The sequence below is a fragment of the Arachis stenosperma genome, chromosome 2 (genome assembly GCF_014773155.1).
Source record: "Arachis stenosperma cultivar V10309 chromosome 2, arast.V10309.gnm1.PFL2, whole genome shotgun sequence".
Classification (NCBI taxonomy): Eukaryota; Viridiplantae; Streptophyta; class Magnoliopsida; order Fabales; family Fabaceae; genus Arachis; species Arachis stenosperma.
Window position 1 is genome coordinate 1,619,087 of NC_080378.1, and position 71,462 is coordinate 1,690,548.

At 30.1% G+C, this 71,462-nt stretch overlaps 8 protein-coding genes across 17 annotated transcripts; 2 read left to right on the top strand and 6 right to left on the bottom strand.

Annotated features, from left to right (window-relative positions):
- The first annotated feature begins 4,156 nt into the window (after positions 1–4,156).
- LOC130960740 (protein LURP-one-related 12-like) lies at positions 4,157–6,665 on the top strand. 2 transcript variants are annotated; one of them, XM_057886195.1, is made up of 3 exons: positions 4,157–4,606; positions 5,262–5,607; positions 6,339–6,665. In XM_057886195.1, exons 1-3 carry the CDS (start codon positions 4,382–4,384, stop codon positions 6,455–6,457), a joined length of 690 nt encoding a protein of 229 aa, XP_057742178.1. In that variant the 5' UTR covers positions 4,157–4,381; the 3' UTR covers positions 6,458–6,665. The 2 variants fall into 2 exon arrangements, with proteins under 2 accessions (XP_057742178.1, XP_057742179.1); XM_057886196.1 differs by lacking the exon at positions 6,339–6,665 and having other exon boundaries at positions 4,159–4,606; positions 5,262–6,127.
- A 936-nt stretch (positions 6,666–7,601) lies between these two features.
- LOC130958578 (pentatricopeptide repeat-containing protein At4g20770-like) lies at positions 7,602–13,205 on the bottom strand. Of its 5 annotated transcripts, none has more exons than XM_057885224.1 (3): positions 12,740–13,205; positions 9,580–12,421; positions 7,602–8,576 (listed from the first exon to the last, which is right to left on the bottom strand). In XM_057885224.1, exon 2 carries the CDS (start codon positions 12,359–12,361, stop codon positions 10,043–10,045), a length of 2,319 nt encoding a protein of 772 aa, XP_057741207.1. In that variant the 5' UTR covers positions 12,362–12,421; positions 12,740–13,205; the 3' UTR covers positions 7,602–8,576; positions 9,580–10,042. The 5 variants fall into 5 exon arrangements, with proteins under 5 accessions (XP_057741207.1, XP_057741211.1, XP_057741212.1 ...); XM_057885228.1 differs by lacking the exon at positions 12,740–13,205 and having other exon boundaries at positions 7,602–7,926; positions 8,120–8,576; positions 9,580–12,725; XM_057885229.1 differs by lacking the exon at positions 12,740–13,205 and having other exon boundaries at positions 7,602–8,170; positions 9,580–12,725.
- Positions 13,206–21,088: 7,883 nt separating this feature from the next.
- On the bottom strand, positions 21,089–23,836 carry LOC130957722 (umecyanin-like). The gene is made up of 2 exons (XM_057884568.1): positions 23,579–23,836; positions 21,089–21,582 (listed from the first exon to the last, which is right to left on the bottom strand). Exons 1-2 carry the CDS (start codon positions 23,772–23,774, stop codon positions 21,275–21,277), a joined length of 504 nt encoding a protein of 167 aa, XP_057740551.1. The 5' UTR covers positions 23,775–23,836; the 3' UTR covers positions 21,089–21,274.
- Positions 23,837–27,362: 3,526 nt separating this feature from the next.
- On the bottom strand, positions 27,363–29,039 carry LOC130960696 (uncharacterized). Of its 2 annotated transcripts, XM_057886143.1 has the most exons (4): positions 28,907–29,034; positions 28,210–28,801; positions 27,939–28,111; positions 27,363–27,723 (listed from the first exon to the last, which is right to left on the bottom strand). In XM_057886143.1, exons 2-4 carry the CDS (start codon positions 28,756–28,758, stop codon positions 27,573–27,575), a joined length of 873 nt encoding a protein of 290 aa, XP_057742126.1. In that variant the 5' UTR covers positions 28,759–28,801; positions 28,907–29,034; the 3' UTR covers positions 27,363–27,572. The 2 variants fall into 2 exon arrangements, with proteins under 2 accessions (XP_057742126.1, XP_057742125.1); XM_057886142.1 differs by having other exon boundaries at positions 28,210–29,039.
- A 2,130-nt stretch (positions 29,040–31,169) lies between these two features.
- Positions 31,170–33,022, bottom strand: LOC130960833 (uncharacterized). 2 transcript variants are annotated; one of them, XM_057886323.1, is made up of 2 exons: positions 32,801–33,022; positions 31,170–31,514 (listed from the first exon to the last, which is right to left on the bottom strand). In XM_057886323.1, exons 1-2 carry the CDS (start codon positions 33,018–33,020, stop codon positions 31,393–31,395), a joined length of 342 nt encoding a protein of 113 aa, XP_057742306.1. In that variant the 5' UTR covers positions 33,021–33,022; the 3' UTR covers positions 31,170–31,392. The 2 variants fall into 2 exon arrangements, with proteins under 2 accessions (XP_057742306.1, XP_057742305.1); XM_057886322.1 differs by having other exon boundaries at positions 31,170–31,517.
- Positions 33,023–48,190: 15,168 nt separating this feature from the next.
- LOC130962308 (26.5 kDa heat shock protein, mitochondrial) lies at positions 48,191–49,454 on the bottom strand. Its single transcript, XM_057888519.1, has 2 exons — positions 49,131–49,454; positions 48,191–48,778 (listed from the first exon to the last, which is right to left on the bottom strand). The coding sequence occupies exons 1-2, from the start codon at positions 49,378–49,380 to the stop codon at positions 48,366–48,368; spliced, it is 663 nt and encodes a 220-aa protein (XP_057744502.1). The 5' UTR covers positions 49,381–49,454; the 3' UTR covers positions 48,191–48,365.
- A 1,362-nt stretch (positions 49,455–50,816) lies between these two features.
- On the bottom strand, positions 50,817–53,214 carry LOC130961578 (uncharacterized). 3 transcript variants are annotated; one of them, XM_057887532.1, is made up of 6 exons: positions 53,093–53,214; positions 52,889–52,990; positions 52,000–52,259; positions 51,674–51,764; positions 51,215–51,281; positions 50,817–51,121 (listed from the first exon to the last, which is right to left on the bottom strand). In XM_057887532.1, exons 2-6 carry the CDS (start codon positions 52,891–52,893, stop codon positions 51,068–51,070), a joined length of 477 nt encoding a protein of 158 aa, XP_057743515.1. In that variant the 5' UTR covers positions 52,894–52,990; positions 53,093–53,214; the 3' UTR covers positions 50,817–51,067. The 3 variants fall into 3 exon arrangements, with proteins under 3 accessions (XP_057743515.1, XP_057743513.1, XP_057743514.1); XM_057887530.1 differs by having other exon boundaries at positions 51,215–51,323; XM_057887531.1 differs by lacking the exon at positions 53,093–53,214 and having other exon boundaries at positions 51,215–51,323; positions 52,889–53,062.
- A 4,022-nt stretch (positions 53,215–57,236) lies between these two features.
- On the top strand, positions 57,237–71,358 carry LOC130958275 (probable FBD-associated F-box protein At1g32375). The gene is made up of 4 exons (XM_057885203.1): positions 57,237–57,655; positions 58,766–59,231; positions 60,113–60,271; positions 71,033–71,358. The coding sequence occupies exons 1-4, from the start codon at positions 57,264–57,266 to the stop codon at positions 71,297–71,299; spliced, it is 1,284 nt and encodes a 427-aa protein (XP_057741186.1). The 5' UTR covers positions 57,237–57,263; the 3' UTR covers positions 71,300–71,358.
- The last annotated feature ends 104 nt before the right edge of the window (positions 71,359–71,462 follow it).

The following is a 71,462-nucleotide window of genomic DNA, read 5'->3' on the forward strand; positions in this document are numbered from 1 at the left end:
ATGAATACCAGTATAATAGTAAGAAATCATGATGTAAAATATATGAAGTGTGTGTTTCGCAAACACGTTAAAGAAAAGAGAAGTGATTCCACTTCTGAACACAATGAAGCTAAAATTTATTGCTTCTGCGTTTATGTTCATGGTGACTGGTTACTGTTAAAAAATTAGATGAAAAATTTTCTTTTCTCTAACGCGTTTGTCAAACACACACTTCATATATTTTACATTATGGTTTCTTACTATTATACTGACATTCATGAATTTGTATCATTGTGTCATGCCCTTCATAATCCGCTACAAAATCTTGCAAAACACACTTTGGACCTATCTCTTCATAAATCGCTGCAGAGTATAACGGTTTATGTATTTCAGCATTTGAACGTAATTCACGACAGAGTCTAGCAAATTACGTGTAATTAAAAATCGCTTTAGGATATCGCGGATTATATAAAATAAGTTTGTTGCATTTATGTCTAATTTTTTGAATTGTTATATTTGTGTAACACTTTTTTCTATTTATTTTATTTATGTAAATTGTCCTATATATAACGTAATTTTTTCCAAGCCTATAACTTAAAATGTGTTCTCTTGTAGGATGCCTACCTAATTAAAAATAAATAAATAGAGTAAAAAACTTTATTATAGGTTAACCTTTTTTACAAGACAACTGTTACAAAATGCGAAATTTTAGATATTACTTTAATGCATGTAGCCAATTTCAAAAAATATTTTAGGATTTAACTCGTTTTCTGCTTGAAAAAAGTTGGATCTGAACTATTAAGCTAAGTTATTTACATGTCCCTATCATTTAATTTGGATAGTGAAGATCTTCTAATTTTATAGTAATGGTAGTTATATTTCAAGTTTTGGAGAAGTTAGGAAAATATTTTGGGTTGTAAACCAAACTTCATCTAAATTGCTTATCTAATTTCATATTTTTCTATTGTGGGTCCTAAAGCCTGACTAACTAAATTCTGTAAATTTTGTTTAGCGTAAACAGTTATGATTAATAAATAATAAAATATGGTTATTTTCGCAAACTTTTATCTTCAAAGACGCCTAGCTACATGTTGACAAATTAAAATTTTTTTCTTGTTAAATCGGTGTAAAAGTAGATTGATATTTTCAACAAGAGTTGACTTATGAACAACAATAAAGGCAAGAGTTGACTTATGTGAAATTGTCTTTTCTCTTTGGCATATTTTTTTATATTAACTAGTATATGTGTATTGGTATTATGGACACAATAATATACAAAAATATATAATTTTTTTAAATAAAAAACACACATAGTAATTTTTATTATAAAAAATTATAAATTTAATTATTTTTAATATTAAAAATAATAAAATCAATGAGTGATGAAATAATAATTACTCAATAATAATAATATATAGTTTATAATTAAATTAAAATATTTATATTAAGATTCTATCTTTTTAAAGATTTCTCTTTAAACAAATTAGTGGTTGAATTTATAATTTTTTTTTATAATTTATGAGTAAAATTTTAAAATTTTTTTACTCTTGTATTAAAACTGATTTGAGCAAATACAATCTAACGTTGGATAAAATTTGCCCATAAAATACCTTTTTATTATCATAGCAAAATAATTATTAAAGAGAATTGTTTTTCTTAAAATTTATCTAGAACGATTTTATATTTTAGTATTATATTCATTTTTAAAATCAAAATAATATTATCAATATTATTATCTGTTAAAATTTATCAATATATTTTGTCTATTTTTGAGTTGAAATAGCTGTATTTATATCTAAAAATATCTTGTCTTAATTCTTATAAAATGATAGAAGAGAACGAGTACAATAAAAAATAATAATATTTTATAGTTTATGAAAAAAAAATCAAAGAATAAAAATAATGCATCATAAGAGAAAATAATTTTTTTTCTAACATATATGATTTTTTACAATAAATAAATTATGAAATACAGAAATAAATAAAATAAAAAATAAAAGAATAAAATTGTGTTCTTCTAATAAATTGAAAAAAATATTTACGATCGTATAATAAAGAGTAGACATATAGATATTAAACAATAAATTACAAGAAAATGTTAATAAAAATATTATATTTAATATTAAAATAAAAAAATATAAATAGCGGATAAAAATTTAAAATTTAAAATTAAAATATTTAAGATCAAAGAAAAAAATAAAAAAATTAGTAAACAATAACTCAAATATTAACGTAATAATAAATTAAATCAAATATATAATATATATTTAAATTAATAAAATAAAATAAAATAAATTAAGAAATACTTTTAAGAACATGATATGTTAATTATGTTATTAATTGAAGAAATATAATTTTAATAATAGATTAATATTTTTTTATAAAATTTTAATCAATGATAAATTTAAAAAATATTAAAAATATAATTATTCATATTTTTTAATTAGTTTAAATTTTGGAATAATAAATTTTATAATATAATATTAAAACTGTTATAATAAAAAATCTAAAATTTAAAATCCGATCATTATTAATAATAAAATAAGAAACTTTAATATTTAGAATTTGATTATTGTTAAGAAATTTCTTATCGGACAAGCTAAAAAAAAAGATTATCCTTTTTACCTTATGCATAATTACATTTGAGGAGTAAAAGAAATTTTTATTTGAAGAGTCATAATATCTTATTATTAATTTAAAATTTTTGAATAAATAATTTTATAACAAATTATTTAAGTAAGAAGGAATTCAATTCTAAAAAAATGAAAAAGAAAAACTAAAACATCTATCTCCCTAACTAACTGTACTTTCTCTAATGGAAAATATTAGGGAGACAATGATTTTATTGAACAACATGAATAACCACTAATTAAATAAAAACATATTATACTTTCAAATTAACCTTCTAAATTTTAATATTAAAATAATCATCCGTACACTAATAAAATAAATATTCGATATATCTATTATTTATATTATTTAATATTTTCATTGTCTAATAGATAGGACAGAGGTCCTCTAAACCTTTGGTATAGGTTCAAATCCTATTGGACGCAAATAATTTGCATTATGTATTTAATATTTTTATATTATAAATATAAAAATATAACTCTAAATAGAATTTCTATATTTCTAAAAACTAAAAATAAAAAATAAAAAAAAAATTTGAATGATTTGAATTGAACAAGAACTCTAATTCTATTAATTGAATATTCATAAATACGGAATTAAATTAAATGCAATCAAAGTATAAATAAATATATGATTTGGTAAAAAAATAAAAAAAATTACTTGAGAACTGTAAAAAAAAATAGGAAAAAGATTCACCTATACTTTTCCTTTTCGAAAACACCTGGAGTGTCCAAAACCGCACAAGGTTAGTCAAAAGCCAAAACCAAATTATTTAATATTCATTATAAAGTTAACAGCCAAGTTAAAAGGCAACCAATCTATATTGAAGAATCAAAGGGGTGACTGATGAGTAAGTAACAACTAACCATTAACTAAACCCTGTCTCTATCGGTTGTGTTTTTTATTTTTTAATATATATATATAAACAAAAATTTAATTTTAATATAGTAATAATATAAAATATTTTATATAATTATATTTATTTTTTAAATAATCATTTATATAATTAATAAAAATAATATTTATTTTTAATAATATAACATTATATAATTAAATATATATAAAATTATTTTATATTAAAAGTACATTAAAATTAAATAAATAAAAAACATTACAAATTAACTTGAGTTTACTTATACACATATATAAAATAATTTAAACTGAAATTTCATTAAATAATTTTTTGGATAAATTATTAATACCCGCTTTGATGATAAAGAATATATAGTGTCAGCAGTAAATGATAAAAAATTATTCTATAAATTATATTTTAGTAAAACAATAACTTTGAGAAATCTGTTAATTAAAATGGAAAATTTTCCTTTTTAACTTGTCAAAAAAGTTCCACATAAGTATAAACTAGAGTATCAATAATCAATATCAATCCAAGCATCCATATCTGTAGGGCACAGTGCACACACGCAAATCCCACCTTTTGCAATAATATTCATTATTTAAAAAAAAAAAAAAGGAAAAATAGTGAAGAGGAAGAGCACTCACATAATCAGTCATTACCTTTTATATATTCCACATTTCTAATGAGAAACCAATGCCCTACACTTTACAGCTCACGCCAAACATAAAAGGCTTATCAAATTCTCCGAGTAACACATTAAAGTGTTAATTCCCATTTTTTTCTCTCACAAACCATATACTATATATATATATATATATATGCACTCCTCTCAATAACTTACTCATTTCTTCATCGCTCATTTGAATTACACCGCTTCTCATAGAAAAGATAATTATTATTATTATTATTAATATTATGAAGGAAGAGTTTGTTGTGCAAGAAGAGTACGTTTCAGGAGAAGAGAGGAATCTGACGGTGCTGAAAACTTCACGGTTCTTTGCTGGCGATGGCTTCACCGTCTATGATTGCAAGGGCCAACTCGTTTTCCGAGTTGACTCTTACGGTCCCGATGCACGTGACAAGGATGAGCTCGTTCTCATGGATCCACAAGGTCGATGTCTTCTCACCGTAAAACGAAAGGTACGTTCGTTATTCATGATCGGTTTCTTTTGTTCTTAATTTACTTTGTTTTCTGTTTCTTCTTCCCTTCTGATCCTGAATGAGTGAGTCAGCTCAGTGAGTTCGATCGAGTTAGTACTACTTACTTGACAACATAAAATATCTAAATCATTTTAATTTTCCGTTTGCTTTATAATAAAAGAATTTGATGCATTGTCAATTCAATATCTAATTATGTATTATTATATTAAAATAATAATTATTTAAATAACTATTTTAGTATATTATATTACTGTATTAAAACTAAACTTTTAAAAAATATTACAATTATTTGATTAACATCATCTACATGCATGGTAAAGGATCAAATCAATGTAAAATATTTTTTACAATAAAATGAGTTTAATTAAATATTTTTTTTCTATTAAGATTATTTAATTCTTTGAAATTACTTTTTATCTTAAATTTTTAAATTTTACATCCTAAATACTGAATTTCAAATGCTGAATTTTAATCTTAAATACTGTAAAAAATAAAAATTAAAAGAATAATTTTACAATAAAAAAATTAGCTAATGTTATCAAGTTAAAAATTAGTACCCTTTACTTATTCCAATAAAATAGGATATTTATTCGTTTATTCGAGTCGACTCACTGAGTTTATATTTGTGATGCAGAGGCCCAGTCTTCATCAACGGTGGGAAGGTTTCAAAGGAGAAAGAATCGACGGTGATAAAGCATTGTTCAGTATGAAGAGAACATCTTTAATCGGACGGTCACGAGCGAGTGTTATAGTGGAGGTATACGATAAGCCCGGTGTGGAGTATCACATCGAAGGTTGCTTTTCGCAGCGTTGTTGCAAGATCTATAACGCAGCGAAGAAATTAATGGCTGAGATTCGTCGAAAGGTGGACTCCACCACAAGTGTAATGCTTGGGAAAGAAGTCTTCTCGCTTTGCGTTAAGCCTGGATTTGATGGTGCACTTGCCATGGGATTGGTCTTGGTCCTTGATCAGATCAACGGTGAGAATTACTTTGAAAGTGGAACCACGGAGTCTCCGGTGCACCCTACTACAGAAGATTAAGAATTTGCATTTTCTCTCCTTTTCTTTTTAAAAAAAAAAAAATATTTGTGTTTGATGTAATTGACTAATCTTTTTTTGAGGTGTACCTTTTAATGAGTTCCACCTTTGCCATCTTGTAAATTTAAATTTTATGTGAAAAGGAAATAAAGATGAAATATACTTGTATCAAACTTTTTAGTCAAAAGCATGAATATTTTAATATTTTCTAAAAAATAGTCTTGGATTCAAGTTTTAAGAATATATACAACATATTAGATGTTAATCTATTTCCATTTAGATAGTGATATGTGAACCTTTTTATATGTGAAGCTATCTATGTCACCACTTAATTTTAGAATTGCATTAAATCTTACCATGATAAGAATTGATTTAAACCATCTTTTATGGGTTTAGTTAAATTGTATTGTTGTGCTTAATTCAGGTGTTAAATATAAAAAAAATTTGTTCGAAAGCTAAAAATTGTACTTTTTTAAAGCAATTATTGGTGTTTCCATTTATTGTATAAAAAAAATAAAACGTTCTATCATAAATAACTTTAATTAGCAAAACCAAACTTTTATTCTTAAGAACTACAATTTTGAATTTTTTATGTAATGTGATAGGTTTTATAAACTAATTTGAGTTAATAATTATTTTTCATAGACTAATTTGAATTATTTATGATTTCAGGGACTGATGAAATACAACTTCAGAGATTCAATCACTATTTTTTAAATGTTAGAAATGAAATTGAACGAGAATTACAATTTCAATGTCTAAATTGGGGATTTATTCCCATTTTCAAGTGACTTCAATTAAATTACGTTGTGTTTTTTTCATTGGTATCCTGATAATATAAATGTATATTTAGAATTCGATTTGTGCTTTAGTTAAATAAATTGTTGTCTCCCTTCTTTTATCTCCTTTTTCTCCCAAGGTACAAAAAGTTTGGATGATATATGAAGGAGCTTGTGAGAGGAGATATATAGTAACTACTTGTGTTCATTATTGGTATTGAAAAGGATTGATGAAAAATAATTTATTATTTTAATAATTTATTATTTTCTTCCCGTGCATGATATGTTCTTGAATTTTTTTTTTTGTCTAGAAAAATACAACAACCTTAAGTTATGAACATAAAATTAGCTGCGCCTGAATTTTCACTTATTTATAATGAGGACTTTTCAGGTGATATTCTTTTCCTTTAATATTTATAATGAAAACTTCTCCGATATAGAATGGTCGCGAGGGAAATGTGCACATTATTGTTCAATTTATTATTCCACAATTTATTTCAATTTATTAATTAAAACGTTTGAGAGAAGGTTGTCCGCATGTATATTATAATAATATATATAAAAATAATATAAAATATTTATTTATATAAATATACGTATCGCATATGATTAAAAAGTTAAGTGTTCAGAAAAGAGATATTTAAACAACGCATCAAATTAAATATTTAAATCATATCAAGCCAGCAAAGAAAAGACTGAAGACTATAGTTGGTACATTATGGTGCTGGTAAGAATAATTAGATATATAATTCATTTTAGTTGTTATGTCAGTTAATAACTCTAGTAGTTTCTATAAATCCAATACAAATTTTATAGACACACACAACTATTTTACACACACACTCACACTCACTAGTGTATTAACTTGTGCTATGCATGGGATTAAGGAGAAATATTTAAAATTTTAATATAAATTTTTTTTTTGGGTGTCCAAATATCAATTTATGTATGCTATTGAATTTAGATATTGTGTTTAAAGGTCATCGCGGATCGAATCAGATCCAATATCCGCAGTTTTTTAAACTTTATATGCTATTTTTGTATGTACATTGAACAAATCTATTAATTGTGTGAACTTGAATGATGGTATTCTTTCTTTTCATACATATAGATATAGATTATAAAGCATGCAACAACAGAATAAGGTGGTTTGAGAAAATAAATATTATAGAGAAAAAATACATGAGTTTACAAAAAATTACTTAGTAATGGATAAAACCTTCCTGAACCTAAACGCTAGGAGCCTCAAGGGACTAAAATCTGAATCACTGGAAAGAAAACAAAATTTAAGGTTAAATACTCCCAACATGCAAATAGTAGTGCACCCACCTTACTCTCAAGCTGAGACATTTGTTGTACCCTCTTGCATTGATTTCAAACCAAAAAGTCCTAAAGCCACAAATACCTTACCCAATTCATAATTCATAATGAGCAAAAACACAACACCCTGACCAGATTTATTTGCTTGTCTAAAGTGTTATCTGGGAAAAAAAATAATTAGAGAACAATCTTAAATATTACTATGACAACAATATTACTATGATAACTATGAAAATCGAGCTATGACATTGTGGCCGGATAACCAGCTACTTAAATACATATATCATAGTAATATTGTTGTCACTATTTCCCTTTTTCCCAGATCTTTAAATCCCATGAAACCGTTCCTTTTACCTCATCATACACATGAACTTGAAAATTTGTATGTTTCATCTTCTGAAGTTGCTGCAAAACAGAAAACATAAACAATAAATTAAACTCTTGTATCTACTTTCCTAGGTAAATTCAATAATCAAGAACTGAAAGCATAATAATTATCAAAATGGAAAATTAGAATTTCCACTTAGTCTCAACAGCAAAAAAGAAGGGTCGAAGCAAGCAATAAATTCCACTGCTTCCAACTCCTAAATTTCCACCAAATCCAATCATCCATCGAAAAAGAAGCTACCACAACTTCAGAGATTCAAACAACTTATGACTGACTCAAGTTGCTGCAGAACAATCCTTCAGAAGCACACCCGAATCTGCATTTATGCCCAAAAAAATTACCAAGAGAAGGAAGCGGTCACCCCAATTCCATGGTCTGTGAAATTCTCAAGGCCAAACCAAGTCATGGAGATGCTGTCTGCTCCTGCTTCATAGGAAAAAAATCACCCCACTTTATGAGCATATATATGATCATAGCTTTCCAACCAGTCTAGCTTTCCTATTATGTTCCACATCCATTGCACTTGGTTTTTTAAAAATGCATTCCTTTAAATCATGAGGTATACATCACAGAGTAAATAATAATAGCATAACAAAACTTATTTGAGAGATTGGATCACAAAAGGTTGGAAAGTACAAACATAGATATGCACATCAAAATATAGGGCCCATAAAGGGGTGTTCGGAATTTGCTTTGTATTCAATCAATTTTATATTCATACACTTCAGGTCATAATAACACAAACCATAATGCCAATTATAACTAGATGACGGAAAGTCCGAATGGGAAGATACTCCCGATGTTATAATGTTCACAGGAAAAGCAGAGAGCACAAACTAAGCTCTTAAATTTGGACAAAAATCTAAAAGCTTAAGTTCATAAATCTCAGTCAAAAGATTAAAATAAAATGACACAACCATCACAAACACAAATAAACAACCAAAGCAAGTCATTGTCTACATATTATTCATAGAGTAAAGTTACAATTAGATCCATAAGGATTTCAACCTCAGACTAATTAGTCGTTAAAGGAAAAAAAAGTATTGTCCTCCATGATAGCAAACGGTGGACATGTATGTCCTTTTGTCATTAGATAGTGCAAAACGAAACGAAGTTGTCAATGTATTTCGTTATCTACAATGGTGCGTGTACCGTTGCAGCCACATGAGCATAGAAATTATATAGTTTTGGGCAGTGAAACATTTATTATCTTGAGTTTATATATAACATTTATCAACTGCTCTCTATTTACCACGAATCCTACCAAAACAGGTGAAATTTCGCTCCAAAAGTTGTTATTTACGTGACGATTTTTTATAAATAGACACATCACATTAGTAAACGGTATATATAATCACTACTGTTAAGATTATGGAGCAAAGAGGAGGTGGTTGGAGCAATTATGGAAGAAGGCGGTCATGAATACCTTTGAATCCCATTCCGCCATGGAACAAGCGCCGCTCCGCTGCCATCAATGTCTCTATCAATGTTTCAATTCGCTATGGTTACCAAACCCATAAATGAACTTTGCTATTAATAGGACAAGAAGCAGCTTGCAAAGCAAGCTTACTGCTTCCACTCCCACCACTTGTACGCATCAATTGAAAAAGAAGCCACCAAATTGGGAAAGAACTGCACCACAAACCACATGCCCGCACCCAATTTCACCCTCTGAAGAATTTGCAGTGCAAAGAACTCATGGAGTGATGAACCACCCAATTATGGTGTGAGGTGCTGCCACCTCCTACTTCAAGGCCAACAAAATGAGTGAGCTTTACATGTATGTATAGGATTTCCAATGTAGAGATGGCATTGATTTTTCATCCACTATCACAGTGATATCATATTTCTTAATTGAACTTCTTGCCAATCAGGTGGAAGATTATAGTCTATAGATTGTTTTCCATAATGTGCTGAATATCATTCTTGTACTCACTCCAGCTATAACCAGGATCCTTGCGGACCCTATTATTACTCATTACATCCCTGACAGCCCTTGCATCCTCCCATCTTCCCAGAGAAGAGTACATGTTTGCTAGAAGCACGTAAGATGCCGAATTTAGAGGGTCCAACCGGAAGAGTTCCTCCGCTGCTCTTTTTGCTAAGCTCAAGTTAGTGTGAATGCGGCATGAGCTTAACACCACTTCCCAAACAACTGGATCATCCTTGCATGGCATAGTATCTAGGATCACTTCTACTTCTTGGAATCGCCCTGCTCGGCTGAGGCAATCTATGATGCAAGTGTAATGATCTGACTTTGGCACCACTCCAAATCTTTGCTGAATTGAATTGAATATCTCAATTCCTTCGTCAATCAATGCAGAGTGGCTACAACCAGTTAAGACGGCAACAAAAGTAATATCATCGGGTTTTTCACCAGATGTGATCATGTCCTTGTAAAGGGAAACAGCCTCGTCGCCATATCCATTCTGTGCATAACCATGTATCATTTCGTTCCAGGTAACAGTGTTTTTACTTGGCATTATATCGAAAAAGTATCTGGCTTGATCCACATTTCCACATTTACAATACATTTCTATAAGAGAACCGCCAACAAATATGTCATCTTCATAACCATCTTTTATGATCTGAGCATGAACCTGGCGTCCCTGGGATAATGAAGATAGTTTTGCGCAAGAGCTCATAATGATAGTAAATGAAAACTCTGAAGGATAGAAGCCGCATTGGCGCATCTGCTTAAAGAAAGAGAAAGCTTCGTTGTCCTGAGAATTTATTGAAAACCCTGCTATCATTGAGTTCCAACAAACAACATCTACTTTGGGCAGCTTATTAAATACATTCTTTGAAGACTCCATTTTCCCGCATTTTGAATACGCATTGATAAGACCACTTGAAACATACTCATCCTCGTAGAACCCGAACTTCTGAGAGGCTGCATGAACCTGTTTTCCAGCCTCAAGAAGTCCCAGTTCCGCAGATGAACTAAGAATAACTGCTAATGTAGTTCGATCAGGAAGCTGATATTGGAATTGCATTTTTCTAAACATTTTTAGTGCCTCTTCATGATCTGCATTCTGGCTATAGGCTGAGAGTATAGCATTCCATGAACTCAAACTCGGGCAAGGCATGCTATCAAATATATCACGCCCGGTTTTAACATCCCCAGACTTGACACATGCTGCAAGCATATTGATATAAGTAACATCATCCGGTTCATATCCACAACACTGCATTCTCTGGAGATACTCCACAGCTTTCTCAGTGTTGCATTTGTTGCCATACCCAGCTATCATCACATTCCAAGAAACAACACTATGCCAACTCATATTCGCGAAAACTTTTTCAGCGCTATCCATGTCCCCTATTTTCGAATACATATCCAGCTTCGAGTTGCTTAAATGGATGTCTCCCTCCAATCCCAGTTTAATTGAGAGTGTGTGCACTTGTTTTCCATGACTCTGATTGCATAGACCAATGTCGCTTTCATCAAATCCTCCTTTTGCGCACACACCCAATATACTGGACAAAGATACAGAATCAACATGAACCCCCTTTTGCAGCATGAGCCTAAACATCTCCAAAGCTTCCTTGACTTGATTCATCTGTGCTAATCCACCCATCATTGTAGTAAAGGTAACCTCATTAGGCTCATCAATGTCATCAAAGACACGAATTACATCCCCAGAAAGGCCACACTTAGCATACATGGACAAAAGGGCATTAACTACATAAATGTTACCATCAAGACCAAGCTTGATCACAACCCCATGATTTTTCCTACCGCATCCTGCATCCAAAAGAGCACCACAAGCACTAAAAACAGTAGTAAAAGTTATATGGGAAGGTTTAACACCTTGTAGCATAATCAAATCATAGGTCTCCAATGCTTGTCTTTCATAGCCAGCACGTAGCATTGTACTGATCATGGTGTTCAACGAGATGGTGTTCCTTTCAGGCATTTCCAGGAACAAACAACACGCGTCTTGCAAGTTGCGGTTTTTGCAGTAGGCAGCCAAGATGGCGTTCCAAGAGAAGATGTTCCTTTGAGGCATTTTAGCAAACACTTGATGTGCAGAGACAATGTCACCGCAGTTGGAGTACAATTGGACGAGGTTGTTGGAGAGAAAAGTGTCGGAGAAAAGGCCCACTCGGAGGATTCTCGCATGGAGAACCTTGCCGGATGATAGAGCTTTGCTGGCAATGCACGACTGAAGTATCTTTGCCAAATAGGTACTCTTGCTTTCCATCAATAACTTGCTTCACTTTAAACTTCCCAAGTCAGACTATATAATCTATTATTGGTAGCACTGAAAATTAAAAAAAGGACTATCTTGAAACTAAAAATACAACAAAATGAATTCAATTTAAAAAAAACCGGAGCTGAACCTGTATTTCATCGATTCATGACAATGAACTGAAACTGAGGCTGCAAGCAATAAACCAATTATCTAATTCTAATCAATAATAACTAATTACATCAAATTAAACAAATTATCTAAACCCACATCAAAATTTAAAATTGAAAAACTGAAAAAATCAGTATAAAAAATTGATAGAATAAAAACTGAAAAAAATACATAAATAAATAAAAACAACTCAGCGAAGAGTGAAGTCAGTGAACTCACCCACACTGCAGAAGCATAAGCAAGAAGACGGCATCGGAAACGAGGAGGAATCACGAGCAGAGGAAGCAGACGCACGGATGAAGCAGAGGCAAACTAAGACAAGCGGCGCCGGGGACGAGGCAGAGGAGCCAACGGTGACGGCAAGCCGGCAGAGAGAGCGCTTCGACACGAGCGAGCAGAGGAGGGCTTACCAGAGAGAGACGACGAGAAAGAAGGTGAGGGACTGCGAGGTAGGCAGAGGCCGGAGACCGGAGACGCAAGTCGGCGAGGTGAGCGACGGACGGCAAGGAGAGAAGTGGGAGTGACGTGAGCTCCGTAAGGGACAGCGGCGAGGTGAATGACGCGGGCGGTGGTGATGCAGACCCAGAGGCACAACCATGGCAGCAACAACACCACTGCCGGCGGCGATGAAGACCGGAGGATTCCTTCCCATCTCTGTTACAATTTCATGGGAGAGATTCGAGAAGAAAGGGGCTGGAGTTTGATTAAAAAAAAAAATGAAATTGTGCTTGGGTTAGAGTAAGATTTTAAATTTAAGGGTATTATTGTAATTTTAAATATTTTAGTTTTTATTTTTATTTAAAATAAATACGATACTAAGACATTAACGTAACTCAATTCTATACACTTTTACATCAAACACAATACTGAGATTTATTTTAAAAGAAGTATAGAGAGTCAATGAAATATTTATTCGATTCAGTATTAGAGATATAACAATTAGTGTTACTTTTTCCTTTCAGCTTAAGCTCTTGGTATGAGTGATTTCATGACATAGTATCAAAGTTCTAGATTTGAAAGGTTGATGAGTGGTTTTATGACATGAGATATTTATTATCCCAGTAACCGATAATTATTCTGAATAGTATGGGTGATGTTCATTTTATTTAACTGTAATTCAAATAAAATAATTAAATTATAATAAAATAATATATAAAATATAAATAAATACACAAAATTAATAACCAAATTATTATTTACAAATACATCTTTATTTAATTTTAATTATAAAATTAATCCTTTATATATTATTTAATTATAAAATCTATTTTTATTTTATAAATTATTATTTTATCATTCATCTATCATGTTTATTAATAATAAAAAATTAAAACAATAACAAATTATATCTTCTATTAATCGTAATAAATATTTTGCAATATTAATCGGTCATAATTTTATCATTGATCTGTTACATACGTATTGGATTGAAAAATCGTGTATATTAGAAATTCAATTGATTGGATACACAAATCAATCAATTCAGGTTTTCCAAACTTCAGTCGATTGAATTTTGTAAGGCATGTTCTTATTCAATGATTAGTCATATTACCTAATCGATTTAAGTCTTCAAAGCAATATAGATTTTCACACTTCAATCGATTCGTTCTATTACCCAATCGATTGAATTGTGCAATACATTATATGTTACGCTTCTCTAAATTTGTCTGCTCGTGATTATAAATTATTATTTCTATCTTCAAATTTTAAGTTTTTATTTTGATTTAGATACTCTAATATTATCTTTTCTTTAATATAAAGATTATAAATTGATGAATAATCTATCAACAATTACTCAATCTTACAATTAGAATCGTTTATCAATCTGATTGATTATCAATTTTTTCATTATTTTTGTTCATTATTTATCCGTCTACTTAAAATCCAATTTTTTTCATTATTTATCCATCTTTTTAATATCTGGTCATCATTAATTGATAATCACAGTGGCGATAGAGATCCAAACAATTTTTTCACTGTAGTGTTTAAAAATCATTCCATTGATTGTATAATGAAAAATATTTTTTTATCTTTTAGTAATAGATTTTTTTCTGAAATAAAATAAAAAAATTATTATTTTTCAAAACCCAATTTTTCAACTTCAATTTCACAAATACGAATTTTTTTTATGTAGAGCAAGGCGAACTTCACTTCAAATTCTAAAAAAAATTGGCTAACTCAAATTATTAAACTTTATAATAGACAATGGCAACAATTAACCGGAGAATATAGGGGTATGTCTAAAACGAGCTCGACCATTACGTGCTTATTAAATGAGCTACATTTATATAGGCCATTAGATTTTATTAGATGAAAATCAAAGGCTAATATAAAAGAAGAGCATTGATGGACTCTAATAAATATAGAATATCCTAGTATATAAATAAATATTTTAAATGACAATACTTTAATACACAATACTTTAAATAGTAACAAAATTTTTTATTCTTAAATAATTAAATATAAAATATATGAATATTTTTTAATTATTAAAATAAATTATTGCAAAAAAATTATAGTAAAATAATATTTTACACTATAACTAACATAAAAATATAAAATAATTAAAATTTTATTTTATATTACTTGATAAATAATTAGATTATTATATTTAAAATTTATTAACTAACTACGTTTATTAAAGATATTATTATATAATATAATTTTTTATAAAAATATTTTAAAAATATAATTTATTTAAAATATTATATATAATACATGAAAATACTAATTTTTTTATCTTTTTAAATTTTTTAAAAAAAACAGAATAAATAATATAATTTTAAATACATACCTAAATAAAAAAGTTAATATTTTCATGTATTATATATAACTTTTTAAATAAATTTTACTTTTACAAATATTTTGATAAAAAATTATATGATATAATAATATATTTAACAAAGTAATTAGTTAATAAATTTTTAATATAATAATCTAATTATTTGTCAAGTAATATAAAATAAATTTTAATTATTTTATATTTTTATATTATAACTTAAAATATCATTTTAATATTATAAAAAAATTTACATAATAATTAATCTTAATGAATAACAAAATTATATTTTTTGTATTTATTTAATTTATACTTCTTAGAACAAAAAGTTTCTACCTTTATATAGTAAAATATGTGATAATCTTCTTAATATATATATTAGGAGTGGCAAAACGGGTCGAGTCCGTCGAGCTGACCCGCCGAACTCGTTAAAAAAGGTGGGTCGGACTAAAATTTGAAACCTGTCAAATTAAAAAAATTCGCCAAACCCGCAAAATTTTTATGCAAATTTTTTTTATAATATTAAAATATTATATTAAAATGATATTTTAAATAGTTATACTATAACAGATTTAATATGTTTTTTGATTTTAATGTTATTATATGATTATAATTATTTAATATGTAAAAAAATTACTAGATAGTATATATATTAGGGGCGGCAATGCGGGCCAGTTCGCCCCAACCCGCCCCGCCCCGCCTCACCTAGGCCCGCACCTTAAGAGGGACGGGCCGGTCCGTCCTGCCAACTAAAGTGGGTACAAAATGCTAGCCGTTTGACTTTGTTTTTTTTTTTGAAAAATAAAATTAATTAAAATTAACTAAAAAATAATAATTAAACAATTAATTACAAATAAAAATAGTCAAATTATAATATAACTTTTTATTATTTTTTAAATTTTTAACTTCAATAAAATTGTTTAAAATAATATTTATCAATAGAACCATCTTTATTTTAAAAAATAAGTCACATAATTTGAACATATATACGAAATTGTAAAATAAAATAAATATATATATATATATATTAATATCTTTAATAAAAGTAGTTAGTTAATAAATTTTGAATATAATAATCTAATTATTTATCAAGTAATATAAAATAAAATTTTAATAATTTTACATTTTTATGTTACAGTTTAAAATATTATTTTAATATAATCTTTTAATATTATAAAAAAGTTTTGCATAATAATTGATTTTATTAAATAAAAAATAATCATATATTTTATCTTTATATATTTTATATTTAATTATTTAAAAATAAAAGATTTTGTTGCCGTTTAAAGTACTATCTATTAAAGTATTGTCATTTAAAGCATTTATTTATGTATTATGATATTCTATATTTATTAGAGTCTATCAATGCTCCTCTCTTATATTAGCCTTTGATTTTCATCTAATAAAATCTAATGGCCTATATAAGTATGGCTCATTCAATAAGCACATAATGGTTGAACTCGTTTTAGACATTCCCAGACTATAGGAGTACATAAGAGTACACATTTATTGGAAAAATATTGTTTTTGTTTTAATTTATAATGAAAAAAATTATTTTTAAATAGATTTATTCCCGTGTATCTATGTATTTCTCAAATTGTTTTGATGATTTCAATCGTTTGAATAAAAAAATCTCACATGCCGTGCAAAATTCAATCGATTATGTATCAATTCCAATGGATTGAATTTCTAACAAACACAATTTTTTCAATCTAATATATATGTAACGGATCAATGATAAAATTATGATCGATTAAAATTGTAAAATATTTATTACGAGGAAGATCTAATTTGTTATTGTTTTAGTTTTTTATTATTAATAAACATAATAGATATATGATAAAATAATAATTTATAAAATGAAAAATAAATTTTATAATTAAATAATATATAAAAGATTAATTTTATAATTAAAATTAAATAAAGACTATTAGCAGTTATTAAAAAACTTAAAAAACATATTTTATTATGACACCATTTAATAGTCCAAACGTTCTACAACTATTGAATCTGGTGCCCTAGTAGTTTGTTAGTCCACTAACTTACTATAAAACACATTGGATTAGCATTTTAAGTCGGCTCAGGATTCGGTGGTCCAAGAACTTTTGGACCACTTAGTGGTCTAAGTAGAAAACATGTTTTTAGAGTTTTTTATCAATTGCTATGTAGTCCTTGAACTAATTTTAATTACAAATTAACCTCATATATTTTATTTAATTATAAAAATAGTTTTTTATTTTATAAATTATTATTTTATCAATTATCTATTATATTTATTAACAATCAAATACAAAAATAACAATCAATTATATCCTCCATTCATCCTAATAATTCCAATTGATTAAAAAATTAATTTTGATCTCGTTACGTTCGTCCATGGCTTCCAAATTGTGTTTCCTTGAAATTCAATCAATTGGTTTTTCAAAACAATCGATTGAATGATAACTCAATCGATTGGTTTACACTATATCATAAAACAATCGATTGAAAGTTGTAAGGTAGAATGGTAAAAAGCTTAACAATCGATTGTTATACTTTCCAATCGAATGAATGCCTCAAAACAATTGATTGTTGTTGTTACTCAATCGATTGAGTTCACGAAAACAACATGGATTTGCCAAATACAATCGATTGGAAAGTGATGACATTGGAATTTTAGCCAAATTCAATCGATTGGTAATGTAATCCAATCGATTGGAAGGTGATGAAGTTGAATGTTTTGCCAATTTTAATCGATTGGTAATGGTACCCAATCGATTGAAATGTGATGACTTTGAATTTTTCCAAATTCAATCGATGTTAATGCAATCCAATCGATTAAAAAGTGAAATTTTTTTGCCAAATTCAATCGATTGGTAATGTAATCCAATCGATTGAAATGAAGTTATCTTTTCAATTTAGTCGTTGGTAAAGTACCCTCGATTGAAATGTGATACTGAATTTTTCCAAATTAATCGTTGTTAAAATTAAATTAAAAGTATAATTTAAATTTTTGCAAATTCAATAAGATTGTAATGTAATCCAATCGATTGAAATTTGAAAGCCATCGTATCTTGTTCAATTACTAGTTCTTCTTGTTGGTTAAAGTCATCGTCCTCCTGGTATTGCTCATTCATCTCAGTGTCTGTAAATATACCTGACATCTTAAAAATGTCCAATAAAAAAATTATTTAATACACACAAAGTTGTGGTAAAAATTAAAAATTAAAAGTAAATAATATTTAAATTTTTTTGTTTAACAAATTAAAATAAAGTACAAAAATAAGAAAAAATGTATAGGAGTACATTCATTATGTTATAATTTTAATAATTAATGTAAATTTTAAAAAATTGGATAAATTTATATTTCTTGTGATAATAATCAAAAGTGAATTATATGTATTCTTATAATCAAGCAATATACTTAACTTCTTTTATAATAAGTAAGTCTGTCAATAATTTAATTTATTAAAAAAATCTCATTTTTTTATTTATCCTACAAAATAAAAGTTCATATTAATAGTTTTGAATAAGACAATTAAAATAAAACTTAAAAATAAAGATTAAATAAAAAAAATACAAAGTTTTTAATCTAAAAATATAAAATAGTTAAAAAATAGAATACTTATTTAAATATGATTTTTCAAGACACTCTATAACCTAGATGAATAAATATTATTTTTAAAATGAATCATGATATATTGATACAAAACTTATTGTATGTATTTTTTTAAAAAATTAATAAACCTCTCTCATTAATAATAATATTGGAACTTAAATTTGAAGGCTAATTGATATTATATATTGTGTAGGTACTTAGAGTATATTAGAAAAGTACGTTAATAATTTGAAGAGAAAAATTATTAGTGTAAATTTATTTTTTTTAAAAATTAATCCTTATTGAACTATTCTATTTTTATTCCTTCTAAACATATCTTAATAAAAATATTTGTAACAATAATTTACATCCAATAAGAATATCTTAATGAGTAGTTACATCATTCTGTCATGGGGTAAAATAGGGGTAAAATAGGAAAAAAATAATCGACACCTAACTCTCTTTATTCCTAATATAAATTGTTATAGATAAGTATAGTTTCTTAAAATTTTGGGGTGTCCGAGCCACTACTCACCCCCTCTAGGTCCGTCGCTGATTGCTAGCTAATTAATTAATAATAAAAAATAATAACATCTATTTACTTTTTAGTATTTCTCAATTTCTATGCATTAATAAAAGATATTTTTAAATTTTTTTTCTTACACAATCAATTTCACGAATAAAGTATCGAACAGAATAATTGCAAAATTAGATATTCTATTCACTGACCTCGATTTTGTAATCAAAACGATGGTTTATTTTTTGAACACTACAATGAAAAACTTGATTGGACCTTTGCTGATTGCTGCAACGGTGATTAACGATGAAGAAATAATGGATATTAAATAGACGGATGAAAATTAAAAAAAATTGGATATTGAGTAGATGTATGTTCCAAAGAAAAACAATTAAATTTTTTATAATCAAAGAAAATGATACACGATTTCAATGGTGGAATTGAATAATTAGTGATGGATTATTCACCAATTTATAATGTTAATATTAAGAAAAAGATAAGATTAGTTTATCTACATAAAAATAAAACAGAAAAAATTGAAGATAGAATTTTAAAGATAAGATAGATGAATAATAAAATAATTTCTAAAAAGATAACAAGATTGAAATAGCCGCAGATCACATTTCAATCGATTGGGTACCATTACCAATCGATTGAAATTGGTAAAACATTCAACTTCATCACCTTCCAATCGATTGGATTACATTACCAATCGATTGAATTTGGCTAAAACTTCAATGTCATCACTTTCCAATCGATTGTATTTGGCAAATCCATGTTGTTTTCGTGAACTCAATCGATTGAGTAACAACAATAATCGATTGTTTTGAGGCATTCATTCGATTGGAAAGTATAAACAATCGATTGGTTTAAGCTTTTTACCATTCTACTTTACAACTTTCAATCGATTGTTTTGTGATATAGTGTAAACCAATCGATTGAGTTATCATTCAATCGATTGTTTTGAAAAACCAATCGATTGAATTTCAAAGAAACACGATTTGGAAGCCATGGACGAACGTAACGAGATCAAAGTTAATTTTTTTAATCAATTGGAATTATTAGGATGAATGGAGGATATAATTAGTTGTTATTTTTGTATTTGATTGTTAATAAAATATAATAGATAATTGATAAAATAATAATTTATAAAATAAAAAACTATTTTTATAATTAAATAAAATATATGGGGTTAATTTGTAATTAAAATTAGTTCAAGGACTACATAGCAATTGATAAAAAAACTCTAAAAACATGTTTTCTATTTGGACCACTAAGTGGTCCAAAGGTTCCTGAACTACCGAATCCCGTGCCTTTTAAGTCAATTTTACTTAGCGAGATATATAGAGTGGTTTGTCTCAATTTTTATATAAGATTTTAATAGGGTGGGACGAATTACCCACTTTATCATCCCTACTTAAAAATTAGAATGAGTCTGAAATAATATATAATTTATCTAAAAAAATTAAAAACACTTAAAATATTAATTTATATTTTAATAATATTAAAACATTAGTATAATTTATCTAAAAAATACTTTATATTAATATATTAATATATCACACAAAATATTAAAATTAGTATATCTACATATTTCATATCGTATCATTTTTATATTCATATAAATATCTGTTTTATAATTTCAACAATTTTTACTAAGAAATTAGATTTTAAATCTATCAAATAAGTCCTCAAGATTACAATACATTATAGAATGTAAACTGAACCATACATCAATCAAACAATTTAAACACCACCCCCAAAAATGAAAATACATAAATTACAAAAACCTATCATAGTTTAATTTATTTGGTCACATATAATACATACTCCCCAAACACAACATAAAATTGACTCTATAACATGCTACATAATATATACCTAAAAACCCATAAATGCCAAGATGAAGATCAAAGTGAAACTAGCAGCAGTAGTAACCACCGGCGGCGACCGAGACGGCTGTGGAGAAGGGGCCCCGGAGGAGGAGCTAGGGACAATAATGGACAACTTCTGTCCTTGAATGCAATGTGTTCCAAAACTGCAAATATAGTAAAACTGGCCTTCCTTGTTGAGGATGAAGTTGGCAGGGCTATTCATTGTTGTGTTGATTGCATTTTCTGGACTGCAAATGTCGTAGGAATCTTTTGGCACTTCCACCACATCATGTTGGTTCATAGTGAAATCAAACACTACAAAACCATACGAATATTAATTAATAGAAGACAATAATTAAAGATGAAGGGGTAAAAGGTTGGACTAGTTTATTTAGCTTTCAACTTTTCATTAATGAGAAAAATACAAATCAATCCCTGATTTTTTGGTATGCAAATATTTAAGTTTTTGAAGATTTAAAAATATATTTAAGTTTTTGACATTTTCAAAATCCGAATATATCAATTTCTGGATTTAATTTGTCTCATTTTAAAAATTCTTTCATATGTGCATTCATATCAATCAGGTCAATACAATGGGAGTCATGGTTGATTTCTTTCATTAGGTCTCACCGACTCAAGTGAATATGAAGGATCGAGTCCAAATTTTAAAAAAGTCAAAGGTTTAAATGTATTTTCAAATCTTTGAAAATTTAAATGTTCGCGGATCAAAAAGTCAATAATTTATTTATCTTTTTTTAAGAAAATTTTCCTTAATTTTTTTTATTAAATATTAAATTGTATGTATTTTTATTAGTATCAAAATCTTTCTAATACTAATTTAATAATTTATTCTGCTGATATTTATAAATATATATATATACAAAGATTGAAATACAGATAAAAAATTTTCTGTGAATAATTTTAGAAGGGAAACGAAACATATATCTCTGTCGTGGAAATTTTGCACCGAGATCAACTTTTCGATGTTTTCCTTAGAGTCTAAAAATTTGACGTCTAATTATCAAAAAAGATTAAATAATTAATATTTAAATAATAAATTTAAATATTTAAAAATTAATATATAAAATAAATTCAACAAAATTTCAATGCCAAATAACAGGCAGAATAGAATTGTCTAAACTTTCCTTGCAAATTCTCACTATGGGGAAAATTTTTTCTTTGCAAGGATTGGGATGAGGAGAACAAAATCCTCTTCAACTCCACATGTTTTCTGTATGAAATCTCTCATAGTTAACTTAGACTCGACTTTTAAGATTGATTTGATAAATATTTATTTTTTTTAAATAGTTTATTAAAGTTGATCTTTGAAAGATAATTTTTAAAAATTATAATTCTTATATTTAATAAATCAAATTAAAAATTATGTTTAATAAATATAAGCAATAATAATTTATATTTAATTAGTAAAATAATTTTAAAAATTTAAATGACCACAACATGCATAAATATTTAAAAAATAATATTCTTAACTTTTAAAAAATATAAGTAATATCATATAATATTTTTGTTTTACCAAATATAAAACAAGATGTTTATACTTTTAAAAACACAAACATTTATTTTTACAAAAGTCAAATTTTAATCAATCTAAAAGATATTTATATGTATATATCATTTAAAATTAAAAAAAATGCGAGTAATGTGTATGTAGTTTTACAAATAGTTGAAATTTGCCGCTTTTTATTTTTAATATGGAGGAAGGTGTGGGGTGATACAGCATTATGAAAAATAGGGGTGCTTTTCCTGCATGTAGTATCAGGAAGCTGAAATCGAACCGAAGAATTTAGAACAAGAAATTCGGATGGTCCAATTAGAGGAGATCTATAAAAAAAATATTTTTTTAATAAAATTCGGAGGGTCCGATTTGATTTTAAAAAAAAAAAACTAAAAACGGAGATCCGTTTTCATTAAAAGGAAAAATATAAAAAAAAAGAATTGTAAACGGAGGGTTCGTTTTCAGTTTAAGAAAGAAAAAAACAAAAAGTGTAAACGGAGAGTTCGATTTGATTTTAAATAAAAAAGAAAAAACAAAAACTAATCGGACGATCCGATTTGTGGTCAACAAATTTTTTAACAAAAAATTCGGACGGTCCGATTTTTCTCTGTCTACACCTATATCTAACACCTATATATCATAACCAAGCATAACTCACACACTCTTTCAATATAAAAAAAAATTAGTCGAAATTTGCACATAACTCATTACATCATATAAAATCTCATAGGAAATAAGTATAATCTATCTATGATATATTTAATTATATAGTAATTAAATTTTAACCTTACTTACCTAAGATATCTCCGAGGGAAAATCTCTGGTTATTTGCCCAATCTTGGTATTCAGAATCATTTGATGGAATCTTCCAACCTTCACTGCCTCCAACAACATGACGTGTCTGCGCTTCTGTGAATTGAAGAATAGCTAACATACCCAAAACTGCACAAATTACTACGTTATTATTATTTGATCCCATAATTTTATTCATCTTCAAATTATATACTAAATTCTAGTGAGCTGAGATGAATGTAATAATGCTAAAGCTATGGTTTATTGCGCATTTGTTAATTTTGGAAGCTTTTGGTGGCTATAAATAGGGAAGAACAAAGTGATATGATAATTAAGTGAATGGAAATTGAGTGCATGAAATTTATATTTGTCCATTGACTATATGGACCATAATATTAAAGTGTGTGTTCGAAATACGTTGTGTTTCAACTCATAATGAACGTAGGGTTTGCTTTGACAGCTATGCTTTTAAATTAAGAAAAATAGGGTTTTGCTTGAATTATATATTATTGATGCGCAAAATTATTTTCTACACATATTTATATCTACAACTATATTAAGCCTAATTGTGAAAACTGAACCGATAATTGAATAAGTCAAATTATTAAATTATTAGTTTAATTAATAGATTATTAGTTGAACCAGTTGATTCGATATTATGTAAATAAAAAATAAAAATAGTCAAAAATTTTAAATTAAAATTTAAAATACATATTTTTACTAATATTTTAAAAATATCAAACTATTCTAAAATAATATGAACTAGAAATAATATATATTTTATTATTTTTACTCTATCATAAATATTTTTATTTTATTTTTATATTAAAATAATTATTATTTTCAAATTTTAATAATTTATTAATTAGTTTATATCTATTAAACTATTATATACTACAAGTATTTATTGAAAAATAATACTAATAAATTTTATATAATCATAAAAAGAAAAAAATAAGTGAGTTTATAATTATTGTTAAATAAAAATATAATTAATTTAAGAATAAGTGAATTTATAACTAAATTTAAAATAAATTAGATAGAAATAAATTATTTGATAAAAGATATGTATATATATTATAATTTGCATACATATTAACTTTTCTAGAGGAGAGGGGTCGAACTTCGAACCCCATCTCTAACACTTTGGTAGAATTTAAATCCTAACCAATTTGGTTGGACCAGTCTTTATCGAGTTTGACCAATTTTTACTAGTTCATTTTGGGTTTGATCGGTTTATATCGATTTTTTATTTTATGCGGTCTAAATATTGAACCAGATCAATAGAAGATCCAATTTATCGATTTTTCAATTGAATCGGTCGATCTGGTCCGATTTTAATAACACTAAAATTAATTGCACACTAAAATTAATTATATATATGTAGTGATGATTTTGGTGGCAATTTTAATATACAAATAGAAAAAAAAAGTTAGATATATGCCAGCATGCGATTATATTTTTTTGGTAACTGAAAAAAATAAACAACAATAAAAAAAAATAAATAAGAAACTGCTTAAGAAATGTAGTTCTACTGAGTATTATTTTCAAATTCTTTTTAAGGCAATAGAAGTTCTATTTGGGGAGAAAAGGTCCTTATTACAGTCTTTGCCATGATATTTGCTACTGTGTTTGCATCTCTCAAGATCAACCGGAGATTAATATGCCATTTTCAAGATATGATTCCTTGGATTTTTAACACCAAATGATCAATAAAACCAGAATAATTCTGTAAATTATTGACAATAATAAATGCCTCTATATAATTTATCTCACATATAATATCTCTTTGTCTTGAGTCTCAGGTAAAAACAAAAACCTCTCTAAATAACAAACAATTCTACTTACAAAATATTATGGCTCTCAATTATTTTCTGACAACTTTGTTGTCACCTTCCTTTTCAAAAAAAAATTTTTATTTTTTATTTTTAAAACAAAGTTCAGTACATACGTCGAAGTATTCAAAATGTGTTTAACATATAAATATGTTAACTAAACTAAATACTTACTATTTTACTTCATCTGAAAATTGGCCTTAAAATACATGTTATATTTTTTGTTTTATAGGAAGTATCTATATTGTGATTGTCTTTTACTTTAAAAAATACAGAAGCTTATTATTACAATTCTAAATTTATAATAATTGCTGACAAGAGATATTCAAAGAGGATAACAAAAGAAAGTCCGTAGGGTAGTACGTTTATTCAACAAAGCAGTTCCAATATGTCCTTGAAGTTTGTCAAATTAAAAGAGAGTAAGAGAGACTTTGTCAATTGACATAAATGTATATAGTATACTTTTGTTAACTATTAGCGTTTGTTTTGAGGTACTGAGATAGAGACGGAGAGATTGAAACTCAATATCGTGTTTGTTAGTTTAGAGACTGGTACTAAAATTTCTGTTTCTGTCTCTAAAATTTCAATATTTCAGTACAGTAAGGACACATGGGACTGAAATTTTTAGAAATGAAGACTGAAATTTTAATAACATTTTATACCTAAAATACTTTTATTTCAATTAATTAATTTCAATTTTACCCCTTGTGCAAATTAAATTAGAGTTTCATTCTTGTTTCAATTCCTGTCTCCCATTTTGCACCAAACAGAATACTGAGATTTATTTAAATCCCTGTCTCTTAGTCTCTGTCTCTCGGTCTCAGTCTTTCCGTCTCTGTGGCAAACGCTACCATTAATATTTACAATCCCGCTACGTTACCAACAACATATCTGCCAACTTCTACCAACTCTTATTTATAACTGTATTAATGGAAGTATTTTTGTAGATGTGTCTAATAAAAATGTCTTTTTTATAGCTATGTTTAATAGAAGTGTCTTTATAGATATATTTTGATGTGTCTCTTTATATATATGTTTAAAATATAATAATTAACTATTGTTGGTAATAAGTTGGCAGATAATATATTGGTATCCTATACTTTCCCTAATATTTATGATTGTCCCAAAAAGTAACCGTTAATAACCATACACAACCGGCCAGTGATAACATTATTATGCCAGTAGTGTTTCTAATTCTTGAGCTAATTTAAGTCTGTTTTCTATTTTGTCGGTTTATCAATTTAATTACTTTCTTAGCACAAGTCAACGAGCTTCATTGGTTCAAGGTAACTTATTAGGAAAAGTCAACAATCATATTACTATATATGGTAGTGATTAATTGCAGTTAGTTGAAATTTAACCTAACTTTCTTGATTTTCCACTGCTCAATTAATATCGTCGGACTTAAGTACTTAACTGATGAAATTTGGACTCATTTAACTTGCATTCAGGGTTATGTTAGATTGAACAAATTAAAAAGTAATCTAAATTAGTTGAATATAATAATATATAATAGGAGACCAAATGAATATGTCTAGTTTGTATTAAGTAGTAACTGAGAACAGTTTAAAGAATAATTAGTCCCACATTGAAGAAAATAAGAAAGAATGACGAATTTATAAGATCAGAGACTCACTAACTTTGTTAAGAGTTTTTGCCTTTACAATAATGAGCAAAGATCCTTGTTTAAGAAAAAGAGAGAGTTAGAAAGGACGGTTGTTGTTTCCAATTGAAGAATCAAAGTTTGCCAATTTTGTTCTTACATTATTGAAACAAGATGTATCTAAAGAATAATTATGACAAGACCAAATTTGAAAGTGACAAACACTAAAAACACGATATCATGATCACCTTATCACTAAGTTTGTAAGGCGAAAAAGACAATGTCTATCGGAATCGGAATATTAGTGGCCATATATAGGTTTATCACTATAATTAAAATCTGTAATCACTTGTTGGAATATATGAATTCAAATAAATCACATTATTCGAATCAACTGAACACACCAAGTGAATTATACATGACTTTGAATTGCTATTATTTTAATTAACATCTATCTCACAAATGTAAAATAATTAAACAACTCTCTCTTATTAAGGTCTAAGCTATTTACATTTTGCAATACAAAGTCGCCTCTATTAATTTTAATAAGCCAAAATAGTTATGAGGCTGCAGTTAAATGAGTGTGATGTTTAGTTCCTTGAAAGAGATCCGGTGAATGTGTATGGTTGTCCAACTCATTCCGGCCGTCATCGTCATCGTCATCGTCTTCAGCCTCCCAGAGGAACTTCGCATATGAAGCCATGACATAACTACCAATGAACATTAAGATTTATAAATTGGTTTTATTGCCAAAGAGAAACAAGGACAGTATTTTTCTTTTGGATATAATACAAGTTTGAATTAATTGAGCAAAACTATTCCCAAATATTATAATTTTCAAGTAATTAACTAATTATAACATAGTTTAAATCTAACAAGACATAATGCTCTTCTATAAAGGAAACAAATAATATATATATCATACCAATCTTCTGGAGAAGTATTAATAGCTTGATGAAAATATGCTTCAGCACGATCAGAATTCTTCTCTGTTTGCCAAATTAAATCTGCATAGAGTGATAAAATATGACCATCACCAGGAGTAGCCAAAATTGCTCTTTCAAAAAACTCCTTTGCTCTAGGGTAATCTCCACGAACCTATTTGTAAAAAAACAAATATAAAGTCATGATATGATGCAAATAATTCCTCTGTCTTAGCTTTTACATGTACCAAGTTTAACTTTTAATTAAATTACCTCTTTCAAAAACTTAGCATAATTTCCCAACAGAAGAGAATCATTGGGGTTAGCTTCAATCATTTGTTGATAATAAGCATCAGTTCTATCCCCACCATTATTACTATTATTTCCTTCAAAGAATTCCCATCCTCCTCCATCACCATAGCCTACTCTTCCACTACCATTACTTCCCATACCACCATCCATCACTAAAGTTTGCAATTTAAGACTCTCTTGCTTCCCCTCGCCGGCCCCGGCGCACCCTTCATGATTAAGGACTACCTTATTATCTAATCCGGAGCTTGAAAACAATCCTTGAACCGAAGATTTAGCTTCCATGCACATCTTTTGTTCCGGATCTTTTGCTTCGTCTATTTCTTTGATCTTTGTACTATGTTGAGTTCTTAGAACTTTACTACGCGGCGATGGTGGCACAGAACATTTTTTCTTAGGACTTGGTGTGTTACTATGGAGTTCTGTCTCCACCAAGTGTTGGCTTAGACAAAAAACCGATGTTGCCCTAGGGAGATGGACAACCAGTTCGGCCGGCTCGGTGGAAGACTCCATAGAGTATGGTAGCAAGGAAGTTAGAATTGGTGCTGAAGAACTTCTAAGTAACATGTTTGCAATTCAAAGAGACAATGGAGTTGTTTAGATAATAATACAAGCAAGATTGATGGATGAAAAAGAAATGGTGCAAGTTGAAGAATACCACCTTAGGAGACAGCTAAGAATTGAAAAGTGCTTGATAAGAAGAATGAAAAGAAATAAAAACACTGAAAACAAAGTTATTGAGAGGGAGTGGTAGAAGAGAACTCTCCCATATATTGGGACATATAGAATAGAGTTTAAGAAGGAGTGTTAAGTCTTTATATAGAGCATGACCTAAGAGCTCTAGTTTTGGAAAAAAGAGTATTTTTTTTCCTATGTGATATTTAATAATTCAGTCTTTGCATAATAAAATATGATTAAAACAAAGTGATAATAATATTATAACTCCAAAACAAAAAAGATGTTAACATCAAATAATCTACATTTTTCTTTGGGGCATTTGCTTCTTTTTTGGTTGATATGAAATATTATCCTTTTTGTAAGATTTTTTATGAAACATTATCTAAATTCCCATTTAGATTAAATTCGCATTCAATCTAATAGTAAATGATAAATACAAGTAGGAAAGTATGACCTCTGCCAGAGGGACACGTTTGCTTGAAGGATGCATGGCATGAGATTAGGGTGGTGACCCACAACGCCGTTCTTGTGTTGCTTTCAAATGCAAAATTGAACGGACACAAATTGGTCCTTGCTAGTGACACAAGTTGAGTCACTATCTAGCCTTAGCCTCTCACCAATTGAACCAACTATGTATTGACAACACCTTAAGGGGAACCATGGGCACATTTTGTTGTCATATATGAGTGTTTTCTAATAATGTACCAAGACCTTCTATTGAATAGTAACTAGAATGGGAGAGATATATGATGTTCTTAACTTTTTATAATGTGCATCACATCATTCACGTGAACTTTCATCGTCTTGCTCAAATTAATCCCTACCAAGGAAAAAATGAAGGCTTTGATTAAGACTAGTTTCCTAGTAGATAGTTTATCAAAAAAGGCCTCATATTATTAGAAAAAAATCATAGTTGCGTCTTTTTGAGATATAGGATAACTCTATAACAACCTTGGTCACACTCTATTCACTTTTAAAAGGTCATTTTATAGGGACCTATCTAAAATTTTCAAACTAAATATACAAAAGTTCCTATTTAGAATAGATACCGATTTCCCATTCGTAAGAGATACTAAAATTCTTACAACTTAGGTTATTTTTAAAAAGTTCTAATTAATTGTATACTGTTGTTATAATATGTAAACCACGAACTTTGAACCTCACAAAACAAACCATTGTTTTTATATTATATAATAGGATGTAATAAAATATAATTTATGTAACTAATGCCACAACATGGGTGATTTAATCTATCAATCTTATATTGGATTATTAGCATAAAGAATCTCTAAATGGGATCTCCATTTTCAGCTTTTACGCTGTTATGTGGTCCCAGAGTTTCAACACATTAGTATGGTATTGTGGTGATAAGACACTTAGATTAATTCGAGTCGTTGTTGGTTTATATCTCATTGGTATTATTCACACCACTAAGACAAAAGTATGCAATGTATTGATAAAAGCTATCAAATCCTAAATCCAACCCGAAGCACCAAGTTACACAATGTGCATCATAATGAAAACTTTTCTATAGTATTAGTTCTGATTTTCAACTCTCTCATCCACTACTCTCGTTTAATAAAGACATGACATGACATGAGGAAACAAAAAATTTCAAGAGTAAAAAGTTATTTGAGAACCAAGATACCAGCATAAACAACAATGATATGTAAAACTGAGAGTAGATCAGTGCCTCGGTTTGGTTAGTCAACTTAGTCTACTCCCTCCTCTTAGGTCTTGGGCTGGAGACCCATTAGTAGTAGTAGTAGTTAGGAATATTGTACTATAGACCTAAATATAAACAACTATTATTGACAACTAAAAAATATAAAGATGTGTACTATAGACCCTATAACAAGTGCAAAATACATAAATATTTTACTACCTTCCAAGTTGTCTTCCTAATTCTTACACTTTTAAGAATTAGAAGGATAATTAGAAAGACGAGTTAGGAATTCTAATCATTACTCTTTCCAAAAATAAGTGCTTTGTGATTAATATGCGCACAAGAAAGAGCGAAACTTTCCACAAGAAGCGAGCCGGTGGGAACTACTTAGTTGACTTGTGAGACTTGAAATGTTATGAAACTATGGTTACCAATGATTTTAGTTCATAAACAAGTTAAAAAATCTCAACTGTAAAGACTATTGAAACAAACTACTAAGTCCTATGTTACCTCTTATCTATATGACTACAAGCTCCTTCAAGATTCAGTACTAACCCAAAGCATTTAAACATTGAATATATAAAGAAGGAAAATGAGACCAGAGTGATTAATCAGATATGGTGTTTAGTGTAAAATTAATGGAGAAACAGAACATTCATTCCACACATTATAATTTTTTTCTTTTCCCTTTTGTTTTGTTTTCCTGTTCCTGTAAAAAATTGTCCCCCTAAATTATGATATGCTATCTATACAAATTAAATGCTTACTATTTCTTTTTTTTTTTTTAATCTTCTAGATATTGATCACTTGTTTGGTCTGTTTCTCCCATCCCAGGCAGAAGCCCAAAAGAATAGCGACACCCAGAAAAGAACAGCAAAGAAGATCTGTGCTCTGTCTTGAATTTTTGATAAAGATGCCGCAAGATCTGCTTCTCAAATAAAATAAACCAAAGACATTTATCAACACCAAAAGCTAAACCTTTCTCATAGAAGCACAATTGCAAATGCAAAATTGAAGTATACATAACAGAATTTGCTCACATGCTACTGAAACAAAATATAGACATAATTCAGCATAATCATACTTCATACTAAGACGAATTAAATGTATAACCCCAATCAGCTCCTCTCACTGTGGAAGCATACAGAATAATTATTTAGACCAGAATGAATGGCTATCTTAATTAATTAGGAATTGTGCAGCTAAGGGAATTTCTCGTTGCGTTACTTGCTTTCTTAAAAACGAAGAAACCTCAATTCATCATAGCAGTGAGTTATCATTCATACAAGAATTCAACATACAAGACTTCATGATGCAAAGTATATACTATGTATGTCCTTAGTCATGAAAACAAAGATACAAATACTGATGTTAAATCAAAAGAAGATAGAAGGAAGAACTACTTAAAGTCTATGATAGCAATTTATAATAGGATCCTATAGTGTCACCAAATCTACGTAGTTGACCTCACTTAGCGGTGTAATGAGACAAGACTAAGTTTTGTTGTTCTTAATGAATACAGCAGTTAATCATCAAATGCCTAGAATGGTGACAGAATATCATCAACCCTTTCTATAAAGTCTAACATTGTCTAAAAATGAAAACCTAGTGGCCTTTATAAGTGTGAGGCAATCTTCACCTTTTAAGCTAGCTCTTGAGGTTGAGTTAGTTCCATTTAATTTCTTATACTTTCTTTCCTTAAAAGACAATAAATATGTGCCTTAAATATCAAATTGATTTCCTGAACCTATGGTCCTAAACTACACAACCTCTTCGAATCGGTTGCTAACTCTACTAAAACATACTCTGAATTCACCAATAAATTTCTCACAATGTCTTGATCATAATGATAACAAGTCCTTATTTATCTCCAAAATTCCTAACTAACCCTTAACAATCCCTAAATGTGCCTAAATCTTAATGAGCTACCACAAGTGTTAGGCCTTATGGTGTATCATACTTAATAAATCCCCTTGAACTTTTTCATCTTATATCACTCAATTGGAACCAACACCAAACAAGATAGAAACAGCAACTACTAAACTATCTTAATTCTTTTTTCAATTATACGGAACAATATATACCTAAACATAGAATTCAGATGATAATAGAACATAGAACCATGGTCACGAACTTCATATAAATAACTCCAAACAATAAAATTCCAGCTAAAACATGAAAGATGCAAAATCAGGCAATTAAAAATGAAACCTCGAAGCATGCCGGAATCGTTTCCGGGAGGAGGATCAGTCCCGGGAGCTGGAGGTGGGCCGGGGGAAGCGGCGCGGCAGCTGAAACGGCTTCGCCGGAGGAGGACGGTGGTGGAGAGTGGGTGAACAGAAGGAGTGAGTGAAGGAGAGAAGAGAAGGAGGTTCACGGAAGAAGAAGAAGAAGAAGAGAGAAGAGCCATGTGGATGCATTTCAACAACATTCGTGAGTCGTGACAGTTAGATTCTGTATTTGCGTTTTGTAGCGTTTAGGGAACATCTTTTGGGCCTTAAGTGGGCTTCTTCTTCATGCATAATGGGCTACATGTAGGCACAGTATATGACCTGCCAAGCGCCACAGGCCCACACACAGACTACAAATTGGTTACCAAATAATAATAATAATAAAAAAGTTTCTTACATAGATAAATATAAAAATAAAGATAAAGTATATTTTTTATTTTTTAAATCTATCAAAATTTTTAAAAATATTCTTAAATTTTATTTTATTTTAAATTTATTTAAAAAAAAATTATTTACATCAAATATATTCTTAACAGCTAAATTTTCAAAAATTTTAGGATCAGTCCAATAATAATATATGATAAGTTGCAGTGCGGTTTGGATCGGTTTTGCATCAAAAACTCATCCGATCCGAATACTAATTTTACTTGCGGTGTGGTTTGGATTGAATGGTTTTTTTAAAAAAATTCGATCCGATCCGATCCAATTTCAAGCGGTTTGGATTGGATTGATTTTGCGGTTTTGTAAATTAAAAAAAATTAAATACATATAACAAGTCTCAATGTCAAATTTTAAATAATCAATAATGACATAACAACTCTCAACAATATCTCAAAAAGCTAATGATAACATAATAATAGAAATAAAATTATAGGTTAGTTAAAATAAATAAATAAATAATATTTTGAAATAAACTATTTATTAAATAATAATAATACATAAATAATATAAAAATATCTAACAAATTGAACATGTTATAAGTATAATTGTAAATATAATAATAAAATAATAATATTATAGCGCATTGTGCGGTTTGGATTGGATTGGATCGGTTATGAAAAGTAGATCCGAAATCCGATCCAATCCAGCGGTTTGCAAAAAATAGAATCTAATCAAATTCAAATTAGTGCGGTTTTAATCGGTTTTCGATTTGGATTGGATTGGATGAGCGATTTAATTTGGATCAGTTTGAATTTGAACACCCCTCTATGTATAGTTTGTTTGTGTTAAAATTTATTTTGGTGAAATTATTGTTGAATTAACGTATAACTAAATCCTAAATTAACAATTAACTTAACCCTAAATCTTTAATTAGCATATAATAATTAAATTCTTAATTAACATATAACTAAGTACTAAATTAACTTAAACAAAAAAAAAAGAGTGACAATGGAACTTGACGAGCGAAGAGGAAGAAGAACTCAGGAAAGGAAAATGCAATGGCGATGCTGGACGGCAACGGCGGCACACGGAGAGAGAGGGGGGAGAGGATGAAGGAATGAGATGGTTTCGGTGAGAGGAAGAGGAGGTGACGACAGGAGGGGCCGATGGCGACAAGATTGACGGAGCGACAGAGAGAGGAGAGAGTTAGAGAGAGAGGTAGAAGAGAGGTTAGACAGAGAGAGGAGATTTCAGGGGAAAGAGGGTTCACGTCGAATAAAATTGACGCTAAATTGGATGGCACTCAACATTTTTTTATAGTAAATTTATGTTAGAATAATTTACCAAAGACTTTATACTTGGGGTATGTTGTACAAAGTTATTGGTTAGTAAGATTTCTTATACATAAGATTGTATTTGTCTTATGTTAGTGTAGAGTTGCTATAGATGATATATACTTTTAATTAGAATTTGTAATTAAATTAGTATTTGTGGCAAATTAGATTAGTTTTAAAATTTAATGGTTGACTATTTTTTATGGTTTAAATGGTTGTTGTAATTGGACTAGTTATGTATGGGATATTGATTGTAAAAAAATTATTGTGTGATAGTAGTCGATTTGTTGTATTAAGACTATTAAGAGTTCCTTTGAAAAGTAGCAGAAGTTATTTTTTTATTTTTAGATTATAAAAAGTTACAATCTGTGTGTTTGGCACAATCTTAGAAAAAGCTTTTAACTTTTCAAAAGGTTAATTTGCAACTTTTTGAAGAAGTAGAAATATACGACTTCTCTACTTCTCAAAAAGTCATTCTACCACTTATTTAAAAAAAATTAATTTCAAAACAAAAAAATCTGCTTTCATTTTTTATTCTGTGAAAAATACTGACCCTTCACTACCATTTTCACGCAAGGTTTGCTAGGGCCTTCCACCATAATTCCACCATTATTCTCACGCAATGTTCCAAACCTCACCATTTTCACGTAATGATTCATCTGATGGAAGTATTGATCATCCACCACCATTTTCAGACAATATTGCATTTGAACAACTTATTGCATATATTCCTTTTAAGTATTTTTTTTATCATTTTATCACTCTATTTTTTATTATTAAATTTGTATTTAACTGTGGTATGAAATTTCAGTTTTAATTTTATTTTTTTCATATGTGATTTTATAGTTTGTTATTATTTTCATAGTTAATTATAGCAAGTTCTTGACTTCAATAAAAGAGAAGAGAGTTCTAATAGGAGTAAAAAAAAAATAAAAAACAGGAACAAAATATACATTAACACACATTTTATATTTATTTTTTATTTTCACCTACCATATCATACACAATATTAATGATTAGGTTATGTAAAATCAATATTCAATATTAGAAAGTATTTATTATCATCGTTATTTTAATATTCATTCTCTTCTATAAAAAAAATTATTTTTTGAGTTATTTATCCAAACACTACAACTTTAAAATTAGTATTTTTATAACTAAAATTTAAACACAAAATAACTTATTTACAAGTTGCTATTAATAAAAATTCTTATGTTTTAAGTTCTTTTTCCATCAAAATTTATTTAAATTATTTATCCAAACTTGCCTAAAAAATAATAGAGTATGTCTCTTTACTATCGCATTATTCTCTACTTGAAAGCTGTCAAACTATATTACTTATTAGGAATGATTTATGTAAAAGTTGAAACTCTTAGTAAATTGATTTAAGTAAAATCGAATTTCACAAATATAAAGTCTCTAATAAATTGGTTTAACATAAATTGAATTACAATAAAATATTATTTTCCTACTAAATCAATTTAATTTAAAATGACTTATATAATAAGATAAATTAATTTAACTTAAAATGATGTACATGAATACATATTAAATTGGTTCAATTTATATCGATTTAAAAAATAAAAATAAAAAAATCAAAATAAGATAATAAAATAATATTAGATGTAAAATAATTAAAAGAAGTGATTTATTCCACTTTTTAATTTGATTATGTAGATAAAATTGGTGCTGGACTTGAATATGAGAAGGAGTAGTTCTTAATATTGGTATGGTGTTAGGCACAACTCGGACTCAACGATTTCTTGAATTTAATTGAAAAAGCAAATTAACAGAGAAAACGGACCATCCGATTTAATGTAAATAATCAAAAAAATTTTGATAATAAAAAAACGCAGGATTCAGTTTATTTTATGTGAATTTCAGATTCTCTCTCCATACAAAATAGACCCTCCGATTTGCTTCCAAAAACTTAAAAACAAAGAATCCGATTTCTTAACACCAAATCTGAGTAAAAAGCTGTCCTACAAATTAGTGTAGTACATCCATCATCCATAATTTGACACAACACCTTCACCTCTTCCATAACTAAAAAAATCAGCCGATTTACTCCTATAGATACTTTTAATAATTTTTAGCAAAATTAATCTTTATATATATGATCAAAATATTTCATGTAAAGAATAAAAATATAGATCTTTGTAAGGACAAAATCAAAAAAATTCGTTAAAAGTGTAAAAAAACGAAAGAAAAGATCACATCATTCTACCAACCAAGGTAGCTAGGTAGGCTAGGAAGCTAGGATGGAGTTGGGGCCCTGATGAGTACTGGAATTATTTGCAGTGCATATGCCAAAAAAGTCATCACTATCGATGCAAGGTCTTATTATACCCTCTATTTGTTTGGGTCCAAATTTGCTAAACAATTTTATTTACACCCATTTGTATTTACTCTGTGTCTATTTGCTAAGGTCCCCTACCTCCATATCCGCTGAGCTATACAACTCCCTTTAATCAAGTACATGCACCAGTTGCAAACCGACATATATATAAGGGTATTAAAAAAAAAGTTGAAATTCAGATGCAATAGACTTCACGTAAAATTGATACCTAAAATTGATATTTAAAAGTCCTTAGATGATTTGACTGATTTGACTAAATTTTTATTTAACTACTTTCAGATATCAACTTCTGAAATCGACTTCACATGAGTTTTCACCTTAAAATAATAGTTCGCTCAATACCAAAAGAAAAAAAAAGTTTTAGTTGAAATTATTTTAAGCAAACTATTTCTTCTTAGTTAAACTCTAAAATAATCTTTTAGATTGAATATTTGTATGAAAAAAATTATGGAAATCTTAATTTTATCATAATTAATTCTAAGATTAAAAAGATTATACCATATTAATCTTTCGTTCTATTTTTAATGAATTACTTTTTATTTGTCGAGTTACTCTTTATTTATCGTATGTATATCTTTGTATATTGGGTTAGATAAAAATGACATTTTAATCTTGAAACTAAATACTAAATAAAACGATATCATTTAACCTTAATATATAGTCATACATTTTTTTTTGGAAATAAGATGCTTTGTAGTTCGTTAAGATTAAGCAACGTCATTTCATTAAGCATTTAATCCTAAAACTAAATTGACGTCGTTTTATCTAATCCACTAGAGAATAGTATGTGTTAAATCACTTATGACGTGATAAATAGTAATTTAATACGTACCGTGCAACTTTTTTAAATTTATAAATGTCTATTGTGCAATTAGAATCTCAAAAATTTTTTTAGTATAAGTAGTTAATCTCAAAAATCACTTTAAGTTTAACTCATTTTTTCAAGTTTTAAATTCACCATTTTTTAATAATAAATGTCTTTTTTTTTTCTACAACAATTTCGATCGATTGCGCCAGTCGACCAATCTACTATGATCGCCTAGGTCAGTTTAGATTAACTTTTAAAAATATTTATTTTATCTTTTTTAAGATAATATTTTTTAATAAAAAAAATTATTTTATATTTAGGTAAACGTTTTAAAAGAGCTTTTAAATATTAAAAACATCTTTTGCTCTTATTTTTTTTAAAATAAGGTATTGTTGGTTTTTTAAAAAAATAAATATTGTTTTTTTTAACAAAAATAATTTGCTTAAAAGATGTATATAAACGTATTTAAAACTTAATAAAAATAATTTATTTTTGATAAAAATATTTTTATTCAAATAAATCAATAAACTAAGACTAAAAATAATTTTTAATATGTTACAAATCAATTTTTTTTTATATAATTCAGTTTAAACTGATTTTTAAAATTAAAATTATTTTTTTCTAAATTAATTTAAATACGTACACCATAATATAAACTAATTTAAAATCAGAGAAATAATTTAGTACAATTTTAAAATAATTTTGATATAATTTCAACTCAGTTTATAAAAAAAATGTATCATGATTCATGAACACCTCTTCACACACAAAAGAATTTTACATGAAAAACAAATTATGTATTCACATTAATAAAATAACTAATTTTTAAATATTTTAATACGTAAATCTGATTAGATGACTAAATTAGTGTCTCAACTCTCACATTCAAACTTATATATATCTTAAAATTAGTTACATTATATTTAATAATAAAAAGTGTATATTGACTACCTTTTATTGATTCTTATGCACAAAATAAAATGATTAAATAAAATATTTCTTTCACGTATTAAAAGAAAGCATAATATTAGAATCCACAACAATAAGACAATAGTTAGAATGTATACTCAAATAATTATAAATTATCATTATTAACTAGCTACACACACATATCATATTATAATGTATATCAATATTATTGAAGCTCTCGAAATACACATTATTCCTAGAGCACATAGATATAGATTGACATACATGATAATATAAGGTTTGATATCTTATGCTTTCACTAATCAATTTATAACATCTTAAACGAAAGCATCGTTAGGGAGACAATAGACTATTTGTACAATGTGTACAATAGATTATTAAGTTATAAAATAAATATCTCCCATACTATTTAGAATACCATGTCATGATATCACTTATTCCAAAAGTTTCCGCTAATGGAAAAAAGTAACACTAATAATTATATCTCTAATATTCTATAAACTTTTATTGTACACATTGTATAAATATTCTATTGGTTCCTCGTACTTTCCCTAAACAAAAACATAGCCAACTTGGCAATTAAACAAGCTAGACCTAAAACCAAAGTAGGGTTCCTCATCCCTTTTCTTTCTACATAATAATAATAATAATAATAATGAATATAGATGAGAAATCATGGTTGATACAACTTGTTCCCACATCTGCATTTCCAATGAAGCAAGTAATAGGTATCATCATCCCCATGAGATGATTTGATGAATTGGTTCTTGTTCTTGTTCTTCTTCCCTCTTGGATCATTGTTATTGGAATTAACAAGTGTAGCCATGCAAGGCCTACACTTCATGCACTTGTTCACACATGCAGGAGGACTTGATCCTACCTTGCTTTCCACCATTATTGCTCTCTTCAATATCAACACTGATCCATCTAACATCATCGACACATACATGCATATTCAGTTCAAAACCATGAAAGGATTTTACCTCCTTCAACAACATGCATTATATTGAATCAACCACCTTCAGAAGTCCATAAAAAGTTTAAAATTCAAATTTTAGACTTTTTCATAGACTTCTGAAGACGGTTGATTCAATAGTTTTAAAATAATTGTTAATTTTATTAATAAAATACATATTATTTATTTTAAATTAATAGTTATTTTGAAACAAAGTCAAGGTTTTTATTAGCTAGCCAACTCAATAAGAACACTAGAATAATAAAAGGAAGAAGACAAAAAGAATTAGAGATATATGTAGAGAGATAGAGATTATTGTAAAACTAAAAAATCCTAGAAAATTATTTAATTAATTAAAACCATATGAAAATTAAACAGGAATCATTATATATCAACAGTTCTTATTATAACTAGAAAATAGGGTATAATTATTAATTATTAATTATTAATTATTATATAAAAGTGATGAAATATTTTTATTTTTTTTTACCTGATTTGGGAGGTAGAATGGAGAGGGAAAAGATGAAAAGCACAGTGAGAAATTTGATGAGTCCATGTAGTAGTAGAGAGTAGGATCTACATGCAGGTGGAGCCATGATCAGTGAAAATATAGTGAAGGGTTTTCTTTACTACTACTCTAGGGTGGAAGAGAGGGCTTTAATTATTTGACCAATGTTTTTGATGTAAGTAACAGTAGCTATGAATGAAGAAAGTTTAATGTGTTTGAGAATGAAAGAGTATGGAAGCAGTGAAAGGGAATTGGAGTGGTTGGGACTTGGGAGTGAATTGATAATGACTAGTGAATGGAAATTGGAAGGTTATAAAAAAAATTAATAAAAAAATAAATGAGGTTTTAATAATGTTGTAATAATATTAATTAATTATTAAAAAATGGGAGATGTGTTTCCTGTTTGAGAGACAATGGTCTGAATTTATGGCTTATTCACCAATCAAAGTGTAAAATCATACAGTGAATAATTTCTTTCATTTTGGTCCTTTTTGGAATATGCAATGGTGATGAATAGATTTTCTTCATTGGATTCATATTGTGTGTGACTATTTTGAGTTTGACTGACTTATGATAATGAAAACCAAATCTTTGCAAAACAAGAATAACCCAACCACTTGTTATTATTTTTTCTTAAGATAAATGGTAATTATATTTTATTTCTTTTTTTTTTTACGGATTGTTGCATAATAGATGTGCTTTATATATTTTTAATATAAAAATAATCATATATTCAAGCAATTTAATATAATTAAAATTTGGATGAAAATAAAATTTTAGAAGGTATTTATTAAGAGTACACACAAGTATTTTTTAAGTTTATTTTATAGACTCGTAAAAATAAAAAATAATTAATTTACTATTTCATAATTAAAAATCTCATCAAGGTGTAATTTATAAACTATTTCGTACACTTTCAAATCACAATTCGTTAATTTATTCTCTATATTTTATAAAAAATTTAATTTTAATATATTATTAGTATAAAATAATTTTATACACGCATCAAATATCAAATTACATAATGTATATATGTCATTTTAATAAAAATATTTTTTTTTGAATTAATTACATAAATGACCGGTCATTTTAAATAATAAATATAAATGAATTGAACATAAAATATTTTATATTTTTAGAATATCAAAATTAAACTTATTTTATAAAACCAATTGTTTCAAATTTTTTAATATATTGAGAAAAAAATTAAGATATATAATAATATATATTAATTAATAATAAGAAAGTAAAAATGCCACAGTAGTTATTAAAACTGAAAAAATGTGATACTTATTTTGTTAAATAAACGTTCAAGTTAATAAAATTTATTGTTAATATTAGTTAAGTTCAAGTCAACAAATATTCTCATTTTCTCTATATTGGATTGATTCATATATACTTCATATAGCTTCGATCAAACTGCTCCATTAAAACCCTTATCTTACATTGGTACCATATTAAGTCATTTGGGTTGACGAGAGAGGATGAAAGTTCTGACTTTTTTGTTCATGGATTGGTTTTTGTTGAAAAAGATAAAGCGTTGTATTCAGTGCATAAACATTGGTCATGGGACACAAAATACTTTTACATTACTTAACTTTATCATAAACATTATCCAACTTTAAAGCATAAAAATAAATTTGATTATTTTCCAGTAATTAAAATGTGTAAAACTCATATTTCACTCTATTTGTTACTAGTGCTACAATAATAATAATAATAACAATAATAATAATAATAATAATAATAATAATAATAATTTAATTTTAATGCACCATCAATATAAAATCGTTTTACACATACATCCAATTACATAACGTCACATTAGTAAAAATAATTATCTTTTACGTTGGTTGCATAAATAATTATCTAAAAATATGATTATGATTGCACTGTAAAATATTTTATACCGTTAATATATCAAAATTAAACTCTAGTAATCATCTCATCATATAATATTAATAGATAATTTATATATACATAGAAATATTATATTAATAATATTTCTATAATTTAAGTATAAATACGGTACTCTAAGAGTACTTTCATGTATATCTTTATTAGGATAGAAAATTATGTATTTTAATTTGTTAGGATCGTAAATTATGTATTTTAAGATAGGAAATATTTGATATAGTTTCATATCAAAAGTTGTATATATATGTGTTTATCATGCCTAATAGAAAAAACAAGTTGAATTTTTTATATGATATCAAAGTTCTATGTCCAAAAGATAAAGAGTTCGATTCTTGGTGAATCTAAAAATAAAAAAAATAGCATAAGATAAATAAAAGATAAAAAAAAGACTTATGCAAAATTAAACAAATCTAAAAAGAAGCGCTTGTTTGAGAGAAAGTATTAGAGATATAACTGTTAATGTTATTTTTTTTATTAGTTTAAGTTTTTGGATAAGTAATTTTCATAGAACAATCAAATTTTATTTAGTTTACTATGATAAGTGACAACTCAAATAAATTTAAACATCTCATTACATGCAAATAGATGTACTTATTATATTATTAACTTCCTAGAAAAAATGAAAGCTTGGAAGTGGATTTTAAAAATAAAATAAAGTTTGCCTTTAAATAATGAGTTGAGAGTTGTAACTGTTACTGCTGACATAGGAAACTTTGAAAAGTTTACTTAATGGAGGATATGGGATGATTCTATTTTCAGAATTTTACCCACCCCATTTGCACTTCCCGGCTGAAGCAACATTTTCGGTGATGCCATTCAACAATCTAAAGAAACTTCAACAAGGTTCATTTTGAAAACAACATCACCATTACCCATTTCCCAAAAAAAAAAAATGAAACAAAACAAAAACACAAACTGACGTGTACTATTGCTCAATAGTTTATATGGAAATAGTGAAAGTTAATAAGCGTCAAATCTATCAGCACACTTTGCGGTAAAAAATTAAATCATTATAAAAAATATAGAATATTTTTATTTTAGCAAAGTAAATATATGATTTGTGTGTGTAGAAGTGATGGTTGAAAATAGATGAATGTAAAACAAGAAAAAAATGTTTGTTTTAATTTATTAAAAATTTAAATATATTTTTAAATTTTATTTTATTTAATTTTGTTTTAAAAATTTTTATTTATATTAAATATATTTTTGATAATTAAATTTTTAAAAAAATTAAGATTGATAATTATACTTGATAACCGACGAAATTTTATGTTTGACTTATTTATAATAAAGGTTATTAATATAAAATTGTCGTTAAAATTGTGTTAAATTCTTAAAAAATTAGTTGTCAGATATATATTTAATGTGAATTGAAAATTTTTAGAATAAAATTAAAACAAAATAAAATTTAAGTATATTTTTAAAATTAAAAGAAAAATTTATAAAAAAAGTTAGAATACCTATTTCTTTCTTACTATTAGATTTACAGAGAAGAGTAGAATTGATAATAGATAGAGTAAGATAGTGTTTAAACTATATTTTAAATTTATTTGTGAGTTAAATTTTTTTTTAAAATTCAACCCTATTCTACCCGTAAAGTGAGAATATCTCAACCTTAGTTCTATCTACACCCTAAAATTTTCAACTCTATTCTAACTGACCCAACAGAAAAATCAAATTTTTTCAAGTAAATATAAATTTTAATCATTCCATACTTCATACATATTAATAAAATAAAAAATAAAAATTTAAGTCTAAATTAAAATTAAAAATAATAAAATCTTAAAAAAATTCAACATAAAATGATAATAGCATGATCATCATGTTTTTAATAAAATTAAAATAACACAAATAAAAATAAATATATTATTACTTTTTTTTTTAATTTCAAATTCTTGTAACATTATTCTTTAAATAACAAATATAATAAATTAGTAATTTAAATAATTAGTTTAGTAAATACTTTAAATTTTATAAGAAAAAGATCACAAGTTCAATACATACTTCTTTCACTATATATACATATATATATATATATATATATATATATATATATATAACCTGCACTACACACTATCTTAAATTAATTGACATAACAATTTAGTAAGGTACATGTGTAAGATTTAATTAGAAGTGTTCAAATTCAAATAGATCAAAATTAAACTGTTCATTTAATTTAATTCAAATTGAAAATTGATTAAAATTCCACTAATTTAAATTTAATTGGATTCTATTTCTTACAAATAATTGGATTGGAACAGATTTTAGATCTACTTTTCATAACCGATCAAATCCAATCAAATCCAAATCACACAATATACTATAATATTATTATTTTTTATTATATTTACAACCATATTTATAACATGTTCAATTTGTTGAGTAAATTTCCATAATGGTCCCGAGATTGACGCCATGCACCAAAATCGTTCCTGAGATTTCAATTGCAACAATTATGTCCCTGAGATTGGAAAAATTGCACCATAGTAGTCCATGACCCATTTTTCGTAAACAATGCGCTGACGTGGCTTGATGACATGGACTTTTGGTGACACGTGTCACCTCATGTGTTGGTCACGTGTAATGGTATGATGACGTGTCGGTCAACGATACGTGACATGCTGACATGGAGGAATATGCCACGTGTTACAATGCTATTTTGTCACGTGTCAAATTATGCCACGTGTCATAATACTATTTGTCCACGTATCATCCACTATGTCATTGTTACATGTGTAACAAATTGGTCCCTGAAATTGAATGTCGTGTACTAAATTAGTCCCTTCATCAGTTTTTTTCTCATTTTTTTGATAAATTTAAAATTCTCAATATTTTTTGTACACTAATTTTAAATATATTTTTTTATTATACATATTTTATAATAAATTTTTAATTAATAATGTTAACTTGTATCATTAGAGTACATGTTAACTAAAACTAAAATTTTATTATTGTCTCTTGTGTTTATTTGTATCTGTTTTAATACTGTTCAAGTCATTGTTACAAGAAGTATTTATATTGATTAATAGTGTAATGTATGAAAAAACCGCCTAACTAAGTTATAGATAAAATGAATTATTATAATCACAGTATAAATTTATCTTATTAATTTAGTGAGAAGTTAATTATATGAAAAATCGGACATTCTTAAAATAGATGAGAATAATGAATTTATATTAGTTAATAAGTGTCTTATCAAGTATTTCTAAAATATTTATTAAAGTGTTAAATATTAAAAAAATTGTATTAAAAAATATTATTATACTCTTAACTTACACTCTTTATTAAATCAATATCAATATGTCACATAATTTTTTTAATAAAATATTATAAAAAAATTGTATTAATTAAAACTAATATTTTAAAAATATTTTATAAAAACATTTATATTTAAATAATTTGTGAAAAGATAAAATTCAAATTAGTGTATTCAAATATATAATGAAAATCTTAAATTTATAAAAAAAATGAGAAAAAACTAATGAAATAGGGACTAAAATGAGTATTTTGATGAAAAGTAAAGGACCAATTTGATGCACATATAACGATGACATAATGGATGACACGCATAAAAATAGTATTGCGACACGTGGCATACCCATCCATGCCAACATGTCACGTGTCGTTGACCGACATGTCATCATACTGTTACATGTGGCCAAACCATGAGGTCACACGTGTCACCAAAAGTACACGTCATCAAGCCACGTCAGTGCGTCGTTAACGGAAAACAGGTCAGAAACTATTATGATGCAATTTTTTCAATTTCAAGGAAGTCGTTGGTGCAATTGGAATCTCACAAATGATTTTGGTGCACAATCTCCAAAAACCACTATGGAGATTTACTCTCAATTTGTTATATATTTTTATATTATTCATGCATTATTATTATTTAATAAATATTTTATGTTTAAAATGAACTTTATTTATTTATTTTAACTAACTTATAATTTTATTTCTATTGTTATGTTATCGTTGGTTTTTAAGATATTGTTGAGATCTGTTATGTCATTGTTGGTTATTTAAAATTTGATATTGAAATTTGTTATATATATTTAATTTTTTATATTTATAAAACCGCAAAGCCAATCCAATTCAAAATGCTTGAAATTGGATCAAATTAAAAAAAAAATCATTCAATTCAAACCGTATCGCAAATAAAATTAGTATTCGAATCGAATGAATATTTGACTCAAAACTGATTCAAACCGCACGACAAGCACCCCTAAATTTAATACTCACGTATAAAATACATGTTGCTGCCGTATATGAAGGGAGTATTAATTGACATAATAATTTAGTAATCTAGTTTTTTATTTAATATATTTATTAAAAATAGTAAACAAATAAATATTAAATTAATAAAAAATATTTTAACTAAGTAATTTTGAATGTTTAACCATACAACTAGTTATATAATATAACGTACACACACCTTAGGTAGATTTATATTGGGTGTTTGAATCATTATATATCATATATTTACAAAAATAAAACTGCGTTTTTTTTTTCCATTGGGTTACAATTATTTGTATAACAACACGAGATTATAAAGAACAAATAAAACATATTATCTAAAAAATATTAAATTATTCAAATTAAAAGTGGGAAATACGGAATGAGATCGAACGGTTGGTGTTGTAAAGTGAGAGATGTACGGATAATAATGGAAGAAAGTGAAGAGGAGATCAGAGACGCACGTAACTGTTCCCTGTTAAGTGTTCAGTGTTTGAGATGATAACAATCACGTCATTGCTGTCCGTACACTATTTCTTCCATTGTCTAGTCTTTTCATTCTTGCTTCCCACTTTCCCCTCTTTTTCTTTCTTTTCTACTCACCACCCTCATCATATCTCTCATCATATACTACTATAGTACTAATGTCCTATACTATGTATATATGTTTGGACAATTCTATTTTTAATCTAAATAAAATATTATTATGATTAATTTTACAAATGTACAAACTTTTTGTTGTAATTTATCATTGAACTAGTAAATTTTGGTACAACTTAATAAAAGACTTGCAAGTTACAAATCTTTCATCTGTGTTGAATCTCAGCTGATGAATAATTTCTTTTACAGGAGAATACAAAATAATATTTTGTAAAATATGAAACTAAACCTAAGATGCACGGACACGAAGACGGGACATGCCGATATGCAAATTTTAAAATCTTATATAATACAGAGATACGTATACATATAAAATATAAAGTATTTTTTAGTTAAATTATAATGATATTTTAATATTTTATTGATATTGAAATATAAATTAAAAATTTTAATTATTTTTAAAGTTTTATTTTAATGATATAAAGTATCTAAAATATTTTTTTAATAAATAATAATATATATTATATCTAAATTTATTTTAAAAATATAGGTTAAGAATAAAACTGGAAACACTGACACGTAATGGTATTTAAATGTGTCCAAAAAATAATTTTCTTTTTTACTAAGACATAGTTGAACACAGTAGACACGCGTATCGGATGAGTGTCGTGTCTAAAATGTGTTTGATACGCGGACACGACAACTCAACAAAGTGTCCATGCTTCATAGAGCTAAACCAAAAAGGATCTTTGTTTGTCGGAGTGATCTTTTTTTATTTATATTGGTGTGTAGAAGGGCCAAAGGCCCAACAGTTTCACTAGGTTTTCAGCCTACGAAGCTATTAGGGTTTAAGCCCCGTCACTCATATTCATGACCACATTTGTTTTTCTCTGTCAAATTGACGACCCATCTTTACATCATTTGTTAAATTTAGAACTTATCTGACAACCAAAACAAAAAAACTTGTCTTACCCGAACTAATTTGGATGGATCTATGCTGTTATTTTTATATAAAATCATTAATTAAAAATCATTAAATAATTTAATTAGATTATTATTTAATATTTTTCAACTAATAATTTCACCTAAAAGATAAATTATATTTAACTTTCAACCTTAATAATTAGACCACAATTTGTATAAACAGTATCAAAAATTATTTATTAACCAACAAAAAAAAAAAATAAAATTCAGATTCGCACCAACAGGCCTTAAATAAAATTTAAATTTACAATAAATTAGTATTTAATTTAAATAAAAAATTTAATTCAAATAAAAAATAAATTATATTATTCACTAAAATCAATCACCACATAAAATATATGAAATTTTATTTCTTCGTTCTCTTTAAAGTCCAAACCCACACCCTAAACACGTTATTAGTGTCATAAGCCTCACACCATCACAAATCCATGATCAAATTACATAGAAAAAGGACATATTTATTTATAATATTTGTCTAACATCATGTTAACATACTCCAACCACTAAATCAGAGTACATGAAACATGTCTCCTTCAATGGACACTAATTTGCTTAACATCCTTTTTTTGCTGCTGAGTCCTAGGAATAGTAATAGTTAAGACACCATCCTTCAACTCTGCCTTAATCTCATCAGCTTTAGCATCATCAGGCAAAACCAAATTGGTATCATAGTAGCCATAGCTACTTGAAGACCAATACTCATCATCATCCTCTTCTTCTTTTTCTTCCTTGTGTTCACCCTTTATCTTTAGCACACCATCATCAATGGTGATCTTCACATCCTCCTTCGCAACTCCGGGCATGTCGTATCGCAGCTTGTAGTGGTCGTCGCGCTCCCTAACTCGGCCGGTCAAGGACCATGGTGTCAAGTTCATGTTGTCAAATAGCCTGTTGATGTTCTCACTTGCTTGCATCAATGCATTTCCAAGCCCTGAAGGGAAGAATTCTAGCAACCAACAAGCAATATTCATGTTTTCTTGTGTTTCAAGTCATCTACACATTTTTTTCTTTTAATAATTTAACACAGAACTAGAAATTCATACGTAACGACTTTTAACTACAATTTCACGTCAGTTTTAGCATCGAATTTCACTATTGATATAAGGCAATATTCAATATGATATCAATATCTCTAAATAATTTGTGTTATGTGTATACCATTTTACAAAAACAGAGAATTGTGATTGTTTTACTTACCAATAGAAGAGTGTTATGCATAATATTGCACAACTAAATTTAAAAAAAAAAAATTTGAATGTTAGGCAGAGAGAGGGGGGGGGGGGGGGGTTGAGAATTACCATAAAGTTGAGGGGTGGTGAAATCAGTTAAATCATTAGTTTCATTCCTTCTCCAAGGCCATGATCTCCTGCTCCTCCTCCTAGGGAACAGCCTGGACCTTCTCCCACCAGATGATGACACAGCTATCTCATTCCCTTCAGATTTCTCACTTGCAAACCTTCTTAATAACTCATTCCCAAACCTCCGTGATGATGAACAATTAGCCACCCTTTCTTCAACCTTCTTCATAGCCAAACGTGCCAAAGCCATTTTTGCTAACTATCTATTCTTCAATACAAATGGTTTTTGTTTTCTGTTGTTATATTGAGGAACTTAAATAGTTGCCTTTAGATGCTTATAGAACTCTCTAAGAGATTCTACCACACAATAGCAATATAGAACCGTCTCGAAGAATTTTCACACTAGTCTTATCTTAATTATTAGTAATAGTTTGTCAGAAAAAAAATTAAAAAAATAATTTATTAATGTGACTAATTTATTTATTAGAAATACTATATTTTCTATTCAAGTAGAGTAGAGTGTTCGAGATGGAAAATGCACCAGATTCCATGTCTTTCGTGACATGTAGAGAAAGAACTAGACGCTTTTTTTTTTTTCACTAAAATCTATTTATTGGATTTTCCAGAAACACCAGTTACCTCCACTTGTTTTTGGTAAGATAAATTACATTCCTTTTATTAAAATAAAAAATCTTTGGGCCAGGCCCAAATAGATACATTTTCTACACCAAAAAAAAATTGAACCAATTCTCATTGTCTTGCATGATGATTAAAATCTAATTGAGTAAAGTGTCGTTTTTGTCCCCATTGTTAACGTTTCAAACGTCCTATTTAAGTCTCTAACGCTTCAAAATTGACTCAATATTGTCCCGCTGTTAGATATCCGTTAACAGAATTGACGGCGAAACAAAATTGAGACGATTTTGAAACGTTAGGGACTTAAATAGGAAAACGTTGAGGATAAAAACAATACATAGAAATAAATTTTAATTTAATTTTATCATTTAATAATATTAATTTTTTACTATACATAGTATTCAATTATTTTTTAATCACATTTAAATAAATTACACTTAATCATATTACTTTCATTCTAAATAAATTATTGTTTTTAATAATTTTACTCTTAAAGATTTTTAGTTATCATGAAATGTTTATAGAATGACTAGTATATAAATTTGTAAAATATATATATATATATATATATATATATATATATATATATATATACAATAAAATATAAATTATACATTTTGTCTTTAATGTATCAAAATTTTTTAAAATTATAAAAAATAAATTTATTTAAAATGAAAGTAATGTGATTAAGTATAATTTAGTTAGATGTGATTAAAAAATAATTGAATATGCAATAAAAAATTAATATTATTGAAGAAAAAAATTAAATTAAAATTTATTTTATGTATCGTTTTTGTCCTCAACATTTTCGTCCTATTTAAGTCCCTAACGTTTCAAAATCGTCTCAATTTTGTCCCGTCGTCAATTCTGTTAACGGATCCCTAACGGCAGGACAATATTGAGTCAATTTTAAAATGTTAGGGACTTAAATAGGACGATTGAAACGTTAGAAACAACTTTCGGACTTACCCGAAACGTTGAGGACAAAAACGATACTTTACTCAAATCTAATTTAACAAAAGATGGAGCAAATGTTTGCATGCTATCATCAACATCAAAACTTGCCTCTAGATACCAAAGACACTGCCAGAATCATTCAACTAAACAAGAGAAAGAAGTATAATACAACTTTCTAAGGGATTTGATAGAGAAAAATTCCCTCCAAAAATTGGCATGTTGAAAATTTTGATATACAAACTGCATTTACTGCCAATCTTCCTCTTCCAACTGAAGCATATAACTCATTATTTCAGGGACTTAACCAAATAGGCGGCGCAGGCGCAACCTCAATCTTCGACCGGTCAGTCGTATAGGCCTTCCTGTTCCCAGACCTCCACAAGAAAATCTACCATTTCCTGTCAAAATTGGTGTAACCAATGTAACAAATTGTTATCAGCTAATCAAATTTTCACTTGAAAGTTCCTGATGCTTTAGAAGTTTGGGCTTACTGCAAGAGAGACGGGCTGCCGGAACGGCTTGCTGGTTCCTAATAAACTCTCATATGTGGCATTCCAACTGCAAAGCCAAAAAATGTTGGCAAGGCACAGACAATGAGTTCTGATAAGATCAAGAAACAAAGAAGGAAATCACAATTACTGAGAGAAGATAAAGTTCATCATTGGTCACTCATGGGCATCATATTAGACCAATTTGAATAACTTGTGCAATACGCAACGCTAGCGTGGTGCCATAGGAGTTTCAGTATAGAATAAAATGATTTTCTTTCTTCTCTATGGATCTAAGAAAGGTAGAAAAGTAAACTCATTCCAATATTATCACACAAAGATGTATAACAATATGGTACAAAAATCAGGACAGAGGAAGGAATATAACATACCAAGATCCTAAGATGAAATTATAGAAACAAGCAAGATGAAATGGACTATGGACCCAACAATGTAATTTACCTCAATTTAGGTTCACGCAATTGTTGTGATCGGTTCTCAGGTCTTTTATCTCCTACCCAACGTTGCCGAGTCTGATTCCAGAGAATAAGACCTGCAACCAGAAGTATTTTCATTAAAACACATAATGCTAACCAAAATTAGGAGTATTTTGCAAATGAGGATACTGCATTACTGTTCAAACTTCAAATAAGATTCTTGAATAATTCAATTTAGCCAAAGTAGCAACATAGTCTAACCATCCATTAACAGACTCATTATGTGTTAGCTTTAGCATTGTTGGAAAACAATGTCTTTGGTTTTAAAGAATAAAAGCTCTAAAGAAATACCATGATTTACAAATTCTTCAGGGTTACTGGTCTTGGAAGCACTAGGCAGAGCCACAGGTAGGTTTGTCGTACCAATCGAGGACATGCTTCGTTGCGACTGACCAATACTATTGTCTATGTCATGTGTGCTGGTGGTCCAGAAATCCTCTGAAGAGGTAGGTCTCTTTACCGACTCTGCAGTACCTTGATTTTGCAATTCATTTGATGGTAAATCGGTTGTAGTAACTACTACAGGCTTTCTATAGCATCCCACACAAGCACTGCACTGTTTCAATTCATTTCAGTTATGCACCATATAATTATACTCATAACATTCTCTCAAAATCGATTAGCACACAATGCAATCTAGTCATTCTAATTTATAAACTTCCAGATCCATATAACCAATCATCAAAGGACAACTAGTCTCTGCATAGCAATAAGATTGCTGTCTTGTGACTTGAACATCAAATTCTGAAAGCAGCCTTTCAATTTGCATAATCAACTATATTGAGCCGACTTTTCTATATATACAGAAAATCACAAGAACAAACATAAAAAGTTCCCCATTTTCAACTACTTGATATTGTTTCTGTGGTTGGTATCAGATTTTGTCAGGAAAGAAAATGAAAATTCCACTTATTAACAATTGGTTTCATCACATCACTAATCTGAGTTACCCTATTTCCAGAACAGAAATGCTGGCATTGGAAACAATAATCCTCCTTGATTCCAATTCATCAAATTCACAAAAAGGAAAAATTATCATAAATCCACATGATTATCAATGAATATAATGAAAAGTAGAGATACCCATTTAGGCATTTAGCATAAATCTAACTGAAGGGGAACGAAATTAACTTTCTTCAGATACTATGGTTGGATTGAGAAAAAGAAAAAAAAAACATACCCCATAGTATATGCATGCAGTATCTGAAACACCCCAAAAAGGAAACTTTAGAATCAGATCTAACACAATGAATTTGCAGAGATAAAAGAATCCACAGCAATCCTAACAATTCAGGAAGGAAAAAATTCAGAACTTTCAAATAAGAGAGAAAGAAAGGAGTGATTATATAATAAGACAAATGCACAAAAAAATAGGGAAAAAAACCTTTTTTTTATTAATTTTATTTTATTGTGGCCTTTTCCTTCTGATGTGCAAACACAAAATGGGGATGGCTTTTTTGGATGCTTCTCCTTTTTTTTTCTTCGTCCTTTTCCCCTTCTCCTCAGAGAGAGAGAGAGAGAGAGAGAGAGAGAGAGAGTAACGTAATGCAAAGAGTATTGGAATAAATTATGCAGCAATGTGTTAATTATTTGTTGTTAGAAAAAGTCTAGGGAGCCAATGACCTAAGCGTATAATGTGTACAATGGAGGTTTAAGAAGTATTAGAGATATGACCATTAGTGTTACATTGTCCTGTCAGGTTACGCTTTTGGGATGAGTGGTTTCAGATATGGTATTAGAGTTCTAGATTCGAAAGGTCAAGAGTTCGATCCTTGGTGAATCCCAAAATGCACTACCCTTGTTGTTAAACTGTAATAATGAATTGGATGATGAAGGTGAAGAAGGTATGAGATTTTGAATCAAGATTTTTTTTTGGGTGTCTATTTTGAATTAAGATTTCATTTGCTTTGTGGTTTTTGCATTGAGTTGCAATAAGAAATTGTTGTTTAGACTTAGATTTGATTTGATTCAACTGCTTTGTTTGTTGCTATTCCTATTTCCCTGTCTTTGTATTCTCTAAATGATTAAATTCTTGTTTGTGAAGTTAGGTTGTTTTTATTTATAGAGACAGGATGTTGGGATAAAGACACAGAGACATAAAATTATGTTTGATAAAAAGAGATATAGATAGAGATAATGTGTTTAAAGATATTGAATTAGTGTATTTTGTGTCCATCTTGATAGGAATGATATAGAGACACTAACAAGAATCACAACTTATTTTTTATTTTTTTTCTATTATTCTTATTAATTTTTCATAATTATATTTTTTATTATTATATTTTTCATTTCAAATTTCTTGAATAAAAAAAATTAAATTTTTTTAATTTATTCTAGTTTATCATCAAATCGAATATAAGAACACAAAATTTTATATCTTTGTCTATCAGTATCTTATCATATTATATTCTTAATGTCTTGTTTTATTCTTTTTTTAGAAACAAACACAGTTTTAACTTTCCTCGTTAAGACAGTAAATTTACTCAATAGTTAGATAATTTAATAAATTATATTAAAATATTATTTAATAATTTTTAATTATTAACTTTATAAAAAAATAATTGTGTTTAAATTTTGACCTTTAAATATAATAAATTCGAATTAACTTGTAAATTATACTATTGAATATTCAGTATAAGAGAAACGAATTAGATGGTAACAAACAAAAATTGTGCTTGACTGAGTTTATTTATTAATTATCGATTTTTTTTATTTTATTAGACAAAATTGCTGTCTATAACATATAAACTTAGTATTGGCTAAATCTGATCTTATATACACAATTTCCATCTAAATTAAAAATTTAAAATCCATAACTTGTGTGCCATTCACACATTGGCCCCTGCTTCTTTCAATTTTCTTAAAAATAGCCCCTATAACACATACAAACTACATAGAGGACCCAAAAAACAAAGAATTAACATATCAGCCCAGAAAAAGGGCATCAATCACCAGACAGTCCCACAAACCAGGGACGGATCCAGAAATGATATTATGGGGGGCCAATAACACATATAATATTAAAAATTATGTAAAAAAATTATATAATATAAGATGTATTACAAAAATTATATTGACAGAGAATATATTTAAAGTAAAAAGAAATATGTGTATACTTTTACTAACGAAATGGTCGATTCTCATATCATAAAATTCACCGATAATGGATTTGTGTAAAATTTTCAGTAATTTTCTTTTCAATAATTAAAAGAAAATTATCAAGAAATTCATTTTTTATTTTGTTTCTAAGTTATTTTTCACAATATTCATAGTTGAAAAAGATCTCTTAATTGTAGCAGTTGAAACAGAGAGAATTAATACTAAATAAATAAAAAAAGACGACTACAAGAAGGAAAAGAATTCACTTTATGATATTGAAATTTTTTATTTAATTAAAAATATTAGTAATAATATTTTTAGATTTTTTAATATTTACTTTTTTTAGATATTAAAAATTATTAATATTTAAATTAGATTGAATTTTTATTTATACTAGACTAAATACTAAATATTTTTTTTAAAAAATTAAAGAGTAAAGTATTGTTTTTGTCCCCAACGTTTGGGGTAAATCTCAAAATTGTCCCTAACGTTTCAATCGTCCTATTTACGTCCCTAACGTTTTAAAATTGACTCAATGTTGTCCTACCGTTAGGGATCCGTTAATAAAATTAACGGCGGGACAAATTGAGACGGTTTTGAAACGTTAGGGACGTAAATAGGACTAAAACGTTGGGGACAAAAACGATACATAGAAATAATTTTAATTTTATTCTTCAATAATATCAATTTGTTACTGTACATAGTATTCAATTATTTTTAATCATATTCACTTAATCACCTTATTTTATTCTAAATAAATTTATTTTTTAATTTACACTTAAAGTAATGTATTTTTTATAAATAAATAAATTTTACACTTTTATTCTAAATAAATAATGAATGTGATTAGAATGAAAGTGTAAAACTATAAAAAATATAAATAATGTGATTAAGTAATGAAAGTAAAATTACATTATTTATTTAGAATGAAAGTATAAAATTTATTTATTTATAAATAAATTATATTACTTTAAGCGTAAAATTATAAAAAATTAATTTATTTAGAATGAAAATAGGTGATTAAGTGTAAATATGATTAAAAATAATTGAATACTATGTATAATAAAAATTGATATTACTGAAGAATAAAATTAAAATTTTTTCTATGTATCGTTTTGTCCCTAACGTTTTAGTCCTATTTACGTCCCTAACGTTTCAAAATTGTCTCAATTTTGTCCCGCCGTTAATTTTATTAACGGATCCCTAACGGCATGACAACATTGAGTCAATTTTAAAACGTTAGGGACGTAAATAGGACGATTGAAACGTTAGGGACAATTTTGAGATTTACCCCAAACGTTGGGGACAAAAACAATACTTTACTCAAAATTAAATTATACATAATAACTTATTACTCTTAAAAAAAGTTGGGGGCGAGGCCGCCACTCGCCCCCCTTATGTCCGTCCCCGCCACAAACCGAGTTAAGTCTTAAAATGAGAATTAGATTGGTCGTGCACTAAAATTATTTTTAAAATTTTAATTTATTAATTATATTTTTGACATTAATAAAAGTATATTACATTAGTTTTCGATCGTTTTTTTAGTAATGTTATATTAATATAGCTTAATGAGGTAGATTATTAATGATACGTGTTACTCTATAGTTTGATTACGTGTAATAGTACAATAATAATTCGAACAATAATATTATATATTACAATACTATTTGGTTATATGTCAATTTGCATTATATATTATAATGTTATTTGTTCACGTGTCATCTGTTATATTATCATTATAAATATACTATGTTATGCACTAAACTAATTTCTTCATCTATTTTTTAAATTATTTTATACAAATTTAAAATTCTCAATATCTTAAAATCATACTTATATCAGTTATTCTGTTGATTAAAAAAAATTGATTTTAATAATATATAATAGATAATAAATTTTTACTATGAACTTATTTAGACGTTATTTTCAACAAAGATCTTTTTTAAAATTATATTTTTTAAAAATATTTTTTATAAAAATAAAATTAATTTTTATATTTAAATATCTCATATAAAAAGATCTTTTTAATTTATTTATCAATAATGTTTAATAGATTTTTATTATGGACTTATTTAGATGTCATTCTCAAAAAATTTTTTAATTATATTTTTTAAAATTATTTTTTATAAAAATAAAAATAATTTAATATTTAAATATTTTATATAAATTTTTTTATCTATTAATTATATTTAGATAAAATAAGATAAAAATATTTATTTATTTATTTATTATATAAAAAATATCTTTTTTTTATATTTTAAAAAATATAAATTATAATTTCTTAAAAGATATTCTTTTATTTTCTTAATATTTTTATTTTTATTATTAAACATAATAAAAAAAATATTTTTCGTTAAATTTTTTTTTATGGATTTAATAGCTCCAAATACACGCTATATAAAGTGCATTGGATGAGTGAAATTAGGGTTTCTGTTTTTTGGCATGAAGAATTGAAGATGAAAACGAAAAATGAGGACGACAAGATCAGCGCCTTATCGGATGAGTTGCTCCTCCACATCCTCTCCTTTCTCTCCGTCACCGACTCCGTCGCCACCTGCGTTCTCTCTCGCCGCTGGCGAAACCTCTGGGAGCGTCTCTTCGTCTCAGACTTTGACTATGACGACGGCCACCGCCAGATTGATTTCGTGGAATTCGTGAAGAGCGGTGTTATTATAACCCGCCGCAAGGAACCCAGCAACATCTACAAGTTTCACCTCTTGTCTACGACTTCCACTGTTGACATTCAGAGCCCACTTGCCACGTGGATTTCTGCTGCTCTTGGGCCCCACTTGCAAGAAATCTCCATCACTCTCTCATCTCCATGTTTCTTCCCTCTCTGCATTTTCAGGTATTATTCCTTCCTTCTTATTCAATGTTTTCGTGAGAGATGCATGCCGGAAATGCGTGTGAACCATCAAATTAGGAATTTAGGATCTAGGGTTCAACAGTTGTTTTAATTTGTAAAATGTTGAAAAACTAAGGTTTGTTTGGGTGAGTTTTTAAGAAAAGATTTTTTTTTTAATTATCTTTTTTTAAAAGATCTTGTAGAAAACTTAAAGAAATTTTTTATTTGGATATCTCATATAAAAAGGTTTTTTTATTTATTAATTATGTTTGAGTATAACAATATAAAAGTGTTTTTTTGTTTATTTATTACATAAAAAACATCTTTTTTTAAGGAAAAAAGATCTTTTAAAAAAAGATGTAAATTACAGCTTTTCAAAAAAGATCTTTTTTTTTTATTTTACTAGTGCTTTTACTTTTACTACTAGAAATTTGCCAAATACGTTAAAAAATAAAAAATATGAAAAAAGATATTTTTTTTTACAAAACAATGGCGCTCAAACATGCACTAAATGTGTTTTTGTTTTAAATTAAGGTAGAAATTCACTGCGAAATTAATAACTAAAAATGATTAAATAATTTAAAAAATTGAACTAAATTTTAGTCTAACAATTCATTTTACCTTAAATTAAATTTACTTATAATTAGCATTTAATTCTTCTTATTATTATTATTACTATTATAGTTATTACTATTATTTTATCTAATGGAATCAATAAATTTTATTATAAAAAGATAATAATAAATACAATACATAAAAATTATAACTATAAAAATATATAATGTCAAATAAAAAAATTAATAAAAAATATAAATAATAAAAAAGAGTTCATATATGGAGGAATGATAAGAATTCTATAAATAATATAATAATATGTATAAAAAATAAGGTTGGTAAAAGAAAAATAAATATTAAAGGTATTGACTAAAAGCACGTTAATGCAACGGAGAAATTAGAAATTATTGTTTCTTGTAAACGTGATTTTATGAACAAAATCACTTTGGCGTTTGTAGAGAAAAAAATTAGCCAAACAAAAAAATGAGCTTTCAAGAAACTCTAACGTGCTTTTTTCTTTTAAACGTGGTTATCAAACACACTCTTAATCATTTATAGATGTAAGTCGCTGGTGTCACTCTGCTTGGAATGTCGTCATATGCATGTTGAGACGATTGCCAATGCCTATCAGTTGCCATCACTGAAGAAATTAGAATTGAAAGTCTGCTCTGCAAGCTGCTTAATTTCACTTTTGATGTGCTGTCCAAATCTTGAAACTCTTGAGCTCCATTTCTATAAAGGTTATACACCTCTACTGCACATTGGTATGCTCTCTTCATTGAAGAGTTTAACCCTTTTAGGTCTTGGCAAACAAGTTGGTAGCATCACTATAAACACCCCACTTCTTGAGCACCTTAACATCAACCTAAAATCAACCAAGTGCGGCACTTTATCAGTAACAAGCAATTTGCACAGCTTGGTCCATGTGCATCTTAACATTCTTCATCCTGTTGGAGATGTTGTCAAGCTTCTCAACAAACTCTACATGGCACAATGCCTAAGTTTGAACGTAACAACAATCACGGTAATTTTTTATAATAAATATGCTTATTTAGAAATTATAATGACAATATTTATGTATAACAAAACAATTAGCCATCAAATCAATTACCAAGTATTACATGCATTTATATTGAGGTGAATGTTATGGTGCCTAAAAGATGTTACCTATTTACTAAAAAGGGTTAAAAAAAATATTTAATTTAAAAGATATAACAATAAATAATTTTTAAAAAATTAAAATTTACTACAAAAAGTAAGTTAGGTAAAATTTAGGCACCAATTCATAGGCACCATAGAATTGACCTTATATTGATAGTTGATTTGGTAATTGATTTTCGATATATACAATATGGTTGTTATATTAGTTATATTAGTTTTGTCCTGACATTATAGATTATAATACACACATTTATAAAATCAAACTATTTTTAAAAAAAATCGTAAAAGGACAAAAGTTCTTGTTGGCTAAAAAAATTAGGTCTCTGTCGACAAAAAATTAAATAATAAATTTCTTAGTTTTTAGTTATTATTTTCATGTAAAAGAGTTTAATTTTTTATTTACTATTTAAAATTTTAAAAAATTTAACGTGCATATTTTTATATTTAATTAGGTGTTAATTTTGTTATACAAATAAAAATAATTTATTTATGCTTATTCTTTAAAATTAATATTTTTTTATATACATAATAACATGGTTGTTATATATAATTAGTATATTAAATTAGTCACTAAAATCACTCACTAATATATTTGTATATAAATATATGTGACTTAATTTATTTTTAATATGTATTTATATTTAATAAATATTTTAAACCAATAATTAACTTTAATAGTTAATTTTACTATTTTAATACACACATAACACAGCCATTAATTTTTGTTACTTTTCGTGTATACAGAACTTTCACGAGGGTGGGGGCATGGAATTTCCAGAATTTCATCGTTTGGTTCGTCTAGAATTGATCGTAAATTATTTAGATTCGAGCTTCGTAATGGACGTACTTCAACATTGTTGTGTACTAGAATCTTTCCAAATTCATTGTTTGGAATATCGGAGGGTACCATATAATTACTTCTCTGTTCTCTCAACAAGTTTTATCTTCAATATATCATACGTGTATTTGAGACTTCAAAAAATTTTAAATAATTTAACATATTTAATTAAATTATTTATTATTTAACTAGAGAACAAACAAACATTAGTTAATTTCAATCAATAAACAAATAAATTTAATCATTCGCAATTTTTTTAAATTGTTTTTTTTTCAACGTCACAATTTCATCCACCACAATCTCCTCTAGTCACATCAAATTTTAAACCCTAAATTCAATTTCTAAATTTTAGAAAACAATTTTATTTTATTTTATTTTTAAATATTTTTTATTTGAATTTTAAATATTTTTATTATTTTTAATTTTAAATATTTTTTTAATGTTTAATTATTATGAGCTGATATTCAAATTTCTTAGATGAACTAATGTTAGCTCTCTAAACTTTTTCAATTACTTAACATAACATATTGTTCATACCCTGGCCCAATGTTAAGGGCCCAGGTCCAATCGAAAGGCCTGATCCAATAGATTAAGCCTAGCAAAGCACCCGCCACCACTCAAGAAGTCGGTGTCAACCACGACTTAGTACGAAGAGGTCGGTTATGAGATTAGCTAGCAGATAAATACTCATTCAAATGAGTAACCGCCCCTGAAATCTCTCTAACCACTTCATATAGACATATCTTAACCTCCCTAAGATAATGGGACGGTTATTATCCTAAAGATACGGCACTACTCCAACGGTGGTTATTGGCTCACCACTATAAGTACACTGACACGCCTCAGGTATTCCTAAGTCCAATACTCTCTAAGACCTGCTTACACCCTTGCTAACTTAAGCATCGGAGTGTCCTTGCAGGTACCACCCCCCATTCACGCGCGAGCACCAGTCGGACGGAGCCTCCCGAATTGTGGACCTACCTGGAGCCCTCCTCTATTATACACTTGGGCCGCCGAACGCCATCCATTGGACTAATCTCCGGTTACCTACCGTAACATTGGCGCCGTTGCCGGGGACCCGCGAGATCATCCCTCGATGGCAGAAAGATCCCATGAAGAAGGCCATGTCGAAACGGATTCTGAGCAAGAGAATCTGGACATGGGCAATGACAATGAAGACACAACCCAACATCAAGACAATGATCAACACAGAGAGGGTACCTCCGGAGTAAAAAATCCGAAGGTAAATTCCTCAGATGGGCGTGAATCAGAAAAGGACGGACCATCCCACGTAGCTGAACTAATAGGATCGGTCCATAGCCGCCTGGAGCAATTGGAACAAGAGCGGGAGAAACAAAAGGAAACCGAAAGGTACCTTAAAGAGGAGATGGAACGGCGAAAAGAGTTAGAAAGAAAACTCTTACAGCTAGAATCCTCCCTCAAGAACTCCCGCAATGAAGGCGAAGATCAACTCCTGGGCGGAGAAGATCCCTTCAGCGAGGACATAATGAGGGCAAAAGTTCCAACGAACTTCAAAAGCCCTGATATGGACCTCTATGATGGAACCACGGATCCAAAGCATCATCTAAGCAATTTAAAAGTCGGATGTATCTAGCCGATGCCTCCGACGCTACGAGATGCAAGGCATTCCCGACAACTTTATCGAAAGCAGCGATGAAGTGGTTCGATAGCCTTCCCCCGAGATCCATCACCAGCTTTGAAGACCTCTCTAGGAAATTCTTGATGAGGTTCTCAATCCAAAAGGACAAAGTAAAACATGCACCCAGCCTCCTGGGAATAAAACAGGAGGTCGGAGAGTCTTTACGAGCCTATATGGAAATGTTCAATAAGGCATGTTTAGAGATCCAAGACCTGCCCACAGAGGCAGTAATAATGGGGTTAGTCAATGGACTCAGAGAAGGTCCCTTCTAAAAGACACCCCGTTTCTCTAAGTGATGTACAAGAAAGGGCCGAAAAGTACATCAACATGGAAGAGAATGCAAAGCTAAGAGACCTGAGTTCACGACCTGGACCCACTTCCTCCTCTAGGGAGAGAGAAAGGGAAGTCAAGAAGAAGGAAGAGCTCGGTCTCGAGAGGCCCAGGAAGTACCACTCTTATACTCCTCTAAAGACCTCTATAGTGGACGTATACAGAGAGATATGCAACACTGAAAGGCTGCCACCCCCAAGACCTATTAAAAATAAAAAAGGGGGAAGTCGCAGCGAGTATTGCGAGTACCATAAAATATATGGTCACTCCACCAACGACTGTTACGACCTCAAAAATGTGATAGAAAAGCTGGCTAGAGAAGGCCGGCTTGACAGATATCTCATGGAGAGGTCGGACACCCATGGAAAGAGAAAGCGGGATGATATGGACAGGAGAGATCCGCCACCACAGATCCCAGAGAGACATATCCATATGATCTCGGGAGGATTTGCGGGAGGCGGGATCACCAAATCTTCTCGCAAAAGACATCTCAAAAGAGTCTACCAAGTTGAGGAAGAGACACCCGACTTCCCCACCATCTCATTCACGAAAGAAGATGGGCAAGGGATAATCCCCGGGCATGATGATCCCGTGGTGATAACTATGATCCTAGCCAACGCCCATCTCCACAGAACCCTAGTAGACCAAGGAAGCTCGGCGGACATCCTTTTCAAGTCGGCCTTCGACAAGCTAGGGTTAGATGAAAAAGAGTTAAGAGCTTACCCCGACACCCTATACGGGTTAGGGGATACCCCAATAAAGCCACTGGGATTTTTACCCCTTCACACCACCTTTGAAAAAGGGGAAAAATCAAGGACTCTGAGCATAGACTTTATAGTCATCGAGGAAGGGTCAGCCTACAATGCCTTAATCGGCAGAACTACCCTTAATCGCCTTGGAGCAGTGGTATCAACTCCTCACCTCTGCATGAAATTCCCAACTCCCGGAGGAATAGCAACGGTGAGGGGAGATCAGAAATTGGCAAGGAAGTGCTATAACGAAAGCCTAAACCTGAGAAGAAAGGGCAAAGAAGTCCACACCATAGAGTTGGGTGGAGCAAGAACCAGAGAAGAACTACGGCCTCAACCGGGAGAAAAAACCGAGGAGATACAAGTCGGTGAAGAGGAAGGAAAAAACACTTACATAGGAGCCAACCTAGGGGAAACCCTAAAACAAAGGTTGGGAGAACTCCTAAGAACTAATTCCGACCTCTTCGCATGGAAGGCTTCCGACATGCCCGGGATTGATCCCGAGCTCATGTCCCACAAGCTCTCGGTTTTTCCAGGGTCCCGACCTGTACAGCAAAGAAGACGCAAGCTCGGCCCAGAACGAGCCTCAATAGTAGAAGAACAAGTACAGGCGCTCCTGGAAGCCGGCTTTATTAGAGAGGTCAAATACCCAACATGGCTAGCCAATGTAGTGCTAGTCAAAAAACAAAATGGTAAATGGAGAATGTGCGTCGACTATACCGACCTGAATAAGGCATGTCCTAAGGACCTTTATCCTCTACCGAGTATTGATACCCTGGTGGACTCCAGCTCGGGGTACCAATACCTATCATTCATGGATGCCTACTCGGGATATAACCAAATCCCGATGCATGAACCCGATCAGGAGAAAACATCGTTCATCACACCAAAAGCCAACTATTGCTACGTGGTCATGCCATTCGGACTAAAGAATGCAGGAGCCACGTATCAAAGGCTGATGAACAAAGTGTTTTCCCCCCATATAGGGAACCTAATGGAGGTATACGTCGACGACATGTTAGTAAAAACCAAGCAAGAAAACGACCTCTTAACCGACCTCTCACGAGTCTTCAATACTATAAGGTTGCATGGGATGAGGCTAAATCCCGCAAAATGCGCCTTCGCAGTAGAAGCAGGGAAATTTCTAGGCTTCATGCTAACACAAAGAGGGATTGAGGCCAATCCCGACAAATGCAGAGCCATCCTAGAAATGAAAAGTCCGACTTGTTTGAGAGAGGTTCAACAGCTTAATGGCCGACTTGCAGCCCTCTCCAGGTTTTTGGCAGGATCGGCACTAAAATCCCTTCCATTATTTTCCCTATTAAGGAAGGGATGCCGGTTTGAATGGACTCCGGAATGTGAGGAGGCGTTCCAAGAGTTCAAAAAATTCTTAAGCCAACCTCCCATATTAATTCGACCAATACCGGGGAAAGACCTCGTCCTATACCTATCCGTCGCAAACAGGGCTGTCTCATCAGCCCTAATCAGAGAAGACGAGGTCGGGCAACACCCGATCTATTTCACCAGTAAGGTTCTACAAGGTCCTGAGCTAAGGTACCACAAACTAGAGAAGTTTGCTTACTCCTTAGTGATAGCCTCACGAAGGCTACGACCTTACTTCCAGGCTCACACAATAAGAGTCCGTATGAACCAGCCCATGAAGCAAATCCTTCAAAAGACGGATGTTGCAGGGAGAATGGTTCAATGGGCGATAGAGCTCTCCGAGTTTGATTTGAGATACGAAACTCAGACTGCAATTAAAGCCCAGTGCCTCGCCGACTTCATAGCGGAATACGCAGGTGAACAAGAGGAAAAAACGACTACATGGGAACTCTATGTAGACGGATCCTCCAACAAGATGGGGAGCGGCGCAGGCATAATATTGGTAGATGGAAAAGGAACCCAGATAGAGGTCTCCTTAAAATTTGAATTTCCGGCTTCAAACAATCAGGCAGAGTATGAAGCCTTGATAGCCGGATTAAAATTAGCGGAAGAAGTCGGCGCTACAAACGTGATAATCTACAGCAACTCACAAGTAGTGACCTCCCAAATAAGCGGAGAGTATCAGGCAAAGGACCCCAATATGAAGAGGTACTTGGAAAAAACCTTGGAGCACCTTGGGCACTTTGCGGAAACCGAAGTTAAGCATATAACTCGGGATCTGAATAGCAGAGCTGACGCCCTATCCAAGTTAGCAAGCACCAAACCCGGAGGGAACAACAGAAGCCTGATCTAAGAAACCCTCCAAGAACCCTCGGTATCAAAAACAGAGGACGAACAAGAGGTACTTGAGGTGACCGGCCTAAACCTCGGATGGATGAATCCCTTAGTCGAATACCTGAAATTCGACATCCTCCCCAAAGAGGAAAAAGAAGCTAAAAAGATCCGAAGGGAAGCACAACATTATACTTTGGTGAGAAATGTCCTTTATAGAAGAGGGATATCAACACCATTGCTGAAGTGCGTGCCGACCTCAAGAACCGCCGAGGTATTGGAAGAGGTACATAGTGGAATCTGCGGAAATCATCTCGGAGCAAGGTCATTAGCCAGAAAAGTAATCCGAGCCGGGTTCTACTGGCCAACCTTGCAGAAAGATGCCACAGAATTTGTGAAGAAATGCCAACCATGCCAGATGCATGCAAAATTCCACGTGGCTCCACCAGAAGAGCTCATCAGTATAACTTCCCCCTGGCCTTTCGCAAAATGGGGAATGGACTTGTTAGGTCCTTTTCCCCAAGCACCAGGGCAAGTCAAATACTTGATCGTGGGAATAGATTACTTCACAAAGTGGATAGAAGCGGAACCACTAGCCACTATCACCGCCCAAAGAAGTCGCATGTTCCTCTACAAAAACATTATCACAAGGTATGGAATACCTTATTCCATTACCACAGACAATGGAACCCAATTCACCGACGCCACCTTCAGGAATCTAGTAGCCAGTCTGAAAATCAAGCATAAGTTCACCCGGTAGAACACCCACAAGCCAATGGGCAAGCCGAGGCGGCTAACAAAGTCATACTGGCAGGATTAAAGAAAAGATTACAGGAAGCAAAGGGAGCTTGGGCTGAAGAGCTCCCTCAAGTATTATGGGCTTATAGGACAACTCCCCAATCCGCCACAGGAGAAACGCCCTTCAGATTAGTCTATGGCGTAGAAGCCATGATTCCAATAGAAATCAGTGAGCAAAGCCCAAGGGTAATTCTCCACGATGAGGTCGGAAATATACAGGGGCACAAAGAGGAGCTCGACTTGCTCCCCGAAGTCCGAGAGGGGGCCCAGATAAGAGAAGCTGCACTAAAGCAAAGAATGACTGCGAGGTACAACAAAAAAGTCATTCGAAGAACATTTGCTACAGATGACTTGGTCCTAATCAGAAATGACATCGGAGTCAACAAATCGGGAGAGGGAAAACTCGCCGCGAATTGGAAGGGACCGTACAAAGTCAAAGAAGTCTTAGGAAAAGGTTATTATAAAGTAACCGACCTAAATGGCAATGAGCTACCGAGTGCGTGGCATGCTTGTAATATGAAAAGGTACTACAGTTAGAAGCGAACTCTACTTCCTGATGTACTCTTTTCCCAACTTCACGATTTTTTCCCAAAGAAAAGGGTTTTTTCTGGAGAAGGGTTTTTAACGAGGCATCATAGTAGAGGCTAAGGGAAAATAAGCTATCAAGACCCTTAGTAGCAAAAAGGTACCTTCCCAGTTAATAAAGATCTTTTTCGTTTATTATATCTCTCTTAAATATCCTTCTTTATTTTTATAAGTCTTTCTACGAAACGCGCCGACTTAAGCTCGACAAAACGTGAAAATCCCATGAACCGACCTAACATGGTCGTCAGGATGAAACGACGAGGTACAAGTCGGCGTAAAGAGGTTATATGAGTTGATCGTACTAAACTCGGGAACAGTCCGACTCATAAGTCAAAGACAAGAACCCGAGTAGAAAAACTCGGATATATTCCGAGTTAATGAAAAACGCATCGCAAAAAATAACCTAAGTCATAAAAACTCACTAAAACAAAAGTTGAGTATAAAGGATAAACAAAAGAGATATCAAAACCTGGAAAAAGCTCAAAGGTTGCATACAAACCTTTGAACGAAAAGGGGCTTGAGAAAACAATACAAGCCAACAAAAGGTTTCTTCAGAAAAGATCAAACATATCCAAAACAGAAAAGCATGTGCACGCTCAAGGTAACTTAAACCCTTATCCAAAAAAGGGTACGGATTGGAATATTTTGTTTACGGCCTTAAAAGGCCAGAAAAAGCAATTGTTCACAACCACCAAACAAAGAAATAAAGTTTAAAAAAGAAGGGACCCACAGGCCGGGCCCCATATAGCCATAAAAACAAAAGAGTCATTTTTTCATCGGAATAGAGGAATCACCACCACCAGGAGAAGCGCCACCAGAACCGGGAGGAGGAACGGAGGAAGAACCCGAGGCGTCCGTAGGACGAGGAGGAGACTCGATAATTCTCTGTCCCCGAGTCTTCAGGTCTGACTCGGAAATGACCTCGGGGACAGGAGGATCAACGATGGCGCCATCAATAACTACCTTGTCGGGATGTAAAGGAGAAAAGGTCCAAGTCGGGAGCGATAACTCTGACTTGTTCCAAGAAAATTCTCCAAGACTCCTCGGCACCATCGGCGATAGAGTCCTCCAACTCGGCGTATGCGTTCCGAGAGTTCAGCAAGTCCTTCCTCACGGCCACAATATCTTGAAATAAGCTATGGTAGCTGTCTTGCGCCGTCTTCCTCAGGTTAGCCTCCAAAGTGCACTGAGCCCGGAGCTTACCTACCTCCTCCCTAAGGTGATCCCTCTCCTTCCTCAATTTATCTCTCTCCTCCTTCAACTCCTTCTCATGTTTTTCAAAAAGAAGAAGTCTCCCCTCCAACTCCTCAACCCTCGAGGTTGCACCCAAGGAGCTAAGGGGAGCCTTCTCAAAGATGTCCAAAAGTTTGCCGCAAACACCCGCCGCCCTAAAACTCTCCTCAGCCATGGTGGTGAGGTGGTTTCGAACAGAAACATCATCCATACTGATAAAAGGATAGATGTTCTTTCGGACGAATGCCATAGCATCCGCCTTAACCCCACCATCAAAAGAAGAAGAGCCAGACTCTGAAGTCTTACGCTTCTTCTTCTCGGGCTCGGAGAGAATTTGGGCAGAAGGAGGTGGTCGGGGCAAACTCGAGGAAGAAATGACAATGGGTTGAGAAGGAGTGCCAGTGTTTTTAGGAGGAGGAGGTGGAGGAGGAGGAGAGGTGATCGCCCCGGCACCCCCGGACCTAGCCCGGGACTTCGCCTTGGCCTCCCGGACCCTTTGGTAGGCCTCCTGAGCGTTCTTTTTTGCCATATCTACAAAAGAAACAACCAAGTTACAAGTCGGTAAAATGTAAGTCGGCGGAAACAACTCGGAAATAAAGAATGCATGCACTACCTATTTGAGATTGAACGAAAGACGGTGTTCCCTGAAGAATTTTTCTGGTATCCAAATATGGGGACCTCCCCCACGCTTCTCGGAAAAACCCTACAATGGCCGCCTCCACCTCATCCAGGTCATCGGGACCATATTTTTCGCAAGAGGAGGGCGGCGACCAATAAAGGGGAAAGCGGGGAGAGGAATGCTCATCCAGAAAAAAAGGGTGGTGACCCTCTACGGCTTGAACTTTGAAAAAGAAGTTTTTAAAGTCGTGGAAAGATTCATCAAAAAGGGTGAAAATCCTCCGACCTTGAATGGCTCGGAAGGATATCCATTGCTGTTTATTGTTGAGCCCACTAAAGGGCTTGGTCACATGGAAGAGAAAGAAGAAAATCTTTAGAGAGGTCGGAAAGTCCAGAGCATGGCTTATAAACTGATAAATCTTCAAAAAACCCCAAGAATTGGGGTGAAGTTGAGTAGGGGCGACATTACAATGATGCAAAACAGATATCTCAAAATCTGAGAAAGGAAGAAAAACACCCAAACGGGTGATCATGCACTCATACATAAAGAAAAAATGAGGGGCCTCCTCATTTTCTCTCCCAAAACAGACCCGGTCTTCAGGACCCGGGATTATCAGTTCGTATTTGGGCTCGTCCTCCTCTGAAGTACAGAGCCTGTGATGAGTGCGAAGATGAGTGATGAACTCAGCGTCGACCAACGGTTCCTCCCCAAGGACCGTAACATCTACCCATTGAGAAAGAACGTCTACGGAAGCCATTTTTTATATAAAGAAAAGTGGCAGAAACCTACAAAAAGGGAAAAGAAAAGGAAAAATAAAAAAACACGGCCTCTAAGGAGAAAGATTCGAAACTAGAATCTACAGGTCAACCTATCTACTTGCAAAACAAAACATGCAAACAAAAAGCATGACATGAAAAAGGCAAAGCTAACCTTTATCCGAAAATGAGGGTTGGGGAAGAACAGAAATCTGAAATCTTTGAACGCAAGGATGCAAGCTTGAAAGATCGCGGAAACGGAAAATGGAAAGAGAGGGAAAGTATTTATAAAATAGGCTAAGGGGCATAATGGTAAAAACGAGGCAGCCATTAATGCGACTGCACCGTTACCAAAGCCCTCAATCCCTAAACGCCTTCTCAACGGACACGACGCTTGAATTGACGTAACTGTCAGAAACAAAAGGTCGCGAAAATCACGTCGGTTTCAAAACCCGTGAAGGTCGGCTACGAACCCGAGTTAAATACTTGAACCCAAGCCTTGAAAGGGTCTTGGGCTCAAGTAGGGGCACTGTTCATACCCTGGCCCAATGTTAAGGGCCCAGGTCCAATCGAAAGGCCTGATCCAATAGATTAAGCCTAGCAAAGCACCCGCCACCACTCAAGAAGTCGGTGTCAACCACGACTTAGTACGAAGAGGTCGGTTATGAGATTAGCTGGCAGATAAATACTCATTCAAATGAGTAACCGCCCCTGAAATCTCTCTAACCACTTCATATAGACATATCTTAACCTCCCTAAGATAATGGGACGGTTATTATCCTAAAGATACGGCACTACTCCAACGGTGGTTATTGGCTCACCACTATAAGTACACTGACACGCCTCAGGTATTCCTAAGTCCAATACTCTCTAAGACCTGCTTACACCCTTGCTAACTTAAGCATCGGAGTGTCCTTGCAGGTACCACCCCCCATTCACGCGCGAGCACCAGTCGGACGGAGCCTCCCGAGTTGTGGACCTACCTGGAGCCCTCCTCTATTATACACTTGGGCCGCCGAACGCCATCCATTGGACTAATCTCCGGTTACCTACCGTAACACATATATTATTGTATTAACTACTTCTTAACTTTTATCTTATAAAAATAGTATTCATGTGAGTAGGGGTGGCAAGCGGGGAAGCCCGCCCCGCCCCGCCCCGCCCCGCCCCGCCAGAAGCCCGCCTTTTGGCGGGCTGGCCCGTCCCGCCCCGCCTAGTGAGGCGGTCCTAGAATCCTAGCCCGCCCCGCCTAACTGCGGGCTGGCGGGCTAAGCCCGCCAAAGCTCCTCTTTTTTTTTTTTTTTTACTATTAACTACTAAGTAATATATATAATTTCACAATCATATTAATAAATTTATAATTTCTAATGGCATAAAAAATTATATTTTTTATATTCACAAACATTAAAGTCTTTGTAATTATAAATATCTAATAAATATAATTATAAACCAAATTTTCATTCAAAATATAAGTATAAATATTCTCTCCAAAGCAAAATAAATATAATCCAAAACATAATTATAAATATTGTCTCCAAAATAACATAAACATAATTCAAAACACTCAATTTTTATCTTCATACTCTTGTAAGTTAGGTGGGGGGAAGTTAGGTATTGACAAAAAAATTGCAAAAATACCCCCTCACTAATAAAAACCTTAGCCCGGCGGGGAAGCCCGCCCCGCCCCGCCAAAGCCCGCCAAAACCCGCGGTTTAAGCGGTGCGGGTTAGGCGGGCTTTTGCTATTTGGCGGTCCCGATTTTCCAGCCCAGCCCGCCTTTTTTGGCGGGTTACGCGGGCCGGCCCAGCGGGTTTAGGCCCGTTTGCCACCCCTACATGTGAGTAACTATTTGTTAATTTAATTTGTTTTATTATTGTTGGCAGAAAAGAAAACGTACTTGTTGGACACAGCCAACCGTTGCTCCTTCTTGTGTTGAATCACACTTGAAAACCCTTGAATTTAGAGGATATTGTGATTTTGAGGAAGAACGTACATTTCTGGCTTATTTTCTTGAGAGAGGACTTGTTTTGAAGAAAATGAAAATCTTCTATGGCTTCAGAAACTTATCGGTAGATAGAAAGCATCAGATTCTCAAGACATTATCTACTTTACCTAGAAGCTCTAACATATGCCAACTTATGTTTGATTGACCCATCATGTTATTTCATACAAATATATATACTTGAATAGGTTTGATTATGGCATTGTTTAATAAAAATGCTGAAACATTTCATATAATCCTTAATCTTTGTTTTTTAATTTAGTTTAAAAATTGAGATTCCATGAAAATAAAATTTCATATACAATTATTTT

Excerpts from the sequence above, each read along its gene's own strand:
- LOC130961578 (XM_057887530.1), bottom strand. Across the intron at positions 51,324-51,673 it reads TTGCGTGAACCTAAATTGAG|AACTCATTGTCTGTGCCTTG; the intron begins GTAAATTACATT and ends TGATCTTATCAG. Across the intron at positions 51,122-51,214 it reads GGCAGCCCGTCTCTCTTGCA|GAAATGGTAGATTTTCTTGT; the intron begins GTAAGCCCAAAC and ends CAATTTTGACAG.
- LOC130960740 (XM_057886195.1), top strand. The coding sequence starts at position 4,382 with ATGAAGGAAGAGTTTGTTGTGCAAGAAGAGTACGTTTCAGGAGAAGAG. Across the intron at positions 4,607-5,261 it reads TTCTCACCGTAAAACGAAAG|AGGCCCAGTCTTCATCAACG; the intron begins GTACGTTCGTTA and ends TTTGTGATGCAG. Across the intron at positions 5,608-6,338 it reads GGTCCTTGATCAGATCAACG|GGACTGATGAAATACAACTT; the intron begins GTGAGAATTACT and ends TTATGATTTCAG.
- LOC130960696 (XM_057886142.1), bottom strand. The coding sequence starts at position 28,812 with ATGTTACTTAGAAGTTCTTCAGCACCAATTCTAACTTCCTTGCTACCA. Across the intron at positions 28,112-28,209 it reads ATGCTAAGTTTTTGAAAGAG|GTTCGTGGAGATTACCCTAG; the intron begins GTAATTTAATTA and ends TTTTACAAATAG. Across the intron at positions 27,724-27,938 it reads AATACTTCTCCAGAAGATTG|TTATGTCATGGCTTCATATG; the intron begins GTATGATATATA and ends GTTCATTGGTAG.
- LOC130957722 (XM_057884568.1), bottom strand. The coding sequence starts at position 23,774 with ATGAATAAAATTATGGGATCAAATAATAATAACGTAGTAATTTGTGCA. Across the intron at positions 21,583-23,578 it reads TTCCCTCGGAGATATCTTAG|TGTTTGATTTCACTATGAAC; the intron begins GTAAGTAAGGTT and ends ATGGTTTTGTAG.
- LOC130962308 (XM_057888519.1), bottom strand. The coding sequence starts at position 49,380 with ATGGCTTTGGCACGTTTGGCTATGAAGAAGGTTGAAGAAAGGGTGGCT. Across the intron at positions 48,779-49,130 it reads CACCACCCCTCAACTTTATG|AATTCTTCCCTTCAGGGCTT; the intron begins GTAATTCTCAAC and ends GTTGGTTGCTAG.
- LOC130960833 (XM_057886322.1), bottom strand. The coding sequence starts at position 33,020 with ATGTTGTTGAAATGCATCCACATGGCTCTTCTCTCTTCTTCTTCTTCT. Across the intron at positions 31,518-32,800 it reads CGATTCCGGCATGCTTCGAG|CAGATCTTGCGGCATCTTTA; the intron begins GTTTCATTTTTA and ends TTATTTGAGAAG.
- LOC130958275 (XM_057885203.1), top strand. The coding sequence starts at position 57,264 with ATGAAAACGAAAAATGAGGACGACAAGATCAGCGCCTTATCGGATGAG. Across the intron at positions 57,656-58,765 it reads TTCCCTCTCTGCATTTTCAG|ATGTAAGTCGCTGGTGTCAC; the intron begins GTATTATTCCTT and ends AATCATTTATAG. Across the intron at positions 60,272-71,032 it reads ATTGTTTGGAATATCGGAGG|AAAAGAAAACGTACTTGTTG; the intron begins GTACCATATAAT and ends TATTGTTGGCAG.
- LOC130958578 (XM_057885224.1), bottom strand. The coding sequence starts at position 12,361 with ATGGAAAGCAAGAGTACCTATTTGGCAAAGATACTTCAGTCGTGCATT.